This window comes from Nipponia nippon, unplaced genomic scaffold, assembly GCF_047370975.1.
Source record: "Nipponia nippon isolate SJK-2023a ecotype South Korea unplaced genomic scaffold, ASM4737097v1 scaffold_22, whole genome shotgun sequence".
NCBI lineage: Eukaryota > Metazoa > Chordata > Aves > Pelecaniformes > Threskiornithidae > Nipponia > Nipponia nippon.
In genome coordinates, this window is record NW_028262339.1 from 5886411 (window position 1) to 5958499 (window position 72089).

General features: G+C 44.4%; 1 protein-coding gene and 1 long non-coding RNA gene across 2 annotated transcripts; both read left to right on the plus strand.

Annotated features, from left to right (window-relative positions):
- The first annotated feature begins 20483 nt into the window (after nt 1-20483).
- LOC104019558 (cyclin-dependent kinases regulatory subunit 2) lies at nt 20484-46830 on the plus strand. The gene is made up of 4 exons (XM_087760285.1): nt 20484-20890; nt 44340-44467; nt 44783-44784; nt 45511-46830. The coding sequence occupies exons 2-4, from the start codon at nt 44347-44349 to the stop codon at nt 45559-45561; spliced, it is 174 nt and encodes a 57-aa protein (XP_087616411.1). The 5' UTR covers nt 20484-20890; nt 44340-44346; the 3' UTR covers nt 45562-46830.
- A 9358-nt stretch (nt 46831-56188) lies between these two features.
- LOC148055450 (uncharacterized) lies at nt 56189-58017 on the plus strand. The gene is made up of 3 exons (XR_015705341.1): nt 56189-56198; nt 56713-56821; nt 57889-58017. It is a non-coding gene; the product is annotated as an uncharacterized LOC148055450 (long non-coding RNA).
- The last annotated feature ends 14072 nt before the right edge of the window (nt 58018-72089 follow it).

Consider the following 72089-nt stretch of genomic DNA (forward strand, 5'->3'; position numbering starts at 1 on the left):
TGGCAATTGTATAAAACTAGACTTGAATCAGCTCCTTTTGCTCACAACTTTAATGCAACTGGCTTCATCTAGAGATGTACTATTGCTACATTTTTTTTTGTCTTTAAATGCCTTACACATGCAATATCCAACACAATAAAGGTAGCTATTTTTTAAAAGGGCTTGCATTCTCCTCTATTATATTATACTGAAGTACGACCTATCTTAAGGCAATTTCTTTTTTGTGCATTCGTCTGTGAGATAGTTCACTTATCTCCCATCTTACCTTTCCAACACTCAGCTAAATCTTCAAAGCACTGTTTGCTTCAAAAGGGACTTTAGATAAGTACAAAATTCCATTTTCTTTCCTTTCCTTTCAGCTTGTTCTCTCAGTATGTCCCCTCCATTCCAAATAAATTGAAATTGATACAGTTATAACAAGGACTTTGATGGATTAAGGTTTTACTCTGTGGCTGCTATTTCTAGCAACATTTATATACCTATATATCTATATATCTATATATCTATCTATATGGGGAGAATGGGAAATAAACAATTTGTTTTAAAACTGGAACATTGCTAGTTTAATGCATTTGTGAAGTTTTACTGTGGTTATTAACAACTTCTCTTCACAGTGGATGGGAAGATCTGGGGATATTCTTCTGGTGTTGAGAAGTTTATTAATGTCCTGGTTTCAGCTGGGATAGAGTTAATTTTCTTCTTAGTAGCTGGTATAGTGCTGTGTTTTGGATTTAGGATGAGAATAATGTTGATAACACATTGATGTTTTGGTTCTTGCTGAGCAGAGTTTACATTAATCAAGGACTTTTCAGCTTCCCATGCTCTGCCAGGTGCACAAGAAGCTGGGAGGGAGCATAGCCAGGAGAGCTGACCCAGACTGGCCAAAGGGCTATTCCATACCATATGACGTCATGCTCAGTATATAAGCTGGGGGAAGAAGAAGGAAGGGGGGGACATTCGGAGTGATGGCGTTTGTCTTCCCAAGTAACCGTTACGCGTGATGGAGCCCTGCTTTCCTGGAAATGGCTGAACACCTGCCTACCAATGGGAAGTAGTGAATGAATTCCTTGCTTTGCTTTGCTTGTGCGCACGGCTTTTGCTTTACCTATTAAACTGTCTTTATCTCAACCCATGAGTTTTCTCACTTTTACTCTTCTGATTCTCTCCCCCATCCCACCAGGGGGGAGTGAGCGAGCAGCTGTATGGTGTTTAGTTGCCGGCTGGGGTTAAACCACATTTAATGAGTCATATCCCAGAGGTCATGCTTACTGTAGTAATGTATGCCCTTGACAATGTCCCACTCATAGAAGCCATGTGCCTACTTCATAAAGATATTCTGAAGTTAAACATTATGGGGCTTTGGTCACTGTAGCAACATGGACTTCAGAAACAAGGTACTTTGCATAAGGCAAAACCAAGTTAGGAAGTTACTGTCCTCAACAGTGAGGCCTCTGTGAGAAGTAAGGGGCTGCCTTGGGCCAGACACTGCTGGTTCCAGCTGGCTCTGCAACAGACCCACAGCAGGCCACAACTGAACTAATCAGCAAAGTTGGTGGTGTCTCTGTGAAAACATATTTAAGAAAGGGCAGAAACACCAAATGAACAGAGGAATGAGGAAAAAGAAAGTGAGAAACAGCAGTACGAAAATTAAGATCAGAGAAGGAGGGAGAGGAGGTGCTCCAGGTGCCAGAGCAGAGATTCCCCTGCAGCTTGTGGAAGAGGCCATGGTGGAGCAGATTTTTTTCCCTGTAGCTCATGGAAGACACCACTCCAGAGCAGATATCCACACTGCAGCCTGTGGAGGACCCCATGCTGGAGCAGTTAGAAATTTCCTGAAGGGATTGCATCCCATGGAGAGTCCACATTGGAACAGGCTTATCCTGAAGGACTGCAACCCGTGGAGAGGACCCACACTGGAGCAAGGGAAAAGTGTGAGGAGGAAGGAGCAGCAGAGAGGAACCATTATGTACTGACCACAACCCCCCTCATTCCCCATCACTGCTCAGAGGGGTGGGGGGGGAAGTAGAGGAGTTGTGAATGAAGGAGTGAAGTTGAGCCTGGGAAAAAGTGGGGGGTGGCGGGCAAGGTGGTGTTTCAATTTTTTTTTGTTTTCATTTCTCACTATCCAAATCTATTTTAATTGGCAATAAATTAATTTCCCCCAAGTCGAGTCTGTTTTGTCCATGATGGTAATCAGTGAGTGATCTCCCTGTCTTTATCTTGACCCACGAGCTTTTTCATCTTATTTTCTCCCCCTGTCCTGTTGAGGAGGGGGAGTGATAAAGTGTCTGGGTGGGCATTTGGCAGCTGGCCAAGTTCAACCCACCACAACCACTTAGGTTAGACATTTGGTAACAAACAGAAAAGAAGGGGCATTTTGAAAGCAAACCAGTCCTAATCAGATTTGACTCTCAGAGGCTTAGCTCTATGTGTTAGCTCTTAGGGAAAAGCATTGCATTTTAGTGTTTTAGCCTATCACACCTAAAGGCTGTATTCTGATTCTTTCTCTCCTCCTTCTCCCTCCCATCATTCTCTCCCAGTAAAGAGAATCCCTGATGTCAAATATGTAGCATTTTCAGGGTGCTTCTAGGTCGCAGCCTCACAGGTGTAGTCCTAGCCAACCCATTTAGTTTTCTAACTGAGACTAAGTCCTGATCCTGCAGAATGTCACACATTCTCAACTCCATATAACCTGAGCACATGAACTGACAGTTTGGAGAGGTTTTAAGCACCTGCTGGAATCAGACTTGCAGGATTAATAAACAAGGGCAGCACTAGAACTAGCTTGCCATTTTCCATTTCAGCGATTACCCACAAGAGGGCAATGTCATCCTTACGTTCAATTTTTGGTAGTACAAAACATCCTTGGATCTTTTGACATCCTGCATATTGTCACCTCCACTGACATCTCCAAACTCTGTCCACTGAGTCGCTCTTACATAAATAAATCTATTTAATAATAAGTTTATTAATCAATAACTGGAAGGACATTCATTTGCAAAGCTAGTGTAAAACCAAAGATTCTTTGTCATTACTTGTGTCCCAAATGTCTGTTTTGATGAAATCTTGTAATTTACTTTCTAAATATGTTTAAAAGAAGTTAGCAGCTTCAGACTTTAGTGCTGGCTTGCTGTCCTTAAATAACACAACTATCTATTACATTAAAAAAACATGAGCCCAATGAGTCAGAGCCATGAGCCAGAGAACTGTGGGGAAAAAAAGGTTGAGGAGAAGATGATGAGAATTCCTGTTCAGTGTTTTGGCAACATTCATCAATACATTGATATACACTTATGAAAATTGGGTTCATTTAATCTGCTGTAAGAGCTCTTCACATATAACAGTAACAATTCATGTTGCTTATTTAAGCCCAAGATGTGTCAGTCAGTGCCTAGTCCCTCCAGGATGTATACCCATCTCATTAGAGTGCAGTCTTTACAGACAGATTTTATTCTCTTTGCTTTTATGTACACAATGAACAAGCTAACAACATTTGTCCCAGTGCTACCAGTTGTTTTGCCATCTGGCATGTCAGCAGTATAAGCACAATATTGCAACATCCCACTCCTCCACATGATTCTCTCACCACAATGACAGTAAAGACAAATGGTATTCCAGAAGAGACACTGCAGGAGAAATTAATGCAAGTGGGATATCTCTGTGTCGCACAGGAGGTACTTAATATCTCTCAGGACTGAGCCTATATGACATACCCAAAGGATTATATGTTACACCCAGAGTTAGGTATTAGGCTCCATGCCTTCTATTCTGACACAGCCCTTTGGAAATGAAACTGTAGACACAACAGATGGGAAGCCTTCAGTATTACAACTGGTGAAGCTCACACACTACCTGAATTTTCCCAGAACGTGGATGCTGCAAGTTTTAAACTTCTTACATCAAGGAAAAAAGCATTCCAGATTGAGTTATATGATTCTACTTATTATAGTGGAGTTATATATATATAACGAAGCAATATTTGGGTCACTTAAGCAAGCTTCGGGTCAACAGAACCTGGTTCTCATGGGTGACTTCAACTACCCAGACATTTGCTGGAAGAACAATACAGCAGCTCACGTGTCATCCGTCAAGTTCCTGGAATGCATAGAGGACTGCTTCCTCATACAAATGTTAGATGTGCCAACCAGGAATGAGGCACTGCTGGACTTGCTACTCGCAAACCAAGAAAACCTGCTTTGTAATATCTCGGTTAGTGATAGTCTTGGCTGCAGTGATCACAATATTGTGGAGTTTGGGATCCTGCTGAGCACGCTGAAGGTTAGTACTAAGACAAAGGTTTTAGATTTTAGAAGAGCAATCTTCAGCTTGCTCAGAGCTCAGTTGGGAGGGATTCTGTGGGAAGTTTCCATGAAGGATAAAGGAGCTAGCAAGTGCTGGGAGTTTTTCAAGAACGCTCTCCTGGAAGCACAAAAACAGTTCATTCCCTTTAAAGGTAAGGGAAGTAGGTGGAGCAAGAGACCCCCTTGACTTAACTGCAAACTTCTGAGTCTGCTCAAAACCAAAAGAGAAGCGTACCAAAGATGGAAAAGTGGACTAATACCCATTGAGAACTACAAGGGCATTGCCAGCGCGTGCAGAGATGCAGTTAGTTCGAATTTAAATTGGCCAGAGATGTCAAAAACTACAAGAAAGGGTTCTTCAGGTAAATAAACAACAACCAGAAACAGAAGGAAAACATTGGCCCGCTGTTAAACAGGAGAGGTGAACTAGTCACCACCAACAACGCTGGAAAGGCAGAGGTTCTCAACACTTTCTTCGCCTCTGTCTATATCAGCACTGTTGGGCCCCAGGCCTTGGGAACAAAAATCCAGGTTGATCCAAACATAGACCCACCATCAGTGAAGGAAGAGTTGGTATGTGAGCTATTACAGGAGCTTGACCCCTACAAATCAATGGGCCCTGTCAATATCTGCCCGAGGGTGTTAAGAGAGCTGGCTGACGTCGTTGCGAGGCTGCTCTCCTTAATCTTTGAGAAGTCGTGGAGATTGGGGGACATCCCAGAAGACTGGAAGAAGACTAATGTCACCCCTATCTACAAGAAGGGCTTAAAGGAGGATCCAGGAAATTATAGGCCCATCAGTCTTACTTCAGTCCCCAGGAAAGTTATGGAACGAAGCCTCCTGGGGACTATCACAAGTCAAATGAAGCATGTGACTGGGAAAAGTCAGCACGGATTCACCAAGGGCAAATCGTGCTTGACAAACCTGATCACCTTCTACGACAAAGTAACCTGCTCAGTTGATGTGGGGCGAGTGGTGGATGTTGTCTACCTGGACTTCTCCAAGGCTTTCCATACGGTTTCCCACAGCCTCCTCCTAGAGAAACTGATGCATTACAGTCTAGACAAGTGGTCTGTGCGGTGGGTGGGGAACTGGCTGACAGGCCGCACCCAGAGGGTGGTGGTAAATAGCTCCTTTTCAAACTGGAAACCTGTCACAAGTGGGGTCCCCCAGGGATCGATATTGGGCCCAGTGCTATTCAATATCTTCATAAGTGATCTGGATGATGGGATCAAGTGTACCCTGATGAAGTTTGCCAATGATACCAAACTGAGTGGGGAAGTAGACATTCTGGAAGGGAGAGCTACTCTGCAGGAAGACCTGGATAGGCTGGAAGAGTGGGCTAACAAGAACCTTATGAAGTTTAACAAGGACAAGTGTAAGGTCTTGCACCTGGGAAAACATAATCCAGGAGTGCAGCTCAGACTGGGATCTACCCAGCTGGGGAGCAGCTCCGTGGAAAGAGACCTGGGGGTCCTGGTGGACAGGAAGCTCAATATGAGTGAACAGTGTGCTGCTGCGGCCAAGAAGGCCAATAGGATGCTGGGCTGCATCAACAAGGGCATCACCAGCAGAGATAAAGAAGTCATTATCCCTCTCTACTCGGCGCTTGTCAGGCCACACCTGGAATACTGTGTACAGTTCTGGTCCCCGTTATACAAAAAAGATGTGGACAGGCTGGAGAGGGTCCAGAGAAGGGCCACAAAGACGATCAAGGATCTGGGAAGCCTGCCATATGACGATAGGCTGAGAGAGCTGGGTTTGTTCAGCCTTGAGAAAAGGAGGCTTAGAGGTGATCTCATCACCATGTACCAGTACTTAAAGGGGAGCTACAAAGAAGATGGAGACTCCCTTTTTACAAGGAGTCACATGGTGAGGACAAGGGGTAATGGGTAGAAGTTACTCCCAGGGAGATTCTGATTGGACACGAGAGGAAAATTTTTCACAATGAGAACAGTCAACCATTGGAATAATCTCCCCAGGGAAGTGGTTGACTCCGCTATGCTGAACACATTTAAGACTCAGCTGGACATGGTGCTGGGCCATCTCATCTAGACTGTGCTCTTGCCTAGAAAGTTTGGACCAGATGATCCTTGAGGTCCCTTCCAACCTAGTATTCTATGATTCTATGATTTGTATTTTATATATATATATATATTTAATAGCAAAAAAAGCTCTCTAAAACATGGAAAGTACTAAAATTGGAATATTTTCTTTTTCTCTGAGATATTTCTGGAATCTGGTAATGCAGAGCTTTGGGGATCAAGAAAGTTCAAATTGCTGATGTTTTCTTTTCCAACATTCAAAAACGTTCACAGCAGATGCCTTCTTTAAATTCCTAGATGCTGTTTGCTTTGGTAGATAATTCACATTCAGTGCAGTCTTGGATGGTGTGTTTATTCATGTGCTGTGATAGTGATGCTCTGTGAACCACTCAATTACACCTGCAGAAGCATGATGGAAAGTGAATTCTGTTGCCTCACTATGAAAAATACACTGTGGTCTCTTTTGGCTGCTTCAGGTTTTCCACTGCCCAAATGGCCATTTAATGACATCTACCCAAAGCTACTTCTCCTATATGAATGGTGTAAAAGGATCAAAGCATAAAGAAGTAGGCCCTAAATGTCCATTCAGTTCACATTACAATTGCTTTATAGCTCCCCTCTCTTTTTATCTAGAGATTCTTTGTTAGTTTCATTCTCCAATACGGTAAAAAAAGCCCCAGAGGTGGTTTTTCATCTTTTTTTTTTTACTTTTATATTTATTAAAAACTACAAAGGTCATTTTGTTGCCACTTCAGTGTAGCTCTCAGTTGTTTATCAGTTTCATATTTTCATCTAGATATAGCCTTAAAAAAAAGTAGCAGTTTGCGGTGGGTTGACCTTGGCTGGCTGTCAGGTGCCCTCCAAGCAACTCTATCACTCTCCGCCCTCAACAGGACAGGGGGAGAAAATATGATGAAAAAAGCTTGTGGGTCGAGATAAGGACATGGAGATCACTAACCAGTTACCATCACAGGCAAAACAGACTCGACTTGGGGAAATTAACTTAATTTATTGCCAATGAAAATCAGAGTAAGATAATGAGAAATAAAAAAAATCTAAAAAACACCTTCCCCCCACCCCTCATTTCTTCCTGGGCTCAACTTCACTCCAGATTCTTCTGCCTCCTCCTCCAGAGTGGCACAGGGGGATGGGGAACAGTTGCTGTTCAGAAGTAGGTCAGAATGTGCAAGCGGCTCATGATCTCAAAAAAAGGGGACACTCTGGATCATGCCTCACCATAGCTGTGTGAATCCCAATCCATGAATTGAGTATCTGTCCAATTGCTATTCCACTTTCTCAGATCACACACACAAACACACAGTGCACCATCTTTTTGAATCATGGGCAAATACCTGTTTCCTATTTATAAATTTACAAACTGGGTAATTCATCAATGTCAAGTGGATTTTTCTAGAGCAAGGAAGAAAGAAAATATGTGTAGGAACTGCATGACTCATCTGCAGTGACCTTCATGGCAGGCCTCCCACAGATTTCAGTAGGGTCAGAGTTTTGCTTTGAAAACTACACGCTGGAACTTGTTGTTTTGCTTAAAGAGTGTTTAGATCTTGAGGGAAATGGAACTTGCACATTTAATACAGAGGGTTTTAAAAACCCTGAGCAGTTCATTTTCCATTGTTAACTTCCCCAGCATAATACACCGCATTGTAACCTCATGCACACGTTTTCAGTTGTCTGTGACCAGGACCCAGATTTGTGAAGAATAGCAGAGGTCCAAAATGACATCAACCTATAATACATATTGCAACATTACAAAGCTCTTGGTTTATATATATTTTTTTCCCTGGATGATGGGGAAATATAGTTCGAGGTTGCCCAATGTTAAGACAAACATGACAGAATAGCAAGCCCATTGCCACTGTTTTTCAACATATGGTTACTTTCTGTACCCACACGGGACTTGCTGTCTATACACTTCCGATACTAACATTAGCCATATGGTTATGCTCCATTTTAAGCTATATTTTAAGGGGAGAATGAACCAATGTTCTGTTCAACTTGCTGGAGTTGAAACAGATTTTACTCAGCAAAGATAAAAAATGTATTTTCATAATGAACCTCTAGTCAAACAATCATATAATCCAGAGATATTTCTTGTAGAGGTCACCAGGCATTTCTGAATGATGGGGCCATCTTTTTGGAAGGACTCACTCATCTTCAACTGAATGAAAATCAATTACCCTGTGTACCTCAAAGGATAAATCACACTATGATTACCGTATACTGGCAAATCATGAATATTGCTCAACGATGGAAAGTGTCTTCACTTTTTCTTCATTTCTCATCCATTTCCTTCACTCATACAGTAGTCTGGTTTCCTCCAGCTGTGATTCCTCCACAGTTTCCACTGTTACAAATCCTCAAAAAGGGTCTTCAGGATTAAATACTGGGGGTATTGGGGGGGGTGGGGGTGTGGTGTATCATTCCAGCTATAAGATTGTGGAAATTACAATGCAATATAATAAAACAAGTCTTTTAGAAATATGCACTTACAGACTTTTAACTATAAGCAGACCATTTTATAGGTTTTATTACACTGGACCCATGGCAGTTAATTGAAAATCACATGGAACATACAACTCTCACAATGAGATTTTTCCCTTATTGCATCTAACTACCAGAGACACCAATCACCTCCACTGGTGCTCTGCCTTTGGCCCCCTTCTGAAATTTAGGCCATTAAATTGCTTCTGCATGACAAGACTTGGAATGCTGAAAATCAATCTAACTTATGATTCTAAAGTTTAGTTTCTTTTCGTTAGTCATATTTCAAAAGTTAGCAACTGAACCCTTTCCTTTTTTAGCTTCTAGCCAGGATCATTTAAAGGCAATTTAAACACTATGACAGGATTGTAATACAAACTCCTTCTCTTCTTTCATTTATTTTTTCTATATATGGAAGAGTAAAGAGAAGAAAAACTTTTTATAATTTATCAAGCACTAATATTAAGCCATTAATTCCAATTAGTATCAGAAAGAATGAAGATTACCTGATTGCTGTTTATTTGAAGAAGTCATTCACTATACAATTTAAGTGTCTGCTCATTTTCAAACTTTCCTCTCCCTGACAGAGATTACTAGACACACTGATCTAGTTTCTGGCAAGCTAGTGCTATGCTGAATGATGAATTTGGATACCTCTTTGGCCAATTTTTACACATACTCCAGGGTAAAGAAAGCCACCTTTTTGTTTTTATTTCAGCCCCTTTTACACTGAAATCTCTGATTTCTCTATGGAAAAGATTATATATCAGCATTTAAGTGCTTCTGATATACCTTTTATCCAATGGCATTGAAAGATCTGTATTGTTACAGTAATATCCATATATATAGTAACAACATTTCTTAGCCCCTTAATTTTATGTGGTCATTTCACTAAATTGAGCCTAACTGCTGACTTTTAAAGATCTTTTCAGTAATATGAAAAGCAACATAATACTCAATGTATAAATATTTGGATACTCTGTTGTTTATTAAACAGAATACAAACAATTTGCTTTTTAACTAAGGTCCTTTTTTGTACTATCCAGCCCTAATTTATGGCCTGAGGGTTAATATTATGCAATCATCTATTTCTGAAGAAATGTGATCATTACTAAGCTATTCTCTTGGTTAAAGAAGAATATCTGCTTTCTTTATCCCAGCTGGGTTGAGGTAATCGCCTTAGGCTGCAGGCAGGAGAATGGAAAGCAGATGAAGGAAGTTGAAGATCAATCATACAAAGAAACTGCCTAAACAAAGAAAGGGCTACAATCAGAGGAGGGGAGAAAAATCTCTCAGCCTACACAGGCATAGTGGAAAGGAAGAAGAAACTGCACAAAGATATTCACAACTTGTAAGATTTGTATCTACTCTTTAATGCAAAACAAATGTATTGGGTTTATGTGACAAGGTTTTGGTAGCATGGGGGGGCTGCAGGGGTGGCTTCTGTGAGAAGACACCAGGAGCTGCCCTCATATTGGACAGAGCCAGTTCCAGCCAGATCCAAGATGGACCCGCTGCTGGCCAAAGCTGACCCAATCAGTGATGTTGGTAGCGTCTCTGTGATAACATATTTAAGAAGGGGAAAAAAACTGCTCTGCAACAGCAGCCAGAAGGAGAGGAGTGAGAATATGTGAGAGAAACAACTCTGCAGACACCAAGGTCAGTGAAGGAGGAGGGGGAGGAGGCGGCGTTCCAGGCGCCAGAGCAGCGATTCCCCTGCAGCCTGTGGTGACGACCACGGTGAAGCAGGTTGTACCCCTGCAGCCCATGGAGGACCATGGTGGAGCAGATATCCACCTGCAGCCTGTGGAGGACCCCACACCAGAGCAGGTGGATGTGCCTGAAGGAGGCTGTGACCCCGTGGAGAGCCCATGCTGTAGCAGGTTTGCTGGCAGGACCTGTGGCCCTGCGGGGGACCCACACTGGAGCAATCTGTTCCTGAAGGACTGCACTCCGTGGAAAGGACCCATGCTGGAGCAGTTCGTGAAGAACTGCAGCCTGTGGGAAGGACCCACGTTGGAGAAATTTGTGGACGACTGTCTCCCATGGGTGGGACCCCACGCTGGAGCAGGGAAAGAGCGTGAGGAGGAAGGAGCGGCAGAGACAACACGTAATGAACTGATCACAACCCCCATTCCCCATCCCCCTGTGCTGCTTGGAGGGAGGAGGTAAAGAAATCGGGAGTGAAGTTGAACCTAGGAAGAAGGAAGGGGTGAGGGGAAGGTGGTTTTAGATTTGCTCTTATTTCTCATTATCCTACCCTGATTTTGATTGACAATAAATTAAATTAATTTCCCCAAGTCAAGTCTGTTTTGCCCGTGATGGTAATTGCTGAGTGATCTCCCTGTCCTTATCTCAACCCACGAGCCTTTTGTCATATTTTCTCTCCCTCTACTGAGGAGGGGGAGTGATAGAGTGGCTTGGTGTACACATGGCAGCTAGCCAAGGTCAACCCACCACAGTTGGTTAAACAGATAGCCTAAATCCTATGTCTATTTGTCCAAAAACTAAAGCCTCAGGAAAGATTAGTCCAGTCCATTTCTATCACAGAAGTCATTGAAATAGAGATGATATAAAAAATCAAAGGTCTGTTACAGCATGTGTGGTGGGTTGACCCTGGGCAGCAACTATGCACCAATGGTGGTTGTGGTCAGTTCATAATGCTTCACCTCTGCTGCTCCTTCCTCCTTACGCTCCTCCGCTCCTCCATCATGGGTCCTTCCCACAGGACACATTCCTTCACGAACTGCTCCAGCATGGGTTCAGTCCTTCAGGAACAGACTGCTCCAGCATGGGTGTCCCATGGGGATCACAGATCCTGCCAGAAAACCTGCTTCTGTGTGGACTCCTGTCCACGGGCCGCAGTTCCTGCCAGGAGTCTGCTCCTGCGTGGGCTCTCCACAGGGTCACAGCTTCCTTCAGGACATATCCACCTGCTCCAAAGTGGGGTCCTCCATGGGCTGCAGGGTGGATATCTGCTCCACCATTAACCTCCATGGGCTGCAGGGGGACAGCCTGCCTCACCATGCTCTTCACCATGGGCTGCAGGGGAATCTCTGCTCTGGCACCTGGAGCACCTCTCCCACCTCCTTCTTCACTGACTTTGGTGTCTGCATAGTTGTTTCTCTCACATATTCTCACTCCTCTCTCCCAGCTGCTCTTGTGCAGCTGTCTTACCCTTTCTTAAATATGTTATCACAGAGATGCTACCAACATCACTGATTGGGTCAATGTTGTGGTTTAACCCCAGCCGCTCATTCACTCCCCCCACCCCAGTGGGATGAGGGAGAGAATTGGAAGGGTGAAAGTCAGAAAACTCATGGGTTGAGATAAGAACAGTTTAATAATTGAAGTAAAATGAAATAGAATAGTAGTAATAGTAATAATAATAATGATATAATAATAATGCAATAATAATATACAAAGCAAGTGATACACTATACAATTGCTCACCACCCACTGACCAATGCCCATTCCGTTCTTGAGCAGTGATCACTGCCCCCCGGCCAACTCTCCCCAGTTTATATACTGAGCATGACATCATATGGTATGGAATAGCCCTTTGGCCAGTCTGGGTCAGCTGTCCTGGCTGTGCCCCCTCCCAGCTTCTTGTGCACCAGGCCGAGCATGGGAAGCTGAAAAGTCCTTGACTAGTGTAAGCACTACTTAGCAACAACTAAAACATCAGTGTGTTATCAACATTATTCTCATCCTAAATCCAAAACACAGCACTATACCAGCTACTAGGAAGGAAAAAATCAACTGTATCCCAGCTGAAACCAGGACAGTCAGCTTTGGCCAGCGGCAGGTCCATCTTGGAGGCAATATTGTCCAATATGGGGGCAGCTCCTGGTGTCTTCTCACAGAAGCCACCCCTGCAGCCCCCCCATGCTACCAAAACCTTGCCACGTAAACCCAATACATAATTAATTGCAGAGCATAGCACTAACTGAAGAAGCTAAATGTGAAATAGAGTATTCTCTTAGCACTTTGTTACCTATGGAGTACAGCTAAATTGAGATAGGAGACAATATGACAGCTGGGCTGAGTTGAGAACCCCTGCATATGGTTCTGCAGTGGGCAGATTATCTGTGTTATATGATTGCCTCATATATTCACTGGTCTTCATTTCTTGCATATGAAGTGAGTTTTACGGGAAAGAACAGGAAGTGCATTTCAAAGCTTTCTTTGTCCTGCTAAAATAAATCATGCCTTTTACATGACTTATCTGACTTACCATCCCTCTCACTGTTGAAGCTTTACCTCTAAACCATGTTTGGAAATAGAAAAAAAGTTGTTTTGCCAGAGTCTGTGCTGTATTTTTTGGGTCCCTGGCTTAGAGATGTGGGATATGTGAGATGTTGAGAACAGATTTTCTTTTGCTGCTCGGTGGTTCTATTTTCAAAAATGCTAGATGGCATTGCCAGTGGCACAAAACTATAGAGCATGACACACATACTATATGAGCCTCTCTGCTAGATTTGACAAGTCACTGTATTGTAAAAATATTTAAATAAGACCACTGACCAGTCCAAACAGTGACATTGTGTTTTTGTTGGATGTTTTTAATCCTCTGTCATTATTCCAGACTAACTGGATATTCTTTGAAACAGAAACCTCTGAAATAAACACTACATGCAGTTTGGAAGATTATGCAGTTTGAAACCAATGATGCTTTTTATTAGATTCTGTAATCATTAATGTGTGTGGCTGGAAAAGAAATCTAGATAAATGTGTTAGTCACTCTATGATGGGTGCACTCCTCCTGTTTGAACTAACTGAACTTTGGTCCAGGTAGATGCTCAACGAGTAGGCCTAACTGAAGTTAATCCCATTGTGCAAGGCTATCAGCAAGAACCCAGCACCAAAACCAAAAAAACAGTTCTGCTGGAGACTGGGCTGATAAGCAGCAGAAACTGCATGAACACAGCAGAAAACCTGACTATGAGCCAACCACTTGACACTAAATATCTGCAGCCACCAGGGTCTGTTGAGCTCTCCTGCATGGCAGCGGGCTGCACAGCGGTGATCTCCCCTTGAGTAGGGACGCCTCTCAAGGTTACTCCTTGGGGCTGAGAGATCCCTTACTTGGCATCTGATGTCTACAGCAAGGTAAGTAAGTGACATTTTTTGCACATCAAGCTATAGCTTAATTATTAGCCATGTAGTAACTAGTAGAGTGCTTGACTGCCATTTAATCATTGTTTAATAAAACCTTTTGGTTAACACCACAACAATGACTTATCTCAATAATTCACCTGTGACGCTCTTATTTTCACTGGGCTGATGTAAACTGACATGTTTTCATTTTGTCTTCAGTAGAGAAATTGAAATGTGCATGTTGTTTTGTTCTTTTAACACAATACAGTATTGACCTAGGAAATAACTGGTTTGAAAAGAATGATTTGAAAAGTTACAAAAAAAAGAAAATAAGGTCTTCAACCAAAAAGTCAAATGCATTAATGTATTAATGTTAATGTATTAGTCTGAGGTTATGAAACAGAAATCCTATGCACAGAAAGACAGAACATGATAGAAATTTACTTTCTTTAACACATTTGCAATAAAAAAGACAAAAGATCTGTACAACAAAGCATTCAACCTGCAATGATAAGGAGTTGCTTGTTGTTACTGGTACAATGGTCCCTGCAAGTGCTGCTAAGTATCATCATTCAGAACCAAGATGCTAAAGGATTAAAGCCTTGTTAGTGTCTTAACTCATTCTTCCCATCATGATAAACAGAAAAATAATCACTTGTAAGAGAAACAAGTATATTCCTTGCCAAGTCCCAATTTTGTCTGTTTATTTCTTATTATTTCAGCTCCTAGTGCTCCATTGACAGTTTCTTTCTGTTTTCCTCACCCATCATCCACTTCACCTTTTAGTGCATGCGGGTGTTGCTGTACTAGATCATATGGTCATGATAGTCTTTGCCAGTTATCACCTGGCACTCCACTTGGAGTGATATGGGAGATTGTTGTGGTTTAACTCCAGTTGGCAACTAAACACCACACAGCCGCTCGCTCACCCTCCCCCCCTCCCGGTGGGATGGAGGAGAGAATTGGGAAAAAAAGTAAAACATGTGAATTGAGATAAAGACAGTTTAATAGGACAGCAGAGGAAGAAATAATAATAGCAATAACAATAACAATAATAATAGAATATACAAAACAAGTGATGCACAATGCAATTGCTCACCATCCGCTGACCGATGCCCAGCCTGTCCCTGAGCAGCGATTGCTGCCCCCTAGCCAACTCTCCCCAGTTTATATACTGAGCATGACGTCATATGGTATGGAATAGCCCTTTGGCCAGTCTGGGTCAGCTGTCCTGGCTGTGCCCCCTCCCAGCTTCTTGTGCACCAGGCCGAGCATGGGAAGCTGAACAGTCCTTGACCAGTGTAAGCACTACTTAGCAACAACTAAAACATCAGTGTGTTATCCACATTATTCTCATACTAAATCCAAAACACAGCACTATACCAGCTACTAGGAAGAAAATTAACTCTATCCCAGTCGAAACCAGAACAGAGTTATATAGTAGTATGGTAATTTGCTCCAACTTCCCTCAGGAATGAGGCTGTGCAGGTCAGAATATTCCTTTTCTGCTGGGTGTCTGAGATGGAAGAAAGAGAAATTATGATCCTCATAAGGGTCAGCTATGGCACAATACTGAACAAAAGCTGATTAAACACAACAGACAGCGGCTATGAGTGTAAATTAGAAAGCAATCTCCAATGATTTGTTCTATTGATAGTAACAAGACCTTTGATCATCTTCTGCTACTTGTTGCCAGATGTTTGATTTCAGTGGCTTGGTCTCTATGAGTTTCCACTGTTTAATGGAGGCCATGCTTGTATCACAAACACAGGAACCCCCACTTATGCTTTCTGCCTGGTGAAGTATATCAGAACAATTCCCCTGTAGAGGGACATGGTAGGTTGACCCTGGCCAGCAACTAAGCACCCACCAGCTGCTCACTCGCTCCCCCCACCAGCAGGATGTGGGAGAGAATTGGAAGAACAAAAGTGAGAAAAAAACTTGTTTAACAGTTTAATTAGTGAAAGAAAAAAAAAAAACCAAACCAAAACAACAAAAAAAACAAGTGATGCAAAAGCAATCACCTCCCACCAGCACATTGATGCCCAGCCAGTCTCTGAGCAATGGCTACCTTGGAAAGACTACCTCCCAGTTTTTATTGCTGAGCATGACATCATATGGTGTGCCATATTCCTTTGGTCAGTTCAGGTCAGCTGTCCTGGCTGTGTCACCTCCCAACTTCTTGCCCACCGCTAGCCTACTCCCTGGGGGACAGAGTGAGAAACAGAGAAGGCCTTGATGCTGTGCAAGCACTGTTCAGCAATAGCCAACACATGGGTGTGTTATCAATGATGTTTTAGTCACAAATCTAAAACACAGTACCATACGGGCTGCTATGAAGAAAATGAACTCCATCCTAGTCAGACCCAGTACAAAGGATCAGAACTGGATGAGTGCAGGGTGATAGCAGGCATTGGTCCCCCGAGACACAGTCTTGGAGAAAAGCAGAGACAGCACCATAAGCTGTGATAAGGGAGCTCTGGGCTTCAGAGGTTCTTTGATGAGGACATCAGTCTTTGTTACAGTGCAGTAGGGTTAACTTGCAAGATTGCACTCAAAGCCCCCTGTCCTGCAAAGTGTTGAACTATTCTTGAGAGGTGTTGGTGCGTAGGAGAGGGCACTTGTTTATTGTGTGCTCTGTGTGCTGAGGATCAGTTCTCTTCTTAGAGCTTGTAGTGGCGAATGCAATACAAAGAACCATCCTAATTTCATTAGTAGTCTGTGGATTTTGCAACAGATGAATTATACTTAACAATTAAAATCAATAGTTGATTAAGACTGTGAAGTCTTAGTGTGACTTAGAATAGCTTCACCATGTAAACTACCTCCAAGATGAAGCCTCTACATTCACATGGAGATTTGTTATTTTTGAGATCTGGGCTGTGTGAGCATTCTAAAAGTATAGTGTGAATAGAAGAAAGCAGTGTCATGACCTTTATTATAGCAATAAACTCCCATCCTTCTTTCTCAGAGACTTTTTTATAAAGAGCAATGAGTTCATCCTATTGTGTTCTGCAGAGTATGCAGCACTCCCAGGGAAGTCTTGGAAAGAACTGGTTCAGGTTTAAAAACTACAATTGAAGTGGGATGCAGAGTGGGGACAATTTCCACCTCCCATTAGATGCAGAGGTAGCGATACAAAAATTCACGGATGCTTCTCCTCACAGTCCGAATCTCCCCAAGGGAGAAACAGAGTATTCAGAGAGTCCCTGAAATGAAACTCAATAGCAACGAAGTTACTATTAAGCAGGTATTCTTTATTGCAGCGCTGGGCAGCACTGGGGATTCTCCACCATAAGTGCTCCAACGAGTTAATGAACTTTTAGAGAATATATACTATACAATCATACATATTCATAGGATTTCCGGGGATTCGTTTACATAAACATGAGATTTCCTGGAACTTATTAACATATGCAAATGTCCGATCCGCATGCGCAGTCCTCTCCCGTGGTGGTCTTCAGGTGGTCTTTGGGGGTCTTCAGATGAAGGCTCATAGTCTTCTTCACTGTGTTCGCTGATTGACCTTTGCTTCTGTGCAAACTCAGTCCTAGGATCACATAAACGGTGTCCTTCAAGGCTGTTGTCATTCTTTTGTGACCTCCTATCTTCCATGTATTTGTTCTCCCAAGGCCCAGTTGTCTGAGATGGGATTATCCCAGAGCCCCCTTATCTTACAACCATTCTATCTACCCCTAAATCACAAAGGCCCTTCTTTTGTTTAGTTAAGTGACTAAGATATTTAAAATGTCCTCCTTGCCCCTAGGCTTTAATTCTTTCAGGAGGCATTTTGATGCAGTGGCTTTGTCTATCTTGGCTTTAACCCTTTCAGTAGGAAGAGCTTGTCTTATGTTGGAAAGGACAATGAAAGTAACTGTGTCTCAAGGGAAAAGAGACAGTGTGTGAGCCAGTCAGTGATCAGGGGAAGATACTGAAAACCATACTAGTTTGTTTACTTTTGCAGTTTCTGAAATTTGCTTGCTATGTGACCTTGAGCAGATCTTCCAGCTGCTGTTTCCCATTAATAAAATGGGGATGATGTTTTTCCACCTTGAAAAAATTCTTTGAGTACAGAAGACACTAAAAATGTGGAATTTATCTTAGAAATCAAAGGTGAAGTGCCCAAGAAGGTTACAGTAGAAAACGGCCTTCACTTTTCCCTTGGCTTAACTTTAGTAACACCTTATAGAGTTCTGAGTACTCCCCTTCCTTTTGTTTCCCTTAGTTTGACCCCTTTTATTCCTTTCACCCCCTCAGACCTATTTTTTAAACTTTTGGCACAGTAGTGGCATACCATTACAGTATGAGCAGAGCAACAAAACTACAAAAAAAACCCAGTGTCACCATTTTCCAGTGCACACAATAATAGATGTGTCCCATTGCCTTCTCTGCAACACTAAGGAAATGAGGGTGAGTCTAAGCAGTTGCCATCACTCCCTTTCTGCAAATAGTACAGATGGAAGCTTTTCAGGGGTAGCACTGGCTTTTTGCTGCCTTGTAAGTCAGGAAATGTCACTGCAGCATTCTCACTCTATGTCTGTGCACTGCGCAAAGGCTAAATATTACTGTATCCTTCTGTAAAGCAGCAGTGATCTCTTCCTCTGGTCCTCAAGGTTCTTCTGATGCTCCATGGGTGTGGAAGACTTATAGTGGAGTCAGGCAGAGGTGGGGGAAAGAGCTGAACCCCAAACCCTGTTCTGAGGCTTACAGCTATGCTGTTTGTTAGCCATGGGCTGTAACAGGGCAGTAAAATCAGCTTGTGTGATAACGAGGGGAAGCACTCTCTCAGAGTTGCAAGTAGAAACTCTTGTGTGACCATATTATACAGTCCTCACAAAGGCTTGGACGTGCTGCAACTTCCTCAGAGAGGATTCTTTAATCAGCCATAGCCACTTTGTATGGTCTCAACACTTATAAAATGGGATGTCTCCATTGCAAAGAATTTCTATCAGTAGAAAGATGTCCCTAAACTCTCATCTTGCTCCTTGTTTCCAGCAGGAGGTGTGAATTCAGGGTGGGTGGGTGGTGCTGGCCATTGCTCATGGCAAAAGTGACATTAACACTTCTCCTCACCTTCTGCTATAATTTCTGCAGACAACGAGGTGAACTGCCCTGCTGACTGCCATCCACAGCAGTGAATCCAGATCACAGCAAGAATGGGACTTGTGCTTCCTCCAGTCAATGTTTTATTTGTTCCACAGAGAAGTGGCCAGGTATTTGGCCTTCTCCTGCAACTGATCTGAAACTTCAACAGCTACTGTTAAAGGTCTGTTTTGTATCCCGTGGAAAGTATTCTTAGTGAATCTCATGATTTCTTAGGATCTTTCAGATCTTACATGCACAGAATCAGTAGAGATAAGCACACTGAACTCTCCTATACTTTGCAAGTGGGCTGAAGTATCCATTGAATAGCTGTAATGAAGCTTGCATCATTCTTATCTAAACTACCTATTTTGTGAGTAGAGAATTCAGTTACCCAAGTGCTTCCAACCAGGAGACAGGACATGTTAAACTGCATCGGACCTGATGTCTATCTATTCTAGTGTCATGGCTTCTATGATGATTCCAGAAATTAAAGAACCCTGCAGCAGGCAGCTGTGGGACCATCTGTCTCATAAACAAAGTGCCATCTAGCTTTGAGAAAGATGGGCTGTGGAACTGCCTGGGACTTAACATTAATTATAACAAAATTTTTTTTTAAATAATGTTGACACTGTTGTCCAAAAAGCGGATTCTTTGCCTGGTGTGAGACAGGCCAGTAATCACACACTCAGGAGAGACATTGCTTATTTATTTCAGGTTTGCACAAATCTGGGTGTTTGGTGATCTCCCACAAATCAAGCACACCGACAGGCACAAAACAAGATACATTTATACACAATTTCTTACATGAGATCATTAGCCATACATCCCTATTGGCTATACTTTAATCTGTTCCTCCTCTGATTGATTGGTTTCTTCTTCTCCCGTTTTCATTTAAAGGTACAGTGTACTTATAAATCACTGCACACGCCCAGTGGGGAAGGGTCTCTAAGCGGGCCCGGGTCTCTAAGCGGGCCCGGGTCTCCAAGCGGGCCCGGGTCTCCAAGCTAGGGGTGTGATTTTTAGTATTATAATGAGGGTAGTTCAGTAAAGGATACAGGGACCTTGAGTCTTTTTGCCAAGTTGACAATGCACACAAAGTACCTTGATTAACTGCTTCCTCAAGGCCTAATTGCTCCAGGCTGTCCTTGCTCAAAGAATGCTAACTATGTGCTTTCCTGATTACAGCCTTATCTTGTCAACTTAGTATATACAAAGTACATCTTGCATAAAACACCCAGACCATTCTAAATTTCCAAGTTGTTAACCTTCAACAACACCGTTGGATATTTTTATATGTACACCAGTGTGTTATGGTGCACAGGTAAACACACATTTAGTTTTAAAAGGTGCAAAAGAAAGAAGTTATTTTCCTATTTACAGTAGTAATAAGATTGTTAGTGTAGTATTCTTTTTTCAACTTTGCTAAAATACTAAATTTGTCATTTCCCAGGCTTCAGTCAGAAGCTAGTTCTTGTTGTTGTAACCTTTGAGATTAATGGATGATTTGCAAAGAGCCTTGATGGGGAGTAGTTGGCAGGACAAAGAAACCCTGATGGGTGCAAGACAAAGAAACTGTGATAACAAACTGACCTTCTAGGAAAACAGGAGTCAGCAACAACTATTCCGGGAACTGATGTCATATGCCTACTTATGCATCTACAAAAAAAAAAAAGTATAAAAAGTAACTCGCACCTACCCAAAATGAGCTTCTCTGCAAGAGCAGCTCTGCAAAAGAGATCCCGGACAGACCGGACCCTCGCCGGAGACGCCTGTCTGACTCCGGACTCCGTGACACGGATCATCTTTGAAGTTAGACTTTTTCCGTCGTCGATTAGCCCCACTCCTGGGAGCGGTTTGGTGAGTGTCGTACTGATGTCGGTAAAGATTAACCTTGCTCATTTTACCCTAACAATACTATGGCATCATGAAACAGGATATATGTCTTATAACAAAGAACCCTAAAGTGAACGATAGTTTGCTTCGCTAACGGTCCGTAAAGGACTGCTCAGTGTTGCCAAAGTTAAGTGAACTTAGGGGAAAGGTAATTCCGGCAGGGGGAGATCACGACCACCGACTCAAGGACCACCCACTCAAGAAATATTAAGACTTAACTGATCTTAAAAAAAAGATGATGTTTTTCTGTTACTTGAAAATACTGAAACAATTTTGTCTTAAGACACTTTCATCTTGTGAAATATGACATGAAACTTTTAAGTCCTCCATTAGTGGCTCCTGTGGGCCTATCTTTAAAAGTCAACATTATATAAATAAGTTCAGATTAAAGATGGATCTGAGATAATACACAAATCTGAACACAACACTAAGCTCTTTCAAGGCAGGATCAGAGAAGCACATTAAAATCTGCGAACCAGCACTAAATCAACTTTGTAGCATAGGACCTGCTTTACAAAAAGCCAGATTTTTGTAGTAAATTCTTCCTTTCTCTATACTAACCCCTGAAGTGAGAAAGAAAAGTATCAGCAATATAATAGGGCTGTGTTTTCTAAGTACAACCTACAACTCAGCCATGTCTGTGTGGACTGCTTGCACCTGACATAGTCCTTTGTAGGCTTTCTTCCTCATTCTCTGTCCTACTCGTATGGGGGGATATTTTCCCCTCTCCAACAATACCTATAGATCCTGTACCACTTCCATTACTGGTTTAAAAAAATACTACTTTTCTTACTGCCAGCTGAGCTAATTCCTATGAATTTTTTGCTGTTCGTTTTTTTCTTTTTTTTACTGTTTCTTTTTCTCTTTGTCCCACTCAAGTTGCTACACAGGCAATTTATAGTGAAGCTAACGTGAGTGTTTTACACAAAGCAACATATTTAAATCTGAACAACTTCCCTAAGCTAACCATAGTGGAATACAAGGACCTCAGCAGAACTGCTTCAAGCCAATATTCCTCTTGAGTGACTGCAGAAAAATTGCTTGCATAGACACAGACTTGAAGGGTCATAAGCTATTGCCAGTCCATCGCACCAGGACCCATGTTCCAGCTGAAGCATCACATTAAACAGGGGTTCTGCTTCCTAAAGAAATATTTCCCAGTTTTGTTTTCTTCCATTTCCATAAGCTATCACATGGGTGACAAACAGTATGGCATTGTGTAAGTTAATAACAGACCCATAACCTTCTCTCTGGTCCTGTGATGCACTCACACTGATGGAAATGACAGTTCTTCTGGGCATATATGCCCTGCTGTAACTGTATGAATGAGGGCTGAGAATGAGGATGTGTCTCATGCATGAAGACATGAAAGCTGTCAGTCATATACCATCGTGAAACTTAGAAGCCAGAAGGCAAGAAGGCAATTAAAACTCAACATTGTAAAATTTGCTGGTGCTAATAAAAAAGTCCATTTCTGAAACAGACAAATCAGAAATCCAGGTAAATGTTCAAGGTAGAATTTTTTATTTTAAACACTTACAAAAATTCAAGATTTGGAGGGGGAAGTAAACAGCAGCCTAGTTCATTGACGAATTATGCAAGGATTCTTTTTGCTGGCTGCTTATTTTTGAGGAGCCAGTCAATTATTTGCTAGTCAAGCCTACATCTTTTTGTTTTTAATTCATGAGATAAATTTATGTCACATGACAAGGGTTCTTTGGATATTGGATGATAAAATGGCAACAGTCTAAGGACCAAGTCTGATCAACTTTATTATAATAATATAAGTTGGCAATCAATATAATTAAACCTGAGCAGAATGCAAGCAATCTAAGCATAAGCACAAGGGAAAAGGGGAAAGCTCATTTGATGTGTAGGCAAGGTACAACACTGTTAACGACTGATCTTACCTGCTGATGAGCAACAGTCAGGGAAATTGTCGACCTCTCATGTTCTCCATCAGGACGTAAGGATGTCTCCTTCACTGGGCAGCACCTCTGGACCAGCCAATGAGACCCACCCTGAGTTAGAGTTGGGGCACCTTATTTATGGGATTGCACCTTCTCTGTTCAATCGTATGACTGTCAGGTTGACGTAGACATGTCCTTTACATACAAAGCTGGACGTGTCTCAAAAAGGTCGGTGATCCTCAAATAGTTATAGGTGGTTGATCACAGGTTTCTTTGTGTGAGTTGGTCCATGCAGCTGTGCAAGCAGTGCAAGTACGCTATGTAAGTGCTTTCCATTGTCCCGTGCCATACCTGAGGTCAGGAGTGTCTTGCCACAATTTAATAATCCAGTTGTTCTTTTTTCTACTTTGTAATAAGGTGTCTATTTTTGTTCTATTTTTGTTTACTTTTTTCCCTTCTGTTTATAGCTTGTTTTCCTAGGAACAGTTTATAAAGTAGCTTTAAAAACTGTATGTGGAGTTCTGACTACAGTAGTTTCCTACTGATTTCAACAGGAGCAAAATTTTATTGCAGGTTTCTTAACCCAAATTCAAGTTTGGGAATTTTAATTGTTTCTGAATTTTTATATAAGATTTCCCAGGTAAACTGATTAAAAATGTAGAAAATAAACTATGAGGTATACATTATTAAAATAAATGATACTTTATTGGTTGCCATTCAAAAAGTATTTGTACATTTTTATGAAAGTGTAAATAGTTTTGACATTTTCTTTTAAAATAAATGAAAAAAGTTTATTACATATAGAATATACATACAAATATGTGTTTTACCACCACTAGAAGATGTAAATCCAGTACCTACTCTTTATTAGGATAGCTGAATATTGACAAGAAGAGCAGCAATTAAAAGGATGAGGATAATAATAATAGAACTCTTCATACGTACATTTTATAGCACTAACATAACTTACATAAGGATCCAGATCTCAAAAGTTTCTCTGTATAGGCAGGCCACAACATTTATGTGAAACTCTTGTTCTCTGCATTGGCACTATGTGGAGAACTGCACATTGCAGTTTTGAACTTTCCTAAAGTTTTGAACTTTCACTGCATCTTGAACTTTCCTAAATCCATGTTTCCCCTCCTTTTATTAAGAGGGTATTTTGCACCAGAAGGAGTCAGTCCATTACCGATACAAAAATTCACGGATGCTTCTCCTCACAGTCCGAATCTCCCCAAGGGAGAAACGGAGTATTCAGAGAGTCCCTGAAATGAAACTCAGTAGCAACGAAGTTACTATTAAGCAGGTATTCTTTATTGCAGCGCTGGGCAGCACTGGGGATTCTCCACCATAAGTGCTCCACCGATTTGGTAGACTTTCAAAGATTATATACTATAAAGTCCTACATATTCACAGGATTTCTGAGAAATCATTTACATAAACATGAGATTTCCTGGAACTTGTTAACATATGCAAATGTCCGATCCGCATGCGCAGTCGTCTCCCGTGGTGGTCTTCAGATGAAGGCTCGTAGCCTTCTTCACTGTGTTCGCTGATTGACCTTTGCTTCTGTGCAAACTCAGTCCTAGGATCACATAAACAGTGTCCTTCAAGGCTGTTGTCATTCTTTTGTGACTTCCTATCTTCCGTGCATTTGTTCTCCCAAGGCCCAGTTGTCTGAGATGGGATTATCCCGGAGCCCCCCTTATTTTATAACTGTTCTTCTAGCTACTCCCTAAATCACAGCAAACTGTAAGGCATTCACAACACCCTTAAATCACACCAGGGTGTCTTCTGATCTAATTAAGTGACTAAGGTACTTACATCATCTTTCTTGCTCTTGTGGTTTTTGACCCTTTCATTACGATCCCAGTAAGAAAGGAACTCAGACTCTGTAAGGCATCATTCACAATGCTATTTATTAGAGCTAACACTATAAGAAGAGAATAGCATAGATAATCATATGTCCCTTTAGATGCTGGGAACCCTAGGTGGTGCAGCATCGAATGGGCCTCTGATCCATGCACAGTATGCTGGGCAGATCCCATCCATAGAAGAGATTCTCCCCTTTCTGTCATTCAAGCTATTATAGGATTTTATAACAAGGAAACAACTCCACTTATCATTTCTACAGTCAAACAGAAGCAATATTCTCACGAGAACTTCTTGTTGCACTTTTAGATATAGGAGAGACCACGCAGGTAGCCTAATCGCCGGTACAGAGTGGGAGCTGCCTGCAGGCTCCTCTGTTACAATGAACTGGATTAATTTATCCTGTGGCCAAGGGATTTGTGCAGCACAGCACAGGCCTGGGCCTACTCAGGTTCCGTTACATCCCTAACTCCTCAATGTACAATGGTCTTCTGGTCAGGATCACTATAGATGGTAATCCAAATTATGAGAACAGAAAAACAACAGATATATAAATGGGCATCTTTGTCTTATTTTGCACATCAGATCAAAATTCTGGAAGAATCGGTAGACATTTGGTGACAGTAGCAAGAGCTACTCAGCCTGCCCTTGCCCTCCTATCCCTGACTTTGCTGTGTTGGCATAAAACGTTTATGCTGTGGCACAGAGACACAATCTGGTTGAAGAATAATCCAGAAAAAATGATTATTTTTTTCAGCTAGATTATAGACTCTGAATCATTGAACAAAAAATTGAACTGAAGGCAAAGCAAGGGTAGGAATAAGTAGTCATGGGTTGGGAAGGGAGAGAGGAAAAATACTAATTCCATAAGCCAGGACAAATGCCTAATATCCATTAGTGAAACTTCACCCTGAAACACAATTTGCTAATTTATGCCATCAAACTGTACAGATTTTTTTGGCAAGCAAGGAGTTACATGCCATGCAGCATTTCTAACAAAATTATTACTGATCACCACTTCTACTGAAAGAATTCTGAAAATTCTGCAGCAGATGATAATATTAACAGTACAGGGTTATTTGCAATAGTATTCTTCCAAGTAAATTCAGAATGTGGGACACTTCTATATTATTTGTATGAATTGTTGGTGTGAGTCACTGTACCTGTTTACACTAATTCTGCTTGTTATCTGACCTAAGGTGATGGTTAAGTTCTTTCTGGATACAGTCATGTAAAAGAGGCACAAGTAGACATGTGCATGTATATGTGTGTGTATTAAAAATGAATTATTTTCTGGGCTAGGTGCTTGACTTCCTTACATTTGAGTAGGCCTACCTAGATAAGACAATGAGCATGGCAAATAGGGTGGCCAATGTGCAAAGACCTAGCAATGAAGCAGTGGTGAGTGGCAGGATTTAAATAGCTGAGAGAGTTGTTTAAAGAATCAGTTAACTGGACCGAAGTTTATAAAATCCATTGCTAGTTATGTGAGGAAAGACAAGAAGTAAAACAGCTGCAAATGGGAAGACAGAGAAACTCTGACTTCAGCTCCATGCTTTGAAGCAGACCAGAAGGGAGGAAAGCATTCTTGGCTCTTTAAAGGACTCTATTCTAAGATTAAAAAATGCTTAGAGTAGTGGGGGAATGGAGACAAAGATATGTTTACTGCTGTATTGTTGTCCATAACAATTTATGTGGGTTTTTTGTAATAACAAAAGCATATAGTGACTTTCTCCAGGTACGCTCGGAAAATCTATTTTGTTGTTCAAATAGGACAAGCCCCTGAAAAGCTTCAGTATAATTATGGTTGTGAGAAAGGATGGAAGCTACCGGTATTCTGAGTGTCGGCACTTCTCCAAGGTACCTTAGGCACATGAGCTAGGACCAATTGGCCCTCGTGGGAGACTTCAACTTACCAGATATCTGCTGGAAATACAACACAGCAGAGAGAAAGCAGTCTAGGAGGTTCCTGGAGTGTGTGGGAGATGATAACTTCCTGACGCAGCTGGTAAGCGAGCCAACCAGGGGAGGTGCCCTGCTGGACCTGCTGTTTACAAACAGAGAAGGCCTGGTGGGCGATGTGGTGGTCGGAGGCTGTCTTGGGCTCAGCGACCATGACATGATAGAGTTTTCGATTCTAGGAGAGGTAAGGAAGGGGGTCAGCAAGACTGCTTGCTACCCTGAACTTTAGAAGGGCAGACTTTGGGCTGTTTAGGAGTCTGGTTAGCAGAGTCCCTTGGGAGGCAGTCCTGAAGGGCAAAGGAGTCCAGGAAGGCTGGATGTTATTCAAGAAGGAAGTCTCAAAGGCGCAGGAGCAGGCCGTCCCCATGTGCCATAAGAGAAGTAGGCGGGGGAGAAGACCAGCTTGGCTGAACAGAGAGCTTTGGCTAGAACTCATGAAAAAAAAGGAGAGCTTACCGCCTTTGGAAGAAGGGGCAGGTGACTCAGGAGGATTACAAGGATGTTGTGAGGATATGCAGGGAGAGTATCAGAAAGGCGAAGGCGCAGCTGAAACTTAAACTGGCCACTGCCGTTAAAGACAACAAAAAAAGTTTTTATAAATATATCAGTGACAAAAGGAGGGCCAGGGAGAATCTCCATCCTTTGTTGGATGCAGAAGGTAACCTTGCCATGAACGATGAGGAGAGGGCAGAGGTACTTAATGCCTTCTTTGCCTCAGTCTTTAATAGTCAAGCTAGGTTTTTCAGGTTTTTCAGGCTTTTCAGGCCCCTGAGCTGGGAGATGGAGATAGGATGCAGAATGAAGCCCCAGTTGTCGAAGAGGTGGCAGTCACTGACCTGCTCCTCCACCTGGATGCCCACAAGTCCATGGGGCCAGACGGGATCCACCCAAGGATACTGAGGGAGCTGGCAGAGGAGCTTGCCAAGCCACTCTCCATCATTTATCAGCAGTCCTGGTCAACCAGGGAGGTCCCAGATGACTGGAAGTTAGCAAATGTGATGCCCCTCTACAAGAAGGGTTGGAAGGAGGATCCGGGGAACTACAGGCCTGTCAGCCTGACCTCGGTGCCGGGGAAGGTCATGGAACAAATCATCTTGAGTGCCATTATGCAGCAAGTGCAGGACAACCGGGGGATCAGACCCAGCCAGCATGGGTTTATGAAAGGGAGGTCCTGTTTCACTGACCTCGTCTCCTTCTATGACAAGGTGACCCACTTAGTGGATATGGGGAAGGCTGTGGATATTGTCTACTTGGACTTTAGTAAGGCCTTTGACACTGTCTCCCACAGCATTCTCCTGGAGAAGCTGGTTGCTCACGGCTTGGATGGGTGCACTCTACACTGGGTTAAAAACTGGCTGGACGGCCGAGCCCAGAGAGTGGTGGTGAATGGAGTCAAATCCAGTTGGCGTCCGGTCACGAGTGGTGTTCCTCAGGGCTCAGTGTTGGGGCTGGTCCTGTTCAACATCTTCATTGATGATCTGGATGAGGGGATTGAGTGCACCCTCAGGAAGTTTGCAGATGACACCAAGTTGTGTGGAAGTGTCGATCTGCTGGAGGGTAGGAAGGCCCTGCAGACGGACCTGGACAGGCTGGATTGTTGGGCCGGGGCCAACTGTATGAGATTCAACAAGGCTAAGTGCCAGGTCCTGCACTTGGGTCACAACAACCCCATGCATCGCTACAGGCTTGGGGAAGAGTGGCTGGAGAGCAGCCTGGCAGAAAAGGACCTGGGGGTTTTGGTTGACAGTCACCTGAACATGAGCCAGCAGTGTGCTCAGGTGGCCAAGAGGGCCAATGGCATCCTGGCTTGTATCAAGAATAGTGTGGCCAGCAGGACCAGGGAGGTGATAGTGCCCCTGTACTCGGCACTGGTGAGGCCGCACCTCGAGTACTGTGTTCAGTTTTGGGCCCCTCACTACAAGAAGGATATCGAGGTGTTGGAGCGTGTCCAGAGGAGGGCAACGAAGCTGGTGAAGGGTCTAGAGCACAAGTCTTATGAGGAGCGGCTGAGGGAACTGGGGTTGTTTAGTCTTGAGAAAAGGAGGCTGAGGGGAGACCTTATTGCTCTCTACAGCTAGCTGCAAGGAGGTTGTAGCGAGATGGGGGTCAGTCTCTTCTCCCTAGTAACGAGTGATAGGACGAGAGGAAACAGCCTCAAGCTGCGCCAGGGTAAGTTTAGGTTGGATATTAGGAAAAACTTCTTCACCGAAAGGGTGGTCAAGCATTGGAACAGGCTGCCCAGGGAAGTGGTTGAGTCTCCATCCCTGGAGGTATTTAAAAGACGGGTAGACGTGGTGCTCGAGGACATGGTTTAGCGGTGGACTTGGCAGTGTTAGGTTAACGGTTGGACTCGATGATCTTAAGGGTCTTTTCCAACCTTGATGATTCTATGATTCTATGGTTCTATGAATTTTCAGTAGCAACAAGCAAGGATGTATACCAGAGAGGTTGGAGCCAGAAACGTGGCCAGAGCTTGAACAGACCAGCAGAAACTAAACCTTGCTGGCCAAACACAGATAGTTGATGGGTATCTAGGTCAGAAGAGCTATCCCAGAAGTGTGTAAAAGGAAGAAAATGTGCAGCTATGAGGGTTTGTTGGGAAATGAGTGAATCAGTAGTCTGACTCTAGAGTTGCACTGTGCTTAGTGAGAACTGGGCTTTAACAAAGCATCAGTGCCAGGATGAACAAGGTAGAGTAGAAATGCCACTGTAAGAGACACAGAAGCTCCCAGTTCCAGAAGGGAGAAAGAGAGACAGGACACTGAAGCTACCATGTGACCTGAAAGGGCCTGTTATGGCAATAAGTAAAGCAGGAGGAAGAATCCTAATACGTGATACTGAAAACAGACAGACTTACTATCTCATGGCAACGGTAGTGCTGTTGTCTCAAAGTAGTTCCACAAGTTTAAGCGACAGCACATCTGAGGGACTACCTGAACACTAGTACTATAGTCAAAATGTTAGCATTGTTTAAATGTTGATTGTCTGCTGTTATTATTCAATTTGACTGGGATAGGAAAGAGTAAGGATCTGTACCATTATAAAAATTATGTGACACTGAAGGAACCTGTTAAGCCTCTTCTCTAACAACTATTACTGATCCCAATGAACAGTAATTACCCTTAAACTAACACTGTGTTTTAATACTACTAGTAGCACTTTAACTCTCTAGGAATATAAGAACAATGCCCAGAAAAAAAGCCTTTCTGGATTTTCTTCAGCTCTATCAGCACAGCTGTGCTTAGTGCAAGAATTATACTAATAAAAACATGATTTTGCACATAAAATTGTGTAAATACTAAGAGCCTGCTCTTGAACAGTACCTGACCAGCATAACTAAACTGGCAGAAATCTATTGATTAGATATAAGCATTAGGATTGCATGTACAATTAAACTAAAAATTCAATAGTTAATGTCAAAATAAATCTACAGCACAAATTTTTGCATTGGAATAAATACGCACATCTATCTCCCATGCAGTGACTCAACTATTAATGTGAATGTTCAGAGTTCACCATGATGACAGTCAAATCAGAGAAAAAGAAGATGTTAAACACTCCTCTTTACCTTGCCAATGACATTTTAATTTTGTTTAAATATTTTTGGTCAAACAAATTTTTTTAAGAAGCAGCAAAAGAATATTCTACTAGAAAAAAACTTCTTATAGGCAAAAAAGCATAAAATGTATTTAACCGCTCTATACTATAGCACTGTAACTATTTCAAATGCACAGACACATTCATGATGTGTACACGCAGCCATTTCACACAATAAGCTTTAAGAAACACAAAACTAACACCTGCCTTCTGCTGTCCAAGATGTAAAAGAAGTTGAAAGGAGTCTTTCCTTTCTACAGAGTATATTAACTCTCTCTAGAGCATTAGAGAATCACACAATCACAGGATGGTTGAGGCTGGAAGGGACCTCTGGAGATCATCTGGTCCAACCCCCCCTGCTCAAGCAGGGACACCTAGAACAGGTTGCCCAGGACCATGTCAAGATGGCTTTTGAATATCTCCAAGGAGGGTGACTCCACAACCTCTTTGGGAAACCTGTTCCAGTGCTCAGTCACCCTCACAGTAAAAAAGTCTTTCCTGATGTTCAGATGGAACCTCCTGTGTTTCACTGTGTGCCCATTGCCTCTTGTCCTGTCACTGGGCACCACTGAAAAGAGCCTGGCTCCGTCTTCTTTGCACCCTCCCTTCAGGTATTTATAGACATTAATAAGATCCCCCCTGAGCCTTCTCTTCTCTAGGCTGAACAGTCCCAGCTCTCTCAGCCTTTCCGCATAGGAGAGATGCTCCAGTCCCTTCATCTTTGTGGCCCTTTGCTGGACTCTCTCCAGTATGTCTGTGTCTATCCTCTACTGGGGAGCCCAGAACTGGACACAGGACTCCAGGCATGGCCTTACCAGTGCTGAGTAGAGGGGAAAGATCACCTCCCTTGACCTGCTAGCAACACTCCTCCTAATGCAGCCCAGGACACCATTAGCCGCCTTTGCAGTAAGGGCACATTGCTGGCTCATGTTCAACTTGGTGTCCATCAGGACCCCCAGGTCCTTTTCTGCAAAGCTGCTTTCCAGCTGGTTCATCCCCATCATGTACTGGTTCCTGGGGTTATTCCTCCCCAGGTGCAGGACTTGGCATTTCCCCTTGTTGAACTGCATGAGGTTCCTGTCAGCCCATTTCTCCTGCCTGTCAAGGTCCCCCTGGATGGCAGCATGACCCTCTGGCATATCAGCCACTCCTCCCAGTTTTGTGTCACCTGCAAGCTCGCTGAGGGTACATTCTGCCCCATCATCCAGACCATTAATGAAGATGTTAAACACGTTCAGACCCAGTATTCACTTTCGTGCCACTGATCACCACCCTCTGGGCCCAGCCATTCAGACAGTTTTCAACCCACCTCACTGTCTGCTCATCCAGCCCATACTTCATTGTCTTCTCTATGAGGATCTTATGGAAGACAGTGTTGAAGGCCTTACTGAAGTCTAGGTAGACAATATCCACTGCTCTCCCTTTGTCTACCAGGCCAATCATTTCATCATAGGTTATCAAGTTGGTCAAGCATGACTTCCCCTTGGTGAATCCATGCTGGACCTAAAACATTCCTGCTGGATATTTTTCCTGAATCATTATTTAAAATTTTATCATTCCAATGCTTAGATATTTAAATTGGGCTTAGATACTGCTAGGAAATGTTTCCTAATATCTACTCTAAACCTGCCTTGATAAAGTTTAAGCATTTTTGTTCTCTCCACATTGGATACGGAACACAGCTTATTCCCTTCTTTGTAACGATGACTGTCATATCTTTTGTGTATGCCAATATTCTAAAGAAAATGCTGGCAAGACCCCTATTCAACAAGCTTATTATGTTATTTTAGTAATTTTACAAATTATATCCCTACGTTCAGGTTTGTGGAACTTATGAAGTTACTGTTACTACTTATTTATCATTCCTTAATGTTTGTAATTCTTTCCAGGGAAATGAAATGATAAAAGAAGGAACAGAAATGTCATTCTGGTACTAACGGATGATCTCCTAACCCTGGATTAGTAAAAAACATATGTTAGTCTGGTGGGTTGATCCCAGCCAACATCTAAACACCCACACAGCCAGTCCCCTTTCCCACAGAACAGGGAGAAAATAGAAGGAAGGCAGGAAGACTCATGGATAGAAATAATGACAGTTTAATAGGAAAAGCAAAGGCTTCATGCAGAAGCAAAGCAAAAAGAAGAATTCATTCACTACTTCCCATCAGCAGGCAGATGTCCAGCCACTTCCTGGAAAGCAGGGCCTCAGCACACATAATGGTTGCTTGGAAAGACAAATACTATAAACATGAATATCTCCCCTTCCTCCTCCTTTCTCTTAGCTTTTATTGCAGAGCACAATGTCATACAGTATGTAATATCCCTCTGGTCAGTTTGGGTCAGCTGTCCTGGCTGTGTCCCCTCCCAACTTCTTGCCCACCCCCAGTCTACTTGCTTTGTGAGGGTGCAGGGGGACTAGAGACAGCCTTGATACTGTGTAAGCACTATTCAGCAATAGCCAAAACATCAGTGTGTTATCAACACTGTTTTAGGCACAAATGCAAAGCATAGCAGCATATGGGCTGATATGAAAAAAGTTAACTCCATCCAGCCAGATCCAGTAGAATCCCATTTGTATATTGTTTCATTTCTATACCCTACGCAAATCTTTCCACTTACTTACCTAACCCACACTTCATTACATTTGATCCTTCTGTCCCATATCTTTCTTTATCCTTCCCATTCTATCTATTTCTCATTCCCAAAATTCCCTCTTCCCAACACTTACAACTAATACTACATGCTTAAACCATCTTTACATCCAACAGTCAGGTTTATACATCCTCATTAACTACCATTCCCTGTCCCTTGACATACATGCAGATATTTTTCCCCCATTCCATGGTGCCCCCCTCAAATGTTCATAAGAACAGTTGAGGACATGGACCCCATCTGTCAAGGTGTTCGCTCAGGACAGGAGAAGCAGCGTGTTGGATTGTTGGGTGCCAAGACCTGCTTGGGTTAGGTCACCACCACACTTCAGCACTCCAGCATGGGTCCTTTCCACAGGGTGCAGTAATTCAGGAACAGACTGCTCCAGTGTGGGTCCCCCACGGGGCCACAGGTCCTGCCAGGAGCCTGCTCCAGCATGGGCTCTGTAAAAGTCAGTTCTTTGCCGGCCAAGGAGGAAGACAAGGACACTTAGTATTGGATTAATAAGGGAATTTATTCTCTCATATTAGCTATGTGCAAAGCAGTGCCCCAGCCTAATACATGGAGACCCCAATACAGAGGAAAGCAGGGTTTAGCTATGTTACAATACAGTTGTGTAGACCAATCACATTACTCATGTTAAGGGGTGGGCTAATCAGTTACTATTGCTTGCGTAATCAGTATGTGCTTGTCCCATGCAGGTGGTGTGGATGTATGGTCAGTGGTGTGTTCTAAACTGATGTCCCATGCAGGTGGAGTGGTTTTATACTGGATTCTGCTCTGTTGCTGTTCTGGCCACGGTTATACACCTGGTTTCCTAAGGAAAATCTCCTATTGTTTTATCACTGGTATGGAGTGCTCTCAGCCGGTAAGAGACAGTTTAGTTGGGTCTTCAGGTCACATCGACCCTGAGGTAAAAAGTCCCAGGTAGTGTTTGTTCTTCTAAGCAAGTCATATTGCAGTTAGCGCCTTGCCTTTCACAGCTCTCTATGGGGTCAGAGCTTCCTTCAGGGCATATCCACACCCAGGTGGGGTCTTCCATGGGCTGCAGGGTGGATATCTGCTCCACCGTGGACCTCCACAGGCTACATGGGGACAACCTGCGCCACCACAGTCTTCTCCATAGGCTGCAGGGGAATCTCTGCTCTGGCACCTGGAGCATCTCCTCCCCTTCCTTCTTCACTGACCTTGGTGTCTGCAGGGTTGTTTTTCTCTCACATTTTTCTGACCCCTCTCTCCCAGCTGCTGTTGCGCAGCAGTTTTTATCCCTTCTTCAATATGTTATCACCTGTCATTGTACCTCTCTGCTCTGCAAGGTTTGTAGAGATGGGCCTGTGACGGGCTAGTGGCTCTCCTGTGATGGGCCTGGGAGCAGCCAGGACAGAATCATAGAAACATAGAATCATAGAATCGTTAAGGTTGGAAAAGACCCTTAAGATCATCGAGTCCAACCGTTAACCTAACACTGCCAAGTCCACCGCTAAACCATGTCGTCAAGCACCACGTCTACCCGTCTTTTAAATACCTCCAGGGATGGAGATTCAACCACTTCCCTGGGCAGCCTGTTCCAATGCCTGACTACCCTTTCGGTGAAGAAGTTTTTCCCAGTATCCAACCTAAACTTCCCCTGGCGCAGCTTGAGGCCGTTTCCTCTAGTCCTATGCCTTGTTACTAGGGAGAAGTGACCGACCCCCACCTCGCTACAACCTCCTTGCAGCTAGTTGTAGAGAGCAATAAGGTCTCCCCTCAGCCTTCTCTTCTCCAGACTAAACAACCCCAGCTCCCTCAGCCGCTTCTCATAAGAATTGTGCTCTAGACCCTTCACCAGCTTCGTTGCCCTCCTCTGGACACGCTCCAACACCTCGATATCCTTCTTGTAGTGAGGGGCCCAAAACTGAACACAGTACTCGAGGTGCGGCCTCACCAGTGCCGAGTACAGGGGCACTATCACCTCCCTGGTCCTGCTGGCCACACTATTCTTGATACAAGCCAGGATGCCATTGGCCCTCTTGGCCACCTGAGCACACTGCTGGCTCATGTTCAGGCAGCTGCCAACCAACACCCCCAGGTCCTTTTCTGCCAGGCTGCTCTCCAGCCACTCTTCCCCAAGCCTGTAGCGATGCATGGGGTTGTTGTGAACCAAGTGCAGGACTCGTCACATAGCCTTGTTCAATCTCATAGAGTTGGCCCCGGCCCATCGATCCATCCTGTCCAGGTCCCTCTGCAGGGCCTTCCTACCCTCCAGCAGATCAACACTCCCACCCAACTTGGTGTCATCTGCAAACTTCCTGAGGGTGCACTCAATCCCCTCATCCAGATCATCAATGAAGATGTTGAACAGGACCAGCCCCAACACTGAGCCCTGAGGAACACCACTCGTGACCGGACGCCAACTGGATTTGACTCCATTCACCACCACTTTCTTTGGGCTCGGCTGTCCAGCCAGTTTTTAACCCAGCGCAGAGTGCACTTATCCAAGCCGTGAGCAGCCAGCTTCTCCAGGAGAATGCTGTGGGAGACAGTGTCAAAGGCCTTACTAAAAAGTCCAAGTAGACAACATCCACAGCCTTCCCCTCATCCACTAAGCGGGTCACCTTGTCATAGAAGGAGACCAGGTTAGTCAAGCAGGACCTCCCTTTCATAAACCCATGCTGGCTGGGTCTGATTTCATGGTTGTCCCGCACATGCCGCGTAATGGCACTCAAGATGATCTGCTCCATGACCTTCCCCGGCACCGAGGTCAGGCTGACAGGCCTGTAGTTCCCCGGATCCTCCTTCTGTCCCTTCTTGTAGAGGGGCATCACATTTGCTAACTTCCAGTCATCTGGGACCTCCCTGGTTGACCAGGACTGCTGATAAATGATGGAGAGTGGCTTGGCCAGCTCCTCTGCCAGCTCCCTCAGTATCCTCGGGTGGATCCCATCTGGCCCCATGGACTTGTGCGCATTCAGGTGGAGGAGCAGGTCAGTGACTGCCACCTCTTCGACAACTGGGGCTTCATTCTGCATCCTATCTCCATCTCCCAGCTCAGGGGCCTGAAAACCCCGAGGATGACCAGTCTGACTATTAAAGACTGAGGCAAAGAAGGCATTAAGTACCTCTGCCCTCTCCTCATCGTTCGTGGCAAGGTTACCTTCTGCATCCAACAAAGGAGGGAGATTCTCCCTGGCCCTCCTTTTGTCACTGATATATTTATAAAAATATTTTTTGTTGTCTTTAACAGTGGTGGCTAGTTTAAGTTCCAGCTGCACCTTCGCCTTTCTAATCTTCTCCCTGCATAACCTCACTACATCCTTGTAATCCCCCTGAGTCACCTGCCCCTTCTTCCAAATGCGGTAGGCTCTCTTTTTTTTTGAGTTCCAGCCAAAGCTCTCTGTTCAGCCAAGCTGGTCTTCTCCCCCGCCTACTTCTCTTATGGCACATGGGGACGGCCTGCTCCTGCGCCTTTGAGACTTCCTTCTTGAATAACATCCAGCCTTCCTGGACTCCTTTGCCCTTCAGGACTGCCTCCCAAGGGACTCTGCTAACCAGACTCCTGAACAGCCCAAAGTCTGCCCTTCTAAAGTTCAGGGTAGCGGTTTTGCTGACCCCCTTCCTTACCTCTCCTAGAATTGAAAACTCCATCATGTCATGGTCGCTGAGCCCAAGACAACCTCCGACCACCACATTGCCCACCAGGCCTTCTCTGTTCATAAACAGCAGGTCCAGCGGGGCACCTCCCCTGGTTGGTTCGCTTACCAGCTGCGTCAGGAAGTTATCTCCCACACACTCCAGGAACCTCCAAGACTGCTTTCTCTCTGCTGTGTTGTATTTCCAGCAGATATCTGGTAAGTTGAAGTCTCCCACGAGAACAAGGGCTAGGGATTGTGAGACTTCAGCCAACCGCTTGTAGAATACTTCATCTGTTTCCTCATCCTGGTTGGGTGGTCTATAACAGACTCCCACCAGGGTATCTGCCTTATTAGCCTTCCCCCTGATCTTTATCCATAAGCACTCAACCTTATCATTACCGTCGATGAGTTCTAGACAGTCAAAACACTCCCTAACGTACAAGGCTACCCCACCACCTCTCCTTCCTTGCCTGTCCCTTCTAAAGAGCTTGTAGCCATCCATTGCAGCACTCCAGTTGTGTGAGTCATCCCACCATGTTTCCGTGATGGCGACCATATCATAGTTTTCCTGCCACGCAATGGCTTCTAGCTCCTCCTGCTTATTGCCCATGCTGCGTGCATTGGTGTAAATGCACTTCATTTGGGCTATTGATCTCTTCTCCAACACGGGCATGCCACCCCTAGGCTTATCCCTAGGAAGCCTGGTTTTATCCCCTTCCCCCTTCGCATCTAGTTTAAAGCTCTCTCAATGAGGCCTGCTAACTCCTGAGCCAGAATCCTTTTCCCCCTTTGAGACAGGTGAACCCCATCTGTCTCCAGCAGGCCTGGTGCCATGTAAACTGCCCCATGATTGAAAATCCCAAAATTCCACCGCTGGCACCAGCCTCCGAGCCACGTGTTAATGAGATGGGTCTTCCTGTTCCTTTCCGTATTCCTCCCAGCTACTGAAGGGATGGAGGAAAACACCACCTGCACTCCTGATCCTTCAAGCAATCGCCCCCACAGGTTATTAATCAAGTTATTCCTCCTGCCCTTGTTTCTGTGTGCCTCCTTTGTGTGTGCAGATGAGTTTATTAACTAACCTAACACCAGCCAACACCTTAGAAAACTTACAGGTAGTATGTACTTATATGATTATATTGGAATCCATATTCCGGTTTAGGATCTTTGTTAAGGAAAGAAATTTCACACATTTAAATATACCAGTATAAAAATACTGATTTAATTTTGCCTGTAAATGACGTGTTGATATGCCCTAAGATACAGTCCAGTTAAGAGAAAGGTATTATTACCTTTTAATGGTTATGACAGGTGAGATCGGTTTAAACTTTATCATTTAACTATGCCTTCAGGCTGCAGTACTAGTAACAAGGCCACCTTAAGCATGGGTGTATTGTGTTTACATAGTAATGTTTTTGTAGCAGTGGGGCTGCAGGGGTGGCCTCTGTGAGAAGTGACCAGGGACTGCCCCCATGTTGGACAGAGCCAGTTCCCGCCAACAGACCCACTGCAGGCCAAAGCTGAGCCATTCAGCAAAGCTGATGGTGCCTCTGTGAAAACATATTTAAGAAAGGGCAAAATGCTGCCCATCAGCAAGGAACGAAGGGGGAAAAAAAAGTATGAGAAATAGCAGTGCAAACACCAAGGTCCAAGAAGAAGGAGAAGGTATTCCCCTGCAGCCTGTGGAAGAGACCCCAGTGGACCAGTATCCACACTGCAGCCTGTGGAGGACCCCACACCACAGCAGGTGAATATTTCCTGTAGGAAGCTGCAGCCCATGGAGAGTCCACACTGGAGCAGGCTCCTAGCAGGAACTGTCACCTATGGAGGGAGCCCATGCAGGACCAGGTTTTCTGGCAGGAACTGCAGTCCGTGGAGGACTCACTCTGGAGCAGTCTTATCCTGAAGGACTGCAGTTCATGGGGACCAAAGCTGGAGCAGTTCATGGAAGACTGTAGCCTGCAGAGAGGACCCACTCTGGAGCAAGGGAAAAGTGTGAGGAGCAAGGGGCAGCAGAGATGAACTGTTATGAACTGACCACAACCCTCCATTTCCCATCATCCCTGCACTGCTTAGGGCAGGGGGAGAAGGTAGAGGAGTCAGGAAAGAAGGAGTAAAGTTGAGCCTAGGAAGAAGGGGTGGAGGGAAGGTGTTTTTAGTGTTGTTGAGTCTGTTTTGCCCATGAGGGTAATTGGTGAGGGATCTCCCCGTTTTTATCTCAACTCATGTTAATCTTATTTTCTCCCCCTGTTGGGGGGAAGTGAGAGAGTGGCTTGGTGGGCACCTAGCAGCTAGTCAAGGTCAACTCACCACAGTGGGCTGCTGATAAAAAAAAAAAGAATTATATTTATCCAAGTATGCATGTCAGCATTAGTGCCTCACACAGCTTCAATTTTTTTTTTCTCATTAGAATAGTCAGCCAGATCTATTGCACGGTCAAAGGCACTACATGGAAAAAGAAAATTAAATTCACTTTCTTTTACTTTAGAAGCACAAAAAGGAGAGGAGACAGGAGCACACCATAGACAGGGAATGCAAAAGGAGATTGCAATGGGTCTGGTGCTGTGCACCCATATGGTGCTGTGTTTTGGATTTGTGCCTAAAACAGTGCTGATAACAAACCAGTGCCTTGTCTATCGCTAAACAGTACCTGCACAGAATCAAGGCTTTCTCTTTTTCCCCCCACTCTTCTCCCTAAAGTGAGTATGCCAGGGGTAGGCAAGAAGTTAGAGGGAACACAACCTGGACAGCTGACAAGAATTGACCAAAGGGATATTCCATACCATATGACATCAGACTCAGCTATGAAAACTGAGTGGAGAGGGGGGTTGGGAAGGTAGCCATTACTGGGAGACTGGCCGGTGTATTGGGTTTATGTGGCAAGATTTTGGTAGTGGGGGGTGGCTTCTGTGAGAAGACACCAGGGCTGCCCCCATGCCGGACAGAGCCAGTTCCAGCCAGCTCCAAGAGAGACCTACCACTGTCCAGAGCTGAACCAATCAGCAAAGCTGGTAGCACCTCTGTGAAAACATATTTTAAAAAGGGTTAAAAAAAAAAAAAAGCTGTGCAGCAGCTGTGAGCGAATGAGAAAAATGTGAAACAACCCTGCAGACACCAAGGTCAGAGAAGAAGGAGGGGGAGGAGATGCTCCATTTGTCAGATCAGAGATTCTCCTGCAGCCCATGGAGGACCCCATACAGGAGCAGGTGGATATGTCCTGAAGGAAGCTGCAGCCCATGGAGAAACCATACTGGAGCAGTTCTTGAAGGGCTATAGCCTGTGGGAAGGACCTGTGCTGGAGCAGGGGAAAACTCTGAGGAGGAAGGAGCGGCAGAGACAAAGCGTTATGAACTGACCACAATCCCCATTCCCCATCCCCCTGCACCACTTGGAGGTGGTGGGGTGAAAGGAAGGTAGAAGAGTCAGGAATGAAGGAGTGAAGTTGAGCCTGGGAAGAAGGGTGGAGGAAAGCTGGTTTTTTTAGTTTTGTCTTTGTTTCTCACTATCCTACTCTATTTTAATTGGCAATAAATTAAATTACTCTTCCCTGAGTTGAATCTGTTTTCCTCTTGATGGTAATTAGTAAGGGATCTTCCTATCTTTATCTTGACCCATGAGCTTTCCCATCTTATTTTCTCCCCCTGTCCTGTTAAGGAGAGGGAGTGAGAGAGCAGTTTGGTGGGTACCTAGCAGACAGCCAAGATTAACCCAGCTGGATATCAATCTACTTCTGGGAGGTGGCAACTGATTACTTTTGCATCACTTGTTTTGTGGGTTTGTTTGTTGGGGTTTTTTTCCTTCCTCTTTCCTTACTTTTGCCCTTCCAATTCTCTTCCCCATTCTGCTGAGCAGAGTGAGCAAGCAATTGGGTGGGGACTTAGCTGCTGGCCCAGGTCAACCCACCACAAGGATGGAAATAGGGACAGTGAGATAACCCTGTCTGACAACATACCCGTTAGCCTTATCTAATCTTAGGGGGCCACTATAACCAAGAAATGCCACTGGAGTTTAGAAAAGTACAGAACTCAATATTTGCCTACTGAAAAAAAGTTAAACACAAAAAATAATGTTCATATTCTAGAAACTGCAGTATCTGCCATCAGTTTCAGAGAAGTTGCTACTTTTTTTTTTTATTACAGGAATATTAACTATACTATTTTTCTGCATTCTACAAGAATGCTTGTAATTGGGAATCAACTTCCACAGATACCATGCAGCTCTAAAGATGCCTTCATCCTCATGCATATTTTCTCTTGCACTTTAAGCCTGGACTGTAAGCACAGTTATGAACCTAATACAGAAGCAACACAAAAACCACCATGCTAGTCCCTCAGTAGTTCTCTGCATTACAAGAAAAAAAAAAATCCTAGAAATCTATTCATTTCTTTTAGAAGTAGCATAGTATCAACAATCCACAGAAGGCCCAGGATAACAGCTGCTTGTGCCACATGAGGGTACCTAGGCAGCCCACAGCGGCCATACCAGCAGACCCTCACACAATGGAATGACAACCACTAGCAATCACCTGATACAAAAATTCACAGATGCTTCTCCTCACAATCCGAAGAGAGAAACAGAGTATTCAGAGAGTCCCTGAAATGAAACTCAATAGCAACGAAGTTACTGTTAAGCAGGTATCCTTTATTGGAGTGCTGGGCAGCACTGGGGATTCTCCACCATAAGTGCTCCACCGATTTGGTGGACTTTCAAAGATTATATACTATAAAATCCTACATATTCACAGGATTTCTGAGAAATCATTTACATAAACATGAGATTTCCTGGAACTCATTAACATATGCAAATGTCCGATCCGCATGCGCAGTCCTCTCCCGTGGTGGTCTTCAGGTGGTCTTTGGGGGTCTTCGGATGAAGGCTCGTAGTCTTCTTCACTGTGCTTCCTGATTGACCTTTGCTTCTGTGCAAACTCAGTCCGAGGATCACATAAACGGTGTCCTTCAAGGCTGTTGTCATTCTTTTGTGACTTCCTATCTTCCGTGCATTTGTTCTCCCAAGGCCCAGTTGTCTGAGGTGGGATTATCCCGGAGCCCCCTTATCTTACAACCATTCTATCTACCCCTAAATCACAAAGGCCCTTCTTTTGTTTAGTTAAGGGAGGAAGATATTTAAAATGTCCTCCTAGCCCCTAGGCTTTAATTCTTTCAGGAGGCATTTTGATGCAGTGGCTTTGTCTATCTATCTTGGCTTTAACCCTTTCATTCCCCCCTTTTCTTTAAACTTAGTAAATTTCTTTACAAAGGTCTTAAGTTTTCATATTTTATCACCTTAGGCAAGGCCCAAACTCTCATAGCCAATTTCTTCAGCTTATACCACAAAAGGCAATTGACAATTGTTAGTATAATAACAAACACCAATAATATCAAGAGTGGGTGGACTAGAACATTTCAAAGTTTTCTCTGCAGAGGGTGAGTATCCCAAAAAGATATCCTACCAATGATGGGCGGTATCATCTTTAATTTGACTAGAAAGTCCAATAAGTTTGTCCTTAGTTATTACTGTTTTAATGATGGACTCAGCTAGTGTCTTATTTCATTTCTTTAAATGTTCTCTGAGTTCCTGAGATTGGTTCAAGATTTCATTTAATTTTTCCAGAGATATGCTTGCACGACCTATATTTAAGCTCTCATAATGCCAAAACATCGTCACTTGTTCTTCTGTATATGCGAAAAATGAATATGTTTCACATAAAGGGAGTGATTAGGTGATAACTTACCGATCAGTTATTAGTCACTAAACACACACGTCTGGCATTAATTTCTACAAACATTTCAAACACATCAGGAGACAGGATCATCCATTTGCAATTGTTAACAGAATGTTCTAATAAGCATGGTTCATATAATTGAGATTGTTGTCCACATAAGATACCGTCAGAGGTGGTTTCACAAAGATCTAAATCATATGTTTGTCTCAGGTAGTGGCAAAGATTTTTCAGGAATTATACTTAATACCTTGTTCCGCAGCTCGTCTTGCCTCGTGATCAGCCAATTTATTTCCCACTTCCCTGTCAGCGTTACCTTTCTGATGCCCTTTGCAGTGCATAATCGCCACTGCTGACGGAAGTTGTACAGCATTTAAAAGTCGCAAAATTATATCAGCATGTTTTATACGTTTCCCTTGAGCAGTTAAGAGTCCTTGTTCCTTCCAAATTGCTCCATGGGCATGGACTACACCAAAGGCATATTTTGAATCTGTCCAAATATTTACTCGCAGCCCTTCGGCCAGCTCCAACGCTCTCACTAGGGCAATTATTTCAGCTCGTTGTGCAGATGTGCCCTTAGGCTTTAACCCTTTCACACCCAAAACTCATACCCACATAGCCCAGAGTGCTCTAGAAACTGCTGGAATCACCCAGCTCCTGGCTGCAACCAGCCCATCACCACACAACTGAGGCTCATGCAAAGTACCTGTGTAAAGCCCAAAATTCACGCCCAGACTGACCATACACACAACCCAACTCCCCAGGAGTTATGGGGGTTGATTATCTAAGAGGGTGACGGTTGGGGGACTGGTGGAAAGACAAGCATTCGAATTACGCAACCCTCTCCGCTGGCGTGGCCACGCAGTACGCCATTGGCTGGCCTCGTCCACCAATAAGCATTGAATTGTTAGATTCAAATTGAAACGGGCGTGGAATTATGTGCTTTGTGAGAAGAGCAAGTGTGGTTGCTGTCTCCATTTGCTATGGCTAATAAGCAGATCTACTATTCCAACGAGTATTTTGACGAGCAGTACGAGTATCAGTGCGAGACTGGGAGGGGAGGGCCGGGCTGGGCTGGCTGAAGGTCCTAGAAAGGGGCCTCTGTCGCCCCTTTGAGGGGAGGGAAGATATGATATGATATGATATGATATGATATGATATGATATGATATGATATGATATGGGCGGGTGCCTCTTTTTCTGACTGTGAGGTGACTTTAGGGGAGTAAGCTCTGCCGGTGTCGGCGGTGAGTGCAGCTCTAGAGAGCGACGTTATTAGTTCACCTCTGCGGAGCTAGGGTAGTTTAAAGCTCCCAGGGAGGACCAGTGTCTTGTCTCTTTATCGCGGGCACTCGCGATAAAGACTGCTCGAGGGAGGGAGGAGGGAGAATCGGGCGATTCAGTTGCTGGTTTTGGTCTGCCTTGTCCCCCTTCTGGAGTCGTCTCTAGTAAGTGGGCAATGCCAGCTCCGCTCAGAGGGCATTGAAGGAAGCGGTGGGGGTGAAGCCCGATAGGTCTCCCTGGCGCAGTGGCTGTGGCAGAGGTGGATGCTGCTGAGTGGAGGGCAGTGCTGCTGGATGGTAAGAGCTCGACCCTAGCTGTCTAGAACTGGGTAGCCTTCTATATGTTCTTTTAAAGCTCTGCTGTAGCACTAATCTGTTCTGCATTGTAACTGATGCTAGCAGGAGTGACTTCTAAAAGTGCAAAGTCCATATCTTTCTAATCACGTTAACTGCTGATATGATAGTTAATTGCCATGAATGTACTTGTGTACCACAAGTACTGTAATTAGAGCATGCAGGGGACTGACTCTTCTGTTTTAGGCAGTAAGTTGAAGATTTCAGTGTATAGTTGCATTAAAGATGTAATGTTTGGTAGGCAAAGTGAATTTAAAATTGCTTTTTTGAACTGATGCTTCATAATCCAATTAGTATCCATTAACACTGTAGGCTTCTTTCTAGGAGGTTTTTGGTATTCATAACTGAACTTGCTTATTGTCTTTCAGTATAGATCTGTGCAAGTTTTCTAGTGTACACTAAGGCAGGTGTTGGTGTGTGTAATAAGAGTTTAATAATTAAACTTCTACAGACATGTGATGCTGCCAAGAGAACTTTCAAAGCAAGTACCAAAAACTCATCTAATGTCTGAAGAGGAATGGAGACGACTTGGTGTTCAGCAAAGTCTTGGCTGGGTTCACTACATGATCCATGAGCCAGGTAAGCACAGCTAAACAAAACAAGATGAACAAAGGAGTCTAAAATACTGCCTCTTTGGTGCTTGAAACTGAAGCTCAGTATGTAATTGCTTTCCTCGATAATCCAGTTGTAATTTCCTGTTAAACGTTTAGACTCTTCTTTATCTGCCTGTTACTTTTACCAACATAAGTGGTATAGCAACCTTTATTCTAAACCTTCACCCCTCACTCTAGGAACTGGACATGCAAAATGCTAGCTTCCTTCTAGGTATCCGCAGCCTCTTAGTGGACAAAACACACTAGATTTGAATATGTTCCTATCTCTGCCTATAACAAGAGGTTTTGGTGAGATCTTGAGTTATGTTAGTATCTCAGTGACTGCCCCAAACTTGATTTAGCAGCACATCTTTGTATAATGAAATTGACATACCTACCTTGTACAAAAAACTAATAGATGCTCACCTAGATGAGGTCCTGTATCAATGCTACGGAAAAAAATCTATAGTATAGTTTGAGCTCCAGCTATACTACCTGCTAAAAGCTACGCTGAAGCCAGGGTCTTTTCAGTTACTGGGCTGTGAAGCTCTAAAACTTCGCTAAGTATAAAATACTGAGAACGACCATCCTAAATACCTTTTTAGTCGGTCTTGTCAATGGCGATTTAACTGGTGACAGATGAATTGCAGTTAGTCCCATGGAGTTCCAAGCTTCCAAAGAACCAGAAGAAGTAATTAGCCTAATCTTCCAGTGTTTGTCTTATCTGGACACCTTTGATACTTTGAATGTATTGCCTTGAGCTTTTTTTGAAGGTATTTATGTTTAAGTCAATGTTAATGCAGTCAACTTATGTTATTGATAACTAAAGTGGCTTTTGATGCTTGTCAGTTAGTACATACCTGACCAGGACAGAATCACCAGTTCATTAGAGTAAGTTACAGTGATAAAGCTTGTCAAATAACAGGACAGGAAGCTTCAATTATTGTTCAAGCTCTTTTAAATCAAAGAAGTATCTGTAATCAGGACTTGAGTGACAGGCTGACTCTTTGTTCAATTTTATTTTCGGAGCCACATATTCTTCTCTTCAGAAGACCTCTTCCAAAGGATGAGCAAAAATGAACTGTCCTCCAGAAATGTCTTAAATCTTCTGGAGCTTTACGTGTACGAGTGTATATATGTTGGCAGTATTCGGTGAATACTTGAAAGTGTACAAAACATACATCCATACCTGTGCATGAGCTGTATTATTTACAGCAACAAAGCTCAGTCAAATGCAATTCCAAGTAGGCTGCTATGGTATTCAAAGATTAATGAAGTTATCTTTAATGTAATTGCCTATTTGACTTTTCATTTAATTTAAGTTTACATATTGCATGTTCTGACTAGATAATCACTTGTTACCTGTGTTCAATAACTTTCGCATGTTCAAATCCAATGGCTCCATCTGTTCAGTAGTAAGCATAAAGGAATAAACTTTTAATGCTCTATAAAACCTGAATGTCCTAATTAACCAGACAAAACTAATATTCTTGTCTAACATGTTAGAAGGGGTACCCACTTGAGGAAAAAAATTTAACTTGGCAAAGCTACTTTGTTTCTATGCAGGAATTGTTTTACCCTGCAGTCCTAAGTTTCTGACCCTTATTTGAGTTGCTCGTATAAAAATATAAAGTTAAATCAAGTGAGTTTTGCAACTGCCTCTGACTAGTTCCCAAATAGCAATGAGGTAATCTGAAAAGAAAGGTGGTAGTGATAGGTAATACTCAGACTAGCCTCTGAGAGCCTGAAACTATAGGACTCTCGAGTTGATGCTGGTTGTAATGTGGTTACTTATCCTGCAGTGACTTAAGCTATCTCTATGGTGTAAACTTGTCCTAAGGTGTTCAGTATACTAAAAACTTTATTGAGCTTTTTAACACTTAAATTGCTACTACTAATATAACTTATCTTTCTGCCCCAACCTTGTAGTTGGGTTTTAGCCTGCACTTCCTGTCTTGTTGGGTTTTTTGGTTTTGTTTGGTGGTTTTATGTTTGTTTTTTGTGTGTGTGTGGTTTGTTTTTTTTTTCCTCCTGGGAAGCTAGCTTGTATTCTTTCTGGGTGGGGACAGCAGTGGTTTAGAAGTGTGGTCAAAGTCAACAGTGCTTTCCATCTACAAACCTTACTGGTAGCAGAACAGTATGTATTCAATTTCTTTAAGTATAAAAGGTCATAGCTAATACAGTAAAAACTCTAATCAGTCCTTATTTAGGAAGTTGTGTGTCAGCATAGGTGAGCAAGTATATGGACTCAATATAACAAACAAGTTCAGGGGTGATCAGTTGCTGCAAACTGGTCCCTGTTGTATCATGGGGCCCTGTGGTAGTAGCCCTGCAATTAGTTTTTTTTTTTTTTTTAATAGTGCCTCAGTATAACTTGTTTGAATACAGTCTACAATATCACTGATACTGTAAAGGTGATATGGTGCCAGAGAGAGGTAAGTGATGTTGTGGAATAACTGGAATGCAGTTTTGATCAGGTCAGAACAGAAAAGCAGTTCACTGCTATAGGAGAGAACACGGACAGTTACAGTTTATATGCCTTTTAGGTTATACAACTTGTTCTTTCACCAAACCATGTCAGATAAGCTGGACTACAGTAAATCACAACAAAGAGTGGTAACATGCGTTACTTCAGATAGGAAGGTTCCAGACAGTCAGATAAAGAAGTTCTAGACAGTACCATTTTACCAACAATTCACTCCTTTGTTACATAAGTTGTGCTGACTTGGTGAGACTGTTAGGTCATGCTGCAAATATTTCTTAACTAGTGAGGCCTATGAGGTGTTAACTATTCTATTTTCACAGTGACCTGCCATAAATACTGTATGGACCAATATCATTTGACTGCTAAAGCTGTAGAGATTGGAGCAGTGTGGCCTAGATGTTTCCTACCCAATTCTGGAGCCATCATCCTAATAGAAAAAATAGTGTGGAATCATACTTATGCTTGGTCTTGATTCATACAGGCTTATGCCTGCTTCTGAGGACAAAGATCAAATGCAGTGTAGAACAGGTCTTGGTACCCTGCCTCAGGTAGGATCAAACCAAGGAAGCTGTACCAGTCCAACACTACTCTGTCTGGGTAGGGGATGTTCGTGTATGTAGTGAAATATGCTGTCTGTCTTTAACTCACAGCTGCCAATTATTTGACTCTCAACCACCTGTGGTTATCAGCTGCTCACAATGTTTAATGTAAACAATGTCTTAGAAAAACATTGTTTGCTGTGGCTCTACCCAGGAGCTGCATCATGAGCTCATTCCCTTGCATATCTGCTCTGCCTCGCCTCTGGCTCCCCAGCTGCCTCTGTGGTGGTGGAACTTGGCTGGAGTGCCTACCCTGAGCGTGGATAGGACTAAGCCTGTGACTGCCTTGGTGTTGGAGATATGGGAGAAATAAGACAAAGGATGTTAAGGCAGAGGACGTTAATCAACCTCTGTAAACAGTTAACAAGACCTGGCCTGAGAGAAGAAACAGAAGGACACCACAAAACAGTCTAGCAAGAAAATACCAAGATAAGCATGAGAAAACAAGGCCACTGATAAAGCCGAAGTGAGAATCACTTGAATCATAAGTGAACTATCCTAATTAGCATAGTAAAAAACACACCTTCAGCAATGAAGCCCCCGGCCCAAGCAAAGACCTCTATCCACTGAGCATGCTCTGTACATTTAAAACACACTGTACCTTTAAGTAGAGACGAGGCTTGTGAGAACCAATAGAAGCAAGGATGAATAAGTGGAATTGTAAAAACACTGATAACAGCTACTCAGAATGTATAAAATGTCCCTGCATGTTAACCAAGGTGTGCTAGCTTTGTGGAGTTACCACCTAGCACCCATCTCTGCGCAGACATGAAACAAACAAATATCTCGACTCTGTGTGTTATTCGTCTTTTTTGCGCACCGGGTAAAAGAACCCTGCTTTTTAGGGCAACAGTGGCACTACCTTGCACGTGTTGTTGTCAACTGGTAGTGACATCATTTTGCTGCGCTGCTCTGTGAGGTGTGGGGGTAGACTGGTACACCGCAGCTGGGGGCTGCAGCCCTTCCTTAGGACAGCCCTATGTCCTAGGAGAGGCAGTTGGGCTGGGCTTGGCCTGAGGCAGTAAGATAAGGGTGGTGATAGTGAAAGGGTTAAAGCCAAGATAGACAAAGCCACTGCATCAAAATGCCTCCTGAAAGAATTAAAGCCTATGGGCAAGGAGGATACTGTAAATATCTTAGTCACTTAACTAAACAAAAGAAAGGCCTTTGTGATTTAGAGAGTAGTTAGAATGGTTGTAAGATAAGGGGGCTCCGGGATAATCCCATCTGTCCTGGTTTAACCCCAGCTAGCAACTAAGCACCACACAGCCGCTCGCTCACTCCCCCACAATGGGATGGGGGAGAGAATCGGAAGGGTAAAAGGGAGAAAACTTGTAGGTTGAGATAAGAACAGTTTAATAACTGAAGTAAAATAAAAATAGAACAGTTAAATAGGTAAAGCAAAAACTGCACACGCAAACCAAGCAAAACAAGGAATTCATTCACTGCTTCCCATCGGCAGGCAGGTGTTCAGCCATCTCCAGGAAAGCAGAGCTCCATCACGCATAACAGTTACTTGGGAAGACAAACGCCATCACGCCGAATGTCCCCCCCCCCCTTCCTTCTTCTTCCCCCCAGCTTTATATACTGAGCATGACGTCATATGGTATGGAATAGCCCTTTGGCCAGTCTGGGTCAGCACCCCTGGCTGTGCTCCCTCCCAGCTCCCCGTGCACCCGCCAGAGCATGGGAAGCTGAAAAGTTCTTGACCAGTGTAAGCACTACTTAGCGACTATTTAGCAACAGCTTAGCACTACTTAGCAAGAACCAAAACATCAGTGTGTTATCAGCATTATTCTCATCCTAAACTCAAAACACAGCACTATACCAGCTACTAAGAAGAAAATTAGCTCTGTCCCAGCTGAAACCAGGACACCATCTCAGACAGCTCGGCCTTGGGAGAACAAATGCACGGAAGATAAGGAAGTTGCAAGGGGATGACAACAACAGACTTGAAGGACATGGTCCCAGAACTGAAGCAAAGGTCAGTCAGAGAACACAGTGAAGAAGACTACGAGCCTTCATCTGAAGACCCCAACGACCACCCAAAGATCACCAAGGAAGATGACTGCGTATGTGGATCGGACATTTGTATATATTAATAAGTTCCAGGAAATCTCATGTTTATGTAAATGAATTCTCGGAAATCCTGTGAATATGTATGACTTTATAGTATATAATCTCTGAAAGTCTACCAAATCGGTGGAGCACTCATGGTGGAGAATCCCCAGTGCTGGCCAGCGCTGCAATAAAATGCCTGCTTAATAACACTGTTGTTATTGAGTTTCATTACGTCAGTTTCCTTACGCAGCCGCACCTAGCTTCCCACTTTGGTGAGGAAAGTCAGAAAGCAAGGGGGTTCGGAGAACACCGATCTTTGTATCAATAGCCCCCCATGCCCCTGCTCCCTTCCCTCCTTTCCCTTGACCTGTTATGTAACTGGGGGTGGGGAGCTGCTTCCCCTGAGGCCTTCTCCCTTGCCCCAGGGCATCCCTTTGCTGGGTACAGGAACTAGGAACGGGGGTGCCCTAATCTTTGTACAGATACAAGGACTTGTGAGGGGTTCTCGTGGTGAGCTGCCTTTCTCGCATCCAGCAGTTGGGCTTGCACAACTGACACATCAGTAGAGGGGTCTGCTCGCAGCAGGAGTGGTTGCAGGACTGAGGCATTCACCTTGCAGAAAGATATGTGTGGGCACACGTTTCTACAGGAACAGGACTAAAACTTCATGCTTCCCATTTATATGAGCCTTTATTTCCACATAGGGAAGAAAAGCCTTTCTAGAAAAGGAAAATCACAGAGGGGAGAGTTGAGGTAAATCACTTCTCATAATTTGGGACAGGGAACCTTGTGCATTACTTTCAGTGAGCGTAAATAAAAGCAAAACTCAACACTTCTTTAGAGAGTACAGAGTCTGCTCAAAGAACATATAAACATCTCTGTCACTTTAAAGGTATATGCATGAAACCTGAATAACAAAAATGATGTTGCATTGCATATAGATTTCCTAGTCAGGCTGAGGTGCTGAAAGGGTTAAAAACCACAAGAGCAAGGAAGATGTTGTAAATACCTTAGTCACTTAATTAGATCAGAAGACACCCTGGTGTGATTTAAGGATGTTGTGAATACCTTACGGTTTGATGTGATTTAGGGAGTAGCTAGAAGAACAGTTATAAGATAAGGGGGGCTCCGGGATAATCTCGTTACCGACAACTCAGCCTTGGGAGAACAGATGCACAGAACCATGAAGATAGGAAGACACAGAAGAATGACAACAATAGCCTTGAAGGACACCGTTTATGTGATCCCAGGACTGAGTTTGCACAGAAGCAAGGATCAATCAGCGAGCACAGTGAAGACTACGAGCCTTCATCCGAAGACCCCCAAAGACCACTTGAAGACCACCACGGGAGACAACTGCGCATGCAGATCGGACATTTGCATATGTTAATAAGTCCCTGGAAATATCATGTTTATGTAAATGAATTCTTGGAAATCCTATGAATATGTATGATTGTATAGTATATATTCTCTGAAAATTCATTAACTCGTTGGAGCACTTATGGTGGAGAATCCCCAGTGCTGCCCAGCGCTGCAATAAAGGATACCTGCTTAATAGTAGCTTTGTTGCTATTGAGTTTCATTTCAGGGACTCTCTGAATACTCTGTTTCTCCCTTGGGGAGATTCGGACTGTGAGGAGAAGCATCTGTGAATTTTTGTATCAGTGCCTTTAATGTTCGTTGTTAGCTTTAAATCATGGCTACTTCCTGTGATAGATTACTTGGTGTATTGGGTTTACATGGCAAGGTTTTGGTAGCAGGGGGGGCTGCAGGGGTTGCTTTTAGTGAGAAAATGCCAGAAGTTGCCCCCATGTCAGACAGAGCCAGTTCCAAGCAGCTCCAAGATGGGCCAAAGCTGAGCCAATCAGCGATGGTGGTAGCACCTCTGTGATAACATATTTAAGAAGGGATAAAAATTGCTGCACAACAGCAGCCAGAAGGAGAGGAGTGAGAATATGTGAGAGAAACAACTGTGCAGACCAAGGTCAGTGAAGAAGGAGGGGGAGGAGATGGCGTTCCAGGCACCAGAGCAGCGATTCCCCTGCAGCCCGTGGAGAAGACCATGGTGAGGCAGGTTGTCCCCCTGTAGCCCATGGAGGTCCACGGTGGAGCAGATATCCACCCTGCAGCCCGTGGAGGACCCCATGTTGGAGCAGGTGGATGTGCCCTGAAGGAAGCTGTGACCCTGTGGAGAGCCTGAGCTGGAGCAGGCTCCTGGCAGGACCTGTGGCCCCCCAGGGGACCCACACTGGAGCAGTCTGTTCCTGAATTACTCCACCCTGTGGAAAGGACCCATGCTGGAGCAGTTCGTGAAGAAACGCAGCCCGTGGAAAGGACCCACATTGGAGTTCGTGAAGGACTGTCTCCTGTGGGAGTGACCTCATGCTGGAGCAGGGGAAGAGTGTGAGGAGGAAGGAGTGACAGAGACAAAGTCTTATGAACTGATCACAACCCCCATTCCCCATCTCCCTGTGCCACTTGCGGGGGGGGGGCAGGGAGGGGGGAGGAGGTAGAGGTAGAAGAGTTGGGAGCAGTGAAGTTGAGCCCAGGAAGTAGGGAGGGGTGGGGGGAAGGTGTTTTTTAGATTTGTTCTTATTTTTCATCCTACTCTGTTACAATTAATTGTCAATAAATTAAACTAATTTCCCCAAGTAGAGTCTTTTTCCCATTATGGTAATTGCTGAGTGATCTCCCTGTCCTTATCTTGACCCACGAGCCTTTTGTCATATTTTCTCCCCCTGCCCTGCTGAGGAGGGGGAGTGATAGAGCAGCTTGGTGGGTACCTGGCAGTTAGCAAAGGTCAACCCACCGCTGACTTGGTTAGCGAATAAGGGATTTTCAATACTTTATTTGCTTAGTCTGTAATGCTTTGTTTTAATTACCTCTCATGTTTATCTTTTCATACATATATATATAAAACATTTTACATATCTGCAAATTTCATGTCTTATTTGTCACTATTAAAATGGGCATTCTGTGTACATCGCATCTGCCTGATAAATTCAGGAATGATAGAATATGCAGTTATCTATAGTTTAGGCTGTCAAACCTCTTTAAATGTTTGTCATCGAAGTGACTGTTGACCCATCAGAGGGTGTACTGGGTTCAGTTTATATGCTTGAGCATTGAAATTACTCTTCAAATATTTTAAAAAGCCTTGTGTGTTATTGTAGTTATTGAAATTGGTTTTGACATGAAGTAAAAAGATTCCAATTTTTCTATAGTGTGTTAGTTACCTAAAAATACATAATCGGCTACAAACATGACTTGTAGCATATGTTAGGGTGAGTAAAGCTATGTAACACTGTAATGGCAAGAAATAAGTTTTGATTCTCACTTTGGTGTCCCTCCATATGTATGTATCCAGTTAAGTTGATGGTAATTGAGAACAAATGGAAAATCCATATGAATAGATTTGTGTTGTAACAGAAATGTTAGAAGCCCGCATAATTTAATATTCATTTTGCACAACTTCCTTAAAAATACAAACATACACAAAGCCACTATTGTTATATACTTCCAGAGGTGGATCTTACAGTAGTACTATTCTTACGTTGGTGTTTACTGCATTTTTGTGTTAAACTGGCCTTTGTCATTTTTGTAATCCACCTGTGTGAGTACTTCATGTTAAATGTGGGCCTAAAGTGTTGTGGTTTAACCTGGCAGGCAGCTAAACACCATACAGCCTAAATTAGCTCATTCCTCTCCCCAGTGGGAAGGGGGAGAGAATCGGGGGGGGGAAGCAGAATTCATGGGTTGAGATAAAGACAGTTTAATAGGACAGAAAAGGAAGCCAAAACCAAGACATAAAGGAAACAATTTCCCTATAGCATTCCTTAGTTGTTTCTTTCTTATCCTCTATTTCCTTTCCATAAACTTTACCATTTTGCATGTTTTGTTAGAAGAGGGCACTCTTTCTTATGAGGGTTACACTCACAAGGACGAGTATTTTTCATTTTTACTATTAATCTCAAAATGCATGTAGCCAAAAAATGTTCTTTCTCAGGGCATCAAGTTATCAGCAGAGGTCTTAAACCATTTGTTCCAAAACATGTGTCAGAAATTATGGCACGGTGTTACATGAAATAGGAACTGGGTTTGCAGATTCGCTTTCAAGAAGACACAGAGATAGGCTAAGTGCGAGTATTCAATTGCATTTATTCATAGAATCATAGAATCATAGAATCATAGAATTGTTAAGGTTCGAAAAGACCCTTAAGATCATTGAGTCCAACCGTTAACCTAACACTGCCAAGTCCACCACTAAACCATGTCCTCGAGCACCACGTCTACCCGTCTTTTAAATACCTCCAGGGATGGCGATTCAACCACTTCCCTGGGCAGCCTGTTCCAATGCCTGACTACCCTTTCAGTGAAGAAGTTTTTCCCAGTATCCAACCTAAACTTCCCCTGGCGCAGCTTGAGGCCGTTTCCTCTAGTCCTATGCCTTGTTACTAGGGAGAAGTGACCGACCCCCACCTCGCTACAACCTCCTTGCAGCTAGTTGTAGAGAGCAATAAGGTCTCCCCTCAGCCTCCTCTTCTCCAGACTAAACAACCCCAGCTCCCTCAGCCGCTTCTCATAAGAATTGTGCTCTAGACCCTTCACCAGCTTCGTTGCCCTCCTCTGGACACGCTCCAACACCTCGATATCCTTCTTGTAGTGAGGGGCCCAAAACTGAACACAGTACTCGAGGTGCGGCCTCACCAGTGCCGAGTACAGGGGCACTATCGCCTCCCTGGTCCTGCTGGCCACACTATTCTTGATACAAGCCAGGATGCCATTGGCCCTCTTGGCCACCTGAGCACGCTGCTGGCTCATGTTCAGGCAGCTGTCGACCAACACCCCCAGGTCCTTTTCTGCCAGACAGCTCTCCAGCCACTCTTCCCCAAGCCTGTAGCGATGCATGGGGTTGTTGTGACCCAAGTGCAGGACCTGGCACTTAGCCTTGTTGAATCTCATACAGTTGGCCCCAGCCCATCGATCCAGCCTGTCCAGATCCCTCTGTAGACCCTTCCTGCCCTCCAGCAGATCAACACTCCCACCCAACTTGATGTCAACCGCAAACTTCCTGAGGGTGCACTCAATCCCCTCATCCAGATCATCAATGAAGATGTTGAACAGGACCAGCCCCAACACTGAGCCCTGGGGAACACCACTCGTGACTGGCCGCCAACTGGATTTGACTCCATTCACCACCACTTTCTTTGGGCTCGGCCGTCCAGCCAGTTTTAACTCAGTGCAGAGTGCACTTATCCAAGCCGTGAGCAGCCAGCTTCTCCAGGAGAATGCTGTGGAAGACAGTGTCAAAGGCCTTACTAAAAAGTCCAAGTAGACAACATCCACAGCCTTCCCTTCATCCACTAAGTGGGTCACCTTGTCATAGAAGGAGACCAGGTTAGTCAAGCAGGACCTGCCTTTCATGAATCCATGCTGGCTGGGCCTGATCCCCCAGTTGTCCCACACGTGCCCTGTAATGGCACTCAAGATGATCTGCTCCATGACCTTCCCCGGCACCGAGGTCAGGCTGACAGGCCTGTAGTTCCCCGGATCCTCCTTCTGTCCCTTCTTGTAGAGGGGCATCACATTTGCTAACTTCCAGTCATCTGGGACCTCCCTGGTTGACCAGGACTGCTGATAAATGATGGAGAGTGGCTTGGCCAGCTCCTCTGCCAGCTCCCTCAGTATCCTCGGGTGGATCCCGTCTGGCCCCATGGACTTGTGGGCATCCAGGTGGAGGAGCAGGTTGGTGACTGCCACCTCTTCGACAACTGGGACTTCACTCTGCATCCTATCTCCATCTCCCAGCTCAGGGGCCTGAAAACCCCGAGGATGACCAGTCTGACTATTAAAGACTGAGGCAAAGAAAGCATTAAGTACCTCATCCTTCTCCTCATCCTTCGTGGCAATGTTTCCCTCTGCATCCAACAAAGGAGGGAGATTCTCCCTGGCCCTCCTTTTGTCGCTGATATATTTGTAAAAACATTTTTTGTTATCTTTAATGGCAGTGGCCAGTTTAAGTTCTAGCTGGGCCTTCGCCTTTCTAATCTCTCTGCAATTGATTGATTATTGATTGAATATTGATTGTACTCATGATCCCTCTGGCAAGGGGAAGCCCCGGGACCTTGTAGGGAAGCAGTGGGGTATTACCAGGCACAGAAGAGTGTCTGTCCATGGTCATGGCTTCAGCAAGGGGTCAGTCTCAAAGGGTTTTTCTAGGGGGTATGGGGGGGGGGGGTGGATGTAGGTCACATACGTGCCCTGTTAACTATGATACATGATATAGCTATGTCGCTGGCTGTAGTCAACAAGATGTGTATCTGCTTTAGTGGGTGTCCTGGCTTGATAAGCATCAGAACACTGAGGAATCTTACTTTGAGGATGTTCCAAAGTTCAGCTAAAGTTTAGTGGGTGATAAGCAATGGGGTGAATTGGTCAACACACTCCTGTCTCCTCGCCAATCTTTTGAAATTTTTTATTCCCCTTACTCGTGGTCAGAACCCTCAGAAGTGTGTCTTTCCTAGGTACTTAACTGCATGCTACCCATTTGTTCAGGAACAGTCTTTGGATAAGTATGTATATTTTTTTGAATTTTGTTTCTTGGGGCATTTTAACCTTCCAGTTTCAGATGTTGAATACTCTTGCAAAGTTGAAGCTCTTGTACATTAATATTCTAATTTTAAAAATGTTTGTCCATTGTCTTAAAGATTTAGGTTTTGCAATTCTGTTCTTCAGGAATATATCTGGTACTTAGTGTCTTGCTCCCAAGGGCCTATATTGTCATGGAGCATTAAAAAGACTGTGTTGGTCTGATACCCTAGCTAGGGTATCATCATGTACATAGATGTAGAGTGCTCACAGACACTGCATGCACCCACACATAGCGCACACATGGTGCATGCATATGCAGAATGTATCACGCAAACTGACATGCTGTTGTAAATAGTTTCTAAAGCTAAGCAGAAACAGTAATTTTCCAATTAGCAAAACTACTAACCACTTGTGCCTTAAGAAAGGAATTTGGGAGGGAGCTAAAAGAGATGAGTGTGTTTGTATAAGTAACGAACTGTGGAAAACTAACTCTAGCCTTGAAGAGGAGCTAACAGACCGATAAAAGGGAACATCTTGGCACCAAAAACTGGACAGTGGCCAGAGAAGCATGAAGTTTGATAAAACTACAGAAACTGGGTGAAAGGTAAATGTGGCAAGGGAAGATCGCAACCACTGACTCAATTCAGGACCGAAAAGATTTGCCCCCCCCCCACCTGAAAGGAGCATGCGTGATAATTTACATAGCAAGCGAGGCTAATTTAAATACAGTAAACCAATAGTGTATGCAATGATAATCACTAACCAATAAGTGTAAATTTAGGCGGGTTTATACTAATCATGTAACCTGATAAATATGCTGTAGTTTTGTATGACGGTATGCATGCTAGATGGAGATATCCCCCATGCATCCAGCGCTGCAATAAAGAATGCCTGCTTTCTAAATGCCAAATTGGTGTTAGAAAGTTTTTTGGACCGGTTTGTGGTAACAATAGTGAATAAGATCCTTGGAATGTCTCAAATGTAAGGGTATGTGGAAGGAGAGTGTCTGCTCCTTTAAGGGTATCTGGTCAAGGACCTTTTCAATGCAAAAGAGGATAATAAGAAAAGGAGGAAACCATAAACAAGAACATACAGAGACACAAACTTGACCAACAAATGATAAGGGAGGCAGTGACAGAACCAAACATGGTCAGTCACACCAATTGATTAGGGGTCTGTGGGAACATGGGAATGTTTATTTCGGTAAGATTATCTGATCAGGGACCTTATCAAATGGGATACTAAGGGAAAAGGGGGAAGCCAGAAACAAAATATACAGACACAGACCTGACAGACAAACATAACAAAGACAAGAGACAAGGACAGGAAACAAACTTTGTCAATCACACTAATTGATGGGCTATCAAGAAACTACAGGCAAACCGGGACTTGCAACTGATAAGGATGTAACCCTGAGGGTCCAGGATGTCGGAGGGAGTCGGTGGAACTATGCAAACTGATGAGGCAATGTGCAGGGGAAGGGAATCGGGGAGGAACAAAGGAGGAATAGACAGAAAGGGGTATAAAAGGGGCCTGTCACGTGTAAACTGTGACAGGTCAGTATGCTTGTCTGATCGAGCCCTGCACCTGATTGTCGCAGTCTGTCCTGTCTTCTTATTAAATCCTTTCTTAACTATGTCTCTGTGTAATCTTGTTACATGTGGGATTCAGAAAAGAAGTTAATCACCAAGGACTGCTTCAAAACGTTAATCATCAAGGACTGCTTAGAAGACAGCTACCAAGGACAGAGTAGAGCTAGGAAGAAAGTTAATCATCACCAGCATGCCGGCAGAAACCAAGGACAGAGGAGAGGCCTATAAGATAAGAAGGAATCTCTGAATGAAAGAGTGAACTCAGAACAAAGATAATGGGAGCCTGAACATAAAACAAGAAACTCCCTGAACATTGGGGAGTGTCAGCTGTGTTCTTAACAAAAGAGAACAGCCAAATCAGCATGATTAGGTGGAAAAAAATCAACGAGGTCAACAAGCAGACAGCTCGAATTTGAGGATAACGACCACCAAGGACCCCCGAAAGAATCCCCAGAATTAAACAGTGCATGCTGGAGGGGAAATATGTTAATGATTTCTGGGAAATAATTGTAATATTAATGACTTTTCTCAGAAAATTAATGAATATGTATGTTTTAAGTTTGTTAAATACTTTGCTGGCATGACCTATGACATGCACGCTAGGTGGAGATATCCCCCGTGCATCCAGAGCTGCAATAAAGAATGCCTACTTTCTAAATGCCAAATTGGTGTTAGAAAGTTTTTTTTTTTTGGACCGGTTTGCAGTAACAATCTCACTCTTTATCCCATGTGTATGTGTGCTGTAAGGACTAAGTGCCAGCTACTGGTGAGACCGATATGAGTGGATTTGGTGCCAGCAGCTGGAGTCAGACCGAGGATGTAGGTGCCCTGGCTAGTGGTGCCAGCAACTGGAGTGAGTAGGGATCTCAGTGCCAGCTACTGGAGCAGGTGAGGGTCTTGACCACCAGCCACTGGGGTGGGAACGGTGTGTATCCCAGAAACCAGCTAATGGGAGGGACCAGCATGAGTGAGGGGCTCAGCACCAGCATCTGGAACAGGACCGCGGGTCACAGCCTGTGTGCCTGGTGCTGGTTGCTGTGGGAGCGAAGTGTCTGTATCTTCCTCATATCTGGTGTGCATGGGGGTGTGTGTGTGTAATTTGCTAGCAAACTTCAAGCTGGACTAGCCAGCGAGCAGGAGGCCCTGGGTCTGGGAAGGGGTATCAGGCGGGTGGAGGGTCTGTGCTGGTATCCAGGGAGACTTGTGAGTGTGGAGTGCCTGTGGGGCAGATGTGTGAGTGTGTGTGTGTGTGTTTGCTAGCGAGCATCAAGCTGAACTAGCTGGAGAGTAGGGGACTCATGAAGCTGGTAAGAGAGCCTGGAATCCAGGCAGTGGTACCCAATGGAGAGAGGGGCTGTGTCAGCACTCGAAGGATCCATGAATGTGTGTGTGCTTGTGAATCCAGTGTTGTGTGTGTGCTTTCACTAGTGAACTTCTATCTCTACTAGCCAAAGAGGAGGAGGGGGCTTGGCTGTCTATATTTATGTTTTATGTGGGTCCTGTATGTGGGTGCTGTTGAAGGCAGAAACTTGTCTGTGGCAGTCTGTGTAGCCTGTTGTGTTAGTGTCCTGTGTGTCTCTGGGATACATGTTCAGCTTTGCTACTGGTTGAACCTGAAAACAGGAAAGCAGCAGCCACTTCCTTCAGCCCAGGCCAGAGACCCCTGTGTCTGGGCTGGGTTCCAGCAGATGGGCAGGAGGAAGTCCTGGGCCCAGAGCTGCTGGAGACAGCAGCCTCCCTTAACATCCCTTAACATAAAGGAGAAACTAAATTATCAGTAGCTTTTCACATCAGCTTAATCCCATTATATTTGCTTATATATTTAAAGCTAGCAAGTTTTAGTCAAAGTTATATAATGCCTAAATAACTTTTGACATGCCTATCATAGAATTATAGAATCATTGAATGTCCTGAGTTGGAAGGGACCCACAAGGATCATCGCGTCCAACTCCTGTCCCTGCATAGGACAACCCCAAAATTCACACCATATATCTGAGGGCGTCGTCCAAATGCTTCTTGAATGTTGTCAGGCTCGGCGCCGTGACTACCTCCCGGGGTAGTTCCAATACTCCACTACCCTTTGGGTGAAGAATCTTTTCCTAATGTCCAACCTAAATCTCCCCTGGCATATCTTCCTGCTGTTCCCTCGGGTCCTATCATTGGTCGCCAGGGAGAAGAGATCAGCACCTGCCCCTCCTCTTTCCCTTGTGAGGAAGCTGTAGACCATGATGAGGTCTCCCCTCAGTCTCCTCTTCTCCAGGCTGAACAGACCAAGTGACTTCAGCTGCTCCTCATACGGCTTCCCCTCTAAACCCTTCACCATCTTTGTGGCTCTCCTCTGGACACTCTCCAGTAGCTTCGTATCCTTTTTGTACTGTGGCGCCCAAAACTGCACACAGTACTCAAGATGAGGCCACACCAGTGCAGTGTAGAGCGGGACAATCACTTCCCTCGACCAGCTAGCAATACAGTGCTTGATGCACCCCAGGACATGGTTGGCCCTCCTGGCTGCCAGGGCACACTGTTGGCTCACGTTCAGCTTGCCATCGACCAGAACCCCCAGATCCCTCTCCGCGGGGCTGCTCTCCAGCTTCTTGTTCCCCAGTCCGTATGTACATCCAGGGTTGCCATGTCCTAGGTGCAAAATCTGGCACTTGCCCTTGTTAAACTTCATACGGTTGGTGATTGCCCAGCTCTCTAATTTGTCCAGATCTCTCTGCAGGGCCTCTCTGCCCTTGAGAGTGTCAATGGCTCCTCCCAATTTTGTATCATCAGCAAACTTTGGTAACAAACCATCCAGCCCTCTATCCGTCATTTATGAAGATATTAAAGAGCACTGGCCCTAAGATGGAACCCTGCTAGCAACTGGTCGCCAGCCCGATGTAGCCCCATTTACTATAACCCTTTGAGCCCGACCCGTCAGCCAATTGCACACCCATTGCATTCTGTGTTCATCCAGCTGTATGCTGGACATTTTGTCCAGGAGGATACTGTGAGAGACAGTATCAAAGGCTTTACTGAAGTCCAAAAAGATTACATCGACTGGCTTCCCTTGGTCAACTAGGTGGGTAACCTTGTCGTAGAAGGAAATCAAGTTGGTCAAGCAGGACTTTCCCCTTATGAACCCATGCTGGCTGGGACCAATGACTGTGTTGTCTTTCAGGTGTTTTTCAATAACTCCCAGAATAATCTTCTCCATAATTTTGCCAGGCACAGAGGTGAAACTGACAGGTCTGTAGTTACCGGGGTCATCCCTGTTGCCCTTCTTGAAGACTGGGACAACGTTTGCCAGCTTCCAGTCAGCTGGGACCTCCCCAGATTCCCAAGAGCATTGAAAAATCATTGAGAGAGGTCTCGCTATGACATCAGCCAGTTCTTTCAGTACCCTGGGATGAATCCCATTGGGCCCCGTTGACTTATAGGGATCCAGCTGGAGCAGCAAATCCCGCACAAGTTCGGGGTTGGTTGAGAGTTTGTTGTTCTCGCAGTCATGGTTCTCTAGCCCAGAGCTCTGGGGGTCCCAGAGCCCATCATCGGTGTTGAAGACTGAGGCAAAGAAAGCATTAAATGTCTCTGCTTTGTCTATGTCCCTGTTTGTGAGGTGACCGTGCTCGTCAAGTAATGGGCCAATGTTATTTCTTGCCTGCCTGTTGCTATTTACATATTTAAAAAAGCCCTTTTTATTGTCCTTCACAGTACTGGCCAGCTTCATCTCTAGTTGAGCTTTGGCCACATGTATTTCCTCCCTACAGTGGAGAACAGCATCCCTGTAGTCCTCCCATGTCGCCTGACCTTGCTTCCACTGGCCATACATTTTCTTTTTTCGCCTTAGTTCTAGAAGATCCCTACTCAGCCAAGCCGGCCTTCTGCCTCGCCTGCTTGACTTCCGACATTTTGGAATTGCCTGCTCCTGTGCTCTCAGGAGGTGGTACTTAAAAAGTGACCAGCACTGATGGACCCCAGCACCTTCAAAAGCTTTTTCCCCTGGGACCTTACTAAGTAGTTCCCTGAGCAGCCTCAAGTCAGCTCTCCTCATATCCAGAGTTGAGGTCTTTCTGGCATTTTTCCTCCTGTTACCATAGATTTTAAACTTCACTGCTTCATGGTCGCTGTGGCCAAGGCAGCCACCAATCGCCACTTCACCCACAAGACCCTCTCTGTTAGCAGCAAGTCGAGGAAGGCACCTTTCCTGGTCGGTTCTCTTAGTACTTGTACCAAGAAGGTATCATCCAGATGGTTTAGGAATCTTCTGGACCTGCTTGTACCAGCTGTGTGGTATTCCCAACATCTGGCAAGTCGAAGTCCCCCATAAGGACAAGGGCAGATGACTTGGAAGCATCCCTTAGTTCCTTATAGAATCATAGAATGTCCTGAGTTGGAAGGGACCCATATAGTAGGTAAAAAACATGAAACACCGTACATCCTTGAAATGCTAGTTCTAAAATGTTAAGAATAAGAAAATTAGAAAAAAGACTAATCACACTGCTGAATAGACAGGGGTAGATCTCCAGCTGGTGCAAACTGACATATCTACAAATTATATATCTTTCTAGTTTGCATGCACCTGTCTTTGGGAGCTTACTGAGACTTTAATCAACAGAAGAAACCTCAGACTTCAGTTATGTATTTGTTCAGCTATAGCTTGCCAAGGAGAGATGATGAGGCCCTTCAGGCCCTGACAGAGATGCTCCCATTGCCATGGCTTAGGATGTTACTGCCATAAGCTGTCAGCCCTGCCTCCTATAGAGACAGTGTCCTGTAGCACAGTCAGCAGAAGCAGTTTGTGTTCCCATTCCTTAGTTGCTCCAGTCACAGTTTTTTACATGAGCTTACACCACACTATGGACAACCCTGTGCCAAGATGCTTGCCTCTGAGCTGGAGCAGGTGAGTAAGAGGCACAGGCTTTTCTACTGACTCTGTTACGAGTGGTCACCTCTGACAGACAAATGGCACCAGACTGATAATGGAGGTGTTATTAATGTCTTACGCCACTGCAGCCACTGACTCAGGAAATGCAGAGCAGGGTCTCTTGCTCTCTGATGAGCAGTCAGTGAGGTGCACAGTGCCAGTGACTACTGTTCGAGGGTGGTCAAACACTGGAAGAGGCTTCCTAGAGAGGTGGTCAATGCCCCATGCCTGTCAATGTTTAAGAGGCATTTGGACAATGCCCTTAATAACATGCTTTAACTTTTGGTCAGCCCTGAAGTGGTCAGGCAGTTGGACTAGATGATCGTTGTAGGTCCCTTTCAACTGAAATAGTCTAGTCTAGTCTAGTCTATTTGATTCTATTCTATTCGATGTGTGGTCACTCACTGACATAAATGCAGAACCCACAATCTGGCTGTAGGAATGGACTTTGCCAAGACTGTAGAGTTGGGCAGTATGCTAGAACAAATTATAGCTCTTCAATAGTGCACTAGAAGACCTTTCATCCTGTTGACATGCTAGTTTCCAGTACAATCTTGGCAAAATTTCACACTGATTGTACTCTTTGAGAAGGAGGTTGTTTTGTTCCTTTGCATCCTCTGAGGAAAGACGCAGAGGAGTCAGTCTACAAAACCAATGAATTTTGGAGAAATACCAAGGACAATGTGCAGCTGGTTCAATACGGTTCATATACATTAACTGCTGTTGTGCATAACCTTGTTCATCTGGTCCTAGGCAGCCCTCCTAACCTGAAGCCCTAATCCTCCTCTTTATCCTAGCCCAAATTCTTCCGTCAAGTCTCATCAGTTGTCGTGGTTTAACCCCAGCCAGCAACTAAGCACCACACAGGCATTCACTCACTCCCCCCACCCCAGTGGGATGGGGGAGAGAATAGGAAGGGTGAAAGTCAGAAAACTCATGGGTTGAGATAAGAACAGTTTAATAATTGAAGTAAAACAAAATAGAATAGCAGTAATAATAATAGTAATTAATAATATAATAATAATATACAAAGCAAGTGATACACTATACAATTGGCTCCCAGCTTCTTGTGCACTGGGCAGAGCATGGGAAGCTGAAAAGTCCTTGACTAGTGTAATCCCTGTTTAGCAACAACTAAAACATCAGTGTGTTATCCACATTATTCTCAACCTAAATCCAAAACACAGCAGTATACCAACTACTAGGAAGAAAAATCAACTCTATCCCAGCTGAAACCAGGACATCAGTCTATAGTTTTCCTTTCTCCTTGGTAGTTGTTCTTCTCATGTACTCAAAACAGAGGACTTCTTGTCCCTCACGCAAGGATGGATATCAATGTCAGCAATTCTGAAATGCAGCTCTGATGTTCAGTTCATATATCAGTGCATTTTTCTACCTTGACTTAGAGCAGCTGAGAGTATAGCCGTGGAAATGCTTGTCCATTTTCCGTATCAGTGACGTGGGACGAGGAGACTCAATACTACAAGAAAAAAAGGTATTATGTGGGTGTTTATATGTCTTAACTATGTATAAGCTTAGACAAGATAAAGGCTATTCAATGCCAAACTAAGCATAAAGCAGAAATCCGAACATGAGATTTCAGTTTCAGGATGTTTAAAGTTCAGGAAAAATTATGTAGACCAGTATGGAGAGGTCTTAATAAAGACAATGATACTAGACCTACTTCTCATTTCCATTTAGAAAAAAAAGTCACACTGGTCGTGCATGGAACGACAAATTACTCTCATATTTATACAATACCCCCAAAGCCTGGAAACAGAAAAAGGACCTCTAACATTAAGAGATATGGTTTCCATACAACAAAACCTAATTTCTCCAGTCTGTTTTGCAAGGAATGGAAGAAAATAGTGAGTGAAAGGGCAATATACTCAAAATATCACTGACCTTACCCACATCAAAAGGTTTACTAGAAATGAAGTGAAATCTTATGCTCACTAATGAGTTTACTGATGCACGCTGCATTTATTTGGATAATTCTATAATTATTAGAGAGAGAGATAGGTATTGCTCTGTCCTGGTTTAGTCTGGGATAGAGTTAATTTTCTTCCTAGTAGCTGGTATAGTTCTATGTTTTGGATTTAGGATGAGAATAATGTTGATAACACACTGATGTTTTAGTTGTTGCTAAGTAGTGCTTACACTAGTCAAGGACTTTTCAGCTTCCCATGATCTGCCAGGTGCACAAGAAGCTGGGAGGGGGAACAGCCAGGACAGCTGACCCAGACTGGCCAAAGGGCTATTCCATACCATATGACATCATGCTCAGCATATAAGCTGGGAGGGAGTTGGCCGGGGGGGCAGCGATCGCTGCTCAGGAACAGGATGGGCATTGGTCGGTGGGGCAGTGACCGCTGCTGGGAGACTGGCTGGGCATCGGTCAACGGGTGGTGAGCAATTGCATTGTGCATCACATGCTTTGTGTATTATTATTACTACTGCTACTGCTACTACTACTACTACTACTACTACTATTTTTCTTTATTTCAATTATTAAACTGCTCTTATCTCAACCCACGAGTTTTCTCACTTCTGCTCTTCATATTCTCTCCCCCATCCTACTGGGGTGGAGTGAGCGAGCAGCTGTGTGGTGCTTAGTTGCTGGCTAGGGTTAAACCACGACAGTCCTTTTTGGCGCCCAACGCGGGGCACGAAGGGTTTGAGATAATAATAGATTAATCAGAGTGTATTAAGGAATTTGTATCTATTAACAGTTGCTGGTCATAATATTGATTCATCTGTTCTCGGTATTAGTCTACCTGATCTGCACCATGCTCTTGTTTTTGCAGTACGTGTTAAAGATTGGTGTTGGGTTTTGCAGTTTGCTGTGCTCTGCCATGATTAGTGATGTTTTACCTGGGAGATTTGTTATTAAAACACTGACCTTGAGCGCTATCTGGTATTTGGGTTCTGTACTGAAGCCATTACTGTACTTCGGGTACCACCTCATGGAGACAATTAGCAATTATGCCTCTTCCTCTGAGAGGTTTTTTATGGAGGAAATACAGAATGGCACCTTTGCTGCCTTCTTCTATGATGCTTCCTCCTTCATTACAACAACTTTTCAGTATCTTGAACATCCTTAGGTAGTTAAGATATATCTATTGGTAGTTCTTGGGAATATTGTTTCGGTTTTGTCTAAGGTTAATAAGCATTTTAAGAATATCATCCAGAGATCTGCCCCAAGGCTGGATAGTTATGAGTGGCAGGGTGTGTGGGACAGTATGGGCAAATGCCTATGACAGTGGGCCTCTCCAGTGTTTTCGAACTTCACCCCTGAACAAGTGCAGAATCCTGAAAAACTTGTAAAGTGTTTGGAAAAAGTATGTTGTCACCCTGGCAACTCCAGAGAGACACAAATCACTGCAACATGCTGGGGCCTGGCCCATGCCTACCAAGCCCTGTTCAACACTATTCAGAACCCTCAAGGGAAGAGAAGGTCTCTGGATATGGCGACAAAACCACAGGTGCTGCGGCTATGCCAGCCCTGGCGTCAGGCGCTGTGGCTATGCCAGTCCCGGCAACAGGTGCTGTGGCTATGCCGGCCCTGGCAACAGGCACTGCGGCTATGCCGGTCCTGGCGTCAGGCGCTGTGGCTATGCCAGTCCCGGCAACAGGCTCTGTGGCTATGCCGGCCCCGGCGACAGGCACTGCGGCTATGCCAGCCCCCATGACAGGCACTGTGGCTACGCCAGAGAACACACCCGTGCCAGTATCAGTTGTCCCTATACAGAAGAAAAAAATACACAAGAAAATCAAGTCGTTTAGTAAAGGCTGATGATGAGCTAAGGCCATCAAGAGAGCAGGAGGAGGAAGAGGCAGAACCCATAAATGAGATGGTAACCACCCGATCCCTATCCCTAAGTGAGCTGCGAGATATGCGAAAAGATTTCAGCCGTTGTCCAGGTGAGCACATTGTCACCTGGCTGCTCCGATGCTGGGATTATGGGGCCAGTAGCCTGGAAGGGTAGGGAAGCCAAGCAGCTGGGATCCCTTTCTAGGGAAGGGGGCATTGACAAAGCGATTGGAAAAGGGGCACAAGCCCTCAGCCTCTGGAGGCGACTCCTGTCAGGCATGAAGGAAAGGTATCCCTTCAAGGAAGATGTTCTATGTCACCCAGGCAAGTGGACCACCATGGAGAGAGGTATCCAGTACCTGAGGGAATTAGCTGTGCTGGAGGTGATTTATGGTGACCTGGACAATGAGCAGTTACCCAAAGATCCAGATGAAGTCCAGTGCACACGACCCATGAGGCAGAAGTCTGTATGGAGCGCACCATTGTCACATGCAAACTTATTGGCAGTAATGACCTGGAAAGATGAAGAGGAACAAATGGTGGATGAATTGGCTGGTAGCTACGGCAATACAAAGAAAGTCTCTCTTCCTCCCTACAGGCCTGCGTCTCAGCTGTGGAAAACCTGTCCCAGGAGTTCCAGCAACTCAAAGAGGATAGGTCCTACTCCTCACCTGTACGGACCAGTATCTCAGCTATTAGGAGTCAGTGTTCTTCTGCTCAAGAGAGAGGATATAGTGGATACATACCATGGGGCACACTATGGTTTTACCTGCGTGACCATGGAGAGGATGTGAGGAAGTGGGATGGAAAATCTACCTCAACCCTAGAGGCATGGGTACGTGAGTTGCAAGGAAAAACAACTACAAAAGGGGGTTCTTCCAGGAAAATTGCTGCTCCGGTTTCCAGTGAGCAGTTCCCCAGAGAGAGTAGAAGGGCTGATCTTACTCCTGACTAATGAAAGAACTCTTGACTCTTATTTACAAGAAGTGAGTAACGAATGCTATGACCAGGACTAGAGGGGCCCTGCCTCCAGCCAGGTGGAGGAAAGGGACAACCGGGTGTACTGGACTGTGTGGATTCGATGGCCTGGCACATCAGACCCACAGGAGTACAAGGCTTTAGTAGACACCGGTGCACAGTATGCCCTAATGCCATGAAGCTATGAAGGGGCAGAACCCATCTGTATTTCTGGAGTGACAGGGGGATCCCAACAGCTGAATGTATTGGAGGCCAAAGTGAGCCTAACTGGGAAGGAGTGGCAGAAGCACCCCATTGTGACTGGCCCAGAGGCTCCGTGCATCCTTGGCATAGACTGCCTCAGGAGAGGGTATTTCAAGGACCCAAAAGGGTACCGGTGGGCTTTTGGTATAGCTGCCTTGGAGACGGAGGAAATTCAACAGCTGTCTACCCTGCCTGGTCTCTCGAAGGACCCTTCTATTGTGGGGCTGCTGAAGGTCAAAGAACAACAGGTGCCGATTGCTACCACAACGGTGCACCGGCGGCAATATCGCACCAAGAGAGACTCCCTGATTCCCATCCATAAGTTGATTCGTCGACTGGAGAGCCAAGGAGTGATCAGCAAGACTCACTCACCTTTTAACAGTCCCGTATGGCCAGTGCAAAAGTCTAATGGAGAGTGGAGACTAACAGTAGACTATCAGGGCCTGAACGAAGTCATGCCGGTGCTGAGCGCTGCTGTGCCAGACATGCTAGAACTTCAATATGAATTGGAGTCAAAGGCAGCCAAGTGGTATGCCACAATTAATATCGCTAATGCATTTTTCTCGATCCCTTTGGCGGCAGAGTGCAGGCCACACTTTGCTTTCACTTGGAGGGGCGTCCAGTACACCTGGAATCAACTGCCCCAGGGGTGGAAACACAGCCCCACCATTTGCCATGGACTGGTCCAGACTACATTGGAACGGGGGGGGCTCTGGAACACCTGCAATACATTGATGACATCATCGTGTGGGGCAATACAGCAGCAGAAGTTTTTGAGAAAGGGAAGAAAATAGTCCAAAACCTTCTGGAGGCTGGCTTTGCCATAAAACAAAGTAAGGTCAAGGGACCTGCACAGGAGATCCAGTTTTTAGGAATAAAATGGCAAGATGGGCGTCATCAGATCCCAATGGATGTAATCAACAAAATCACAGCCATGTCTCCACCAACCAGCAAAAAGGAAACAGAAGCTTTCTTGGGCATTGTGGGCTTTTGGAGAATGTATATTCCAAATTACAGTCTGATCGTAAGCCCTCTCTATCAAGTGACCCGGAAGAAGAACAATTTCAAATGGGGTCCTGAGCAATGACAAGCCTTTGAACAAATTAAACAGGAGATAGTCCATGCAGTAGCCCTTGGGCCAGTCCGGGCAGGACAAGATGTTAAAAATGTGCTCTACCATGCAGCTGGGGAGAATGGCCCTACCTGGAGCCTCTGGCAGAAAGCACCAGGGGAGACTCGAGGTCGACCCCTAGGGTTTTGGAGTTGGGGATACAGAGGATCTGAGGCTGGCTATACTCCAACTGAAAAAGAGATATTGGCAGCATATGAAGGGGTTCGAGCTGCTTTGGAAGTGGTTGGTACTGAATCACAGCTCCTCCTGGCACCCCGACTGCTGGTGCTGGGCTGGATGTTCAAAGGGAGGGTCCCCTGTACACATCATGCAACTGATGCTCCATGGAATAAGTGGGTCGCACTGATCACACAACAGGCTCGAATAGGAAACCCCAGTTGCCCAGGAGTCTTGCAAGTGATCATGGACTGGCCAGAGAAGCAATGTGCCCTGTTCACTGATGGGTCCTGTCATCTTGTGGGGAAGCATCGGAGGTGGAAATCTGCTGTATGGAATCCTGTACGACAAGTGGCAGAAACTGCTGAAGGAGAAGGTGAATCAAGTCAGTTTGCAGAGCTGAAAGACATCCAGCTGGCTTTAGATATTGCTGAATGAGAAAAGTGGCCAATGCTCTCTCTCTATACTGACTCATGGATGGTGGCAAATGCCCTGTGGGGGTGGTTACAGCAATGGAAGCAGAGCAACTGACAGCACAGAGGCAAACCCATCTGGGCTGCTGCATTGTGGCAAGCTATCGCTGCCTGGATAGAGAACCTGACTGTGAAAGTACGTCACATAGATGCTCATGTACCCAAGAGTCAGGCCACTGAAGAACATCAAAACCACCAGCAGGTGGATCAGGCTGCTAAGATTAAAGTGGCTCAGGTGGATCTGGACTGGCAACAGAAGGGTGAATTATTGCTAGCTTGGTGGGCCCATGACACCTCAGGCCATCAAGGAAGTGGTGCAACCTATAGATGGGCTCATGCTCGAGGGGTGGACCTGACCATGGACACTATTGCACAGGTTGTCCATGAATGTGAAACATGCGCTGCAGTCAAGCAAGCCAAGCAGTTCAAGCCTCTCTGGTATGGAGGACGATGGCTGAAATATAAATATGGGGAGGCCTGGCAGATTGATTATATCACACTCGCACCTACTAGCCAAGGCAAGCGCCATGTTCTTACAATGGTGGAAGCAACCGCCGGATGGCTGGAAACATATCCTGTACCCCATGCCACCACCCGGAACACTATCCTGGGCCTTGAAATGCAAGTCCTATGGTGACATGGCACCTCAGAAAGAATTGAGTCGGACAATGGGACTGATTTCTGAAACAACCTCATAGACACCTGGGCCAGAGAGCATGGCATTGAGTGGGTATATCACATCCCCTATCACGCACCAGCCTCTGGGAAAATCGAACAATACAATGGACTGTTAAAGACTACACTGAGAGCAATGGGTGGTGGGACATTCAAACACTGGGATACACATTTAGCAAAGGCCACCTGGTTAGTCAACACTAGGGGATCTGCCAATCGAGCTAGCCCTGCCCAGTCAAGACCTTTACGTACTGTAGAGGGGGATAAAGTTCCTGTAGTACACCTAAAAATTATGATGGGGAAGACAGTCTGGGTTACTCCTGCCTCAGGCAAAGGCAAACCCATTTGTGGGATTGCTTTTGCTCAAGGACCGGGGTGCACTTGGTGGGTGATGCGAGAGGATGGGGAAGTCCGATGTGTACCTCAAGGAGATTTGATTTTGTGTGAAAATAGCCAATGAACTGAATTGTATGATGTTAGTTGCTATAGAATACTGGATGTCATCACTTCTATGGTTGCTATGTGCCATATCAACAGTATACAGTAAGAATCACCCAAATTAATGAAGAATGAACTTTGAGGGAACCGAACAAAGTGCAGTGGTGATGGAAGCAGAACTGGCTTCAGCATGCAACAATCCAACACCACACACCATCTCTCCTGCCCTCAAAGACTGTTATGACAGATGGAGCCCAAAGTCATGGACTAAATGAACTCAACAAATGTTTTAGAGGGATAGCCTATAGACTAGGGAAATTATATCTATGTGTATATATATCAAAAGACAGGAAAAGTGGTGGTGATTAATTGGGATGTATTGGATAGTGTGGGACCTGGGCATGACATAGATGGTATAGAATAAGGGGTAGATACTGTCCTGATTTTGGCTGGGATAGAGTTAATTTCCTTCCTAGTAGCTGGTATAGTGCTGTGTTTTGGATTTAGGATGAGAATAATGTTGATAACACATTGATGTTTTGGTTCTTGCTAAGTAGTGCTTACACTAGTCAAGGACTTTTCAGCTTCCCATGCTCTGCCAGGTGCACAAGAAGCTGGGAGGGAGCACAGCCAGGACAGCTGACCCAGACTGGCCAAAGGGCTATTCCATACCATATGACATCATGCTCAGTATATAAACTGAGGAGTTGGCCAGGAGGCAGCAATCGCTCTTCGGGGACAGGCTAGGCATCGGTTGACAGGTGGTGAGCAATTGCATTGTGCATCCCTTACTTTGTATACTATCATTATTATTACTATTTCACTTAATTTTATTTCAATTATTAAACTGTCTTTATCTCAACCCATGAGTTTTCTCACTTTTACTGTTCTGATTCTCTCCCCCATCCCACCGGGGGGGGGATGAGCAAGCAGCTGTGTTGTGCTTAGTTGCTGGCTAGGGTTAAACCATGACACGCTCTGACATGGAAAGCAGAATCAGCCTTTTATTTACCCTTTTCTCTCTCTATTTCCATACCTGGATGATGCTGGCCTGCAAAAAATGCACATATATACACACACAACATGTTCAACATAAGAAATGCAGAGTTTAAAAGCTTATTCAAAAGTTCTCCATTAATGTTGCCTCTAATGAAGCTATAAACCTGGTATATTAACGAGTCACATGTAGAAAAGGAATTTCTCAAATTCAAAAATAGTGACAGCAACACCATTCAAAGGAAAAATAGGACAGATATAAAAAGTGAGGAAAGGAGATTCAGACAAAATATTTTCTGTAAAATTTAGTGTGTCTAATTCTAGACCCCCGATATGATTTATGTTATGTGTTTAAAGTCCATAGTGCATACATCAGAACTATTGTTTGACACTCATAAGAACATGCTGTATCATTTTTAAGAGGTCTGTGATCCAGCTTCAATGGATAGCATGTATATTTTATGCC

Bases quoted from the DNA above. Each gene is read 5' to 3' on its own strand.
- LOC104019558 (XM_087760285.1), top strand. From the start codon at position 44,347: ATGCTGCCAAGAGAACTTTCAAAGCAAGTACCAAAAACTCATCTAATG.